A 71,411-nucleotide genomic window follows, 5' to 3' on the forward strand; every position below is an offset into this window, starting at 1 on the left:
AGACATCAACACCCTCATAGGTTCCACGAATCGCCTCTAGTGAATGCCCAAGTCCCACCGTGGCTGCCTCACTTGCTTCCATCTCCAACTCGTCTAACCCAAGTAATCACTCACTTCTTTGATTAGTTACCTTCCATATTTGGATCAACCCTCGTTGTAGTTGATTCGACTACGGCCAATCAATCTATAACAGGTACGCACACCTTGGGGTTAAGAAGTGACAACCATAAAACATACGACTGGTGTGCTTGGCCTCAAATTTGGCGAGTTTGGGCGGAAATTTATTAGAAAAACATGTTCTTTTGTAGCGATAAGCTATAGGGACACCGTTCCAGCCCGGGTCATAGATCCACTACGACACTACATCTTCCTGAGAAAATCCCAAATTATACATTCATGATACCGATTTTTTTTTTATCGAGAAAAAAGTAACTTACATACCTGCCCCATCTGACGTTGCATATTTGAGTCGCCGTCAGGAACTAGAACGGTCACCGCCGCCGCTGCTGCCTCTCACCGCCCAGGAAGCTTTTGGGAAGGAGTACGAGATATAGATTTAAGGTAAAGAAAGGCTCGGCCAGGAGGTGGTGGGTCAAACTAGTCAATGAGAGATGCCTGACCAGCCAGCAAAATGCGGTTGATTATTCTCTAGCATGAGATCCATAATTAACTTCGCTTACAATCCATGACATACTAATACGTGCCTCCCTTAATCTGCCGCAACATTAAATGGCGTTAGGCTTGCCAGCCACCTTCCACGGTGTATTTTTCTACCGGTATGGGATCTAACACGGCAAAAATTTGTGTGTGCCATCTTTACCTTCCGCTGGGAATGCCCATTCACCGAAGAAAAAACTTTTGCAGATGACTACGACTTGTTTCATCCAAAATATTCGCCGGGTAAGGTTTTTTTTAGTTAAAATAGTCCAGATAGACTGAGCAAAAAAGGGTTTAGCTTCCCTATTTCGAACGTTAGTCAAACCGTCCAGGTTATATTTTTTTTTGGAGAGTTGAACTTGCCTCCTAGAAGACTATAGAATTACTTGGAAACCTTGGTGTTGTGTTGTGAAGGAGCCACGAGTTTGTGAAGGCTAGAGATCTCGCCTAGTACGTGTGAATATCTAACTCTTAGTGGTTATCGTGGACTTGGTGTCCTAGCTCAAGGAGGGAAAAGTGGGTTATGACAATAAGGACTTAATATCCTTCGGAATTCGTGTATGAGCCTCCTCCAACAAGGACGCATGATTGAACCAACTATCCGAACCTCGAGATACATCTTCGCGCTTGCATCCTTTTCCTAGGTTCTTTATATTCATCCAATCTACTTTTCCACAAGTATGCTCTTTGTAATTTGCAAGCTTAGTTTTTTAAGGAAAGAAGTACAAAAAGAAATTGTTAAAAGCAACCAGACTTTCACTAATTTTAAAACATTGACTATTCAACCCTCTCTAGTTGACGTACATGTTCTTCTACACCTGGTGGTTCCCGCATGCTCATAAGTCCTGCAGAAAACACAACACCGCAAAGGTATTGGAATAGAACACTCGAAGGTTTTGGATCAAAATTACAAGTTATGAGGAACATTGTGCTGGGCCCGAAAATATATGCTTTAAGGTTCTAGTCCTAACATAGCACTCTCTAAAATAGAGTTGGACAAGAATGCCAATTCTGTGGTTGAAGGTTCCGGATCAACTTGGAAGTGCGAGACCTAGCTACACATGTGAATGCATAGACAATGAACATCACTTAGCTCGACATTTTTGGGAGCTATTCCAAGCGATCCTGCTAGAATGAAAGGAAATGCAAAAATTGAGTTTCATGCCATTTAATCATCCTCACAGATTTAGAGTTAGGGTACATAGTATGTCATGTTTCTGAGAGGAAATTGCACATAACACCATATGTTGGGGCATGTTTTGCACAGAACCACAACCATGTCTTGTTTTTGCACATAACACCATATTTTGTTGTAATTGTTGCACAAAACACTAAATAGGGATATTAGTTCGTTTGACACACAATTAGGCCTATGGGTTGGTTATGTGCTGCCCGCAGATGGCAACGTGTATGTGCGCGTCCTTTCGGAAAATCCTCGAGCCCGCCCATTAGTGGTCGAGGGAGGTGAGGAGACACGGGCCCATGCGCACGTACAAACGCCGGCTGGTCTTAATAAATGAAGATCGCGGTCGCGCTCCAATCACTTGTCGTCCCCACGCACACGCGCTAGCTGATCTTAATAACCATGCGCGGGTGCCGGTGTTGGCCATCCTGTTGCGCGTCTCCGGGTGACGCCCGGAGATCCTCCGCAGCCAAGCGCATCTCCCGCTGGATCTGCAGCGGGATCCGGTGTACACCTTCGACTCCCCGATGTGGAGCCGGTGGTTTGAGGCCGAGCGCGAAGCTCGGCGGTAGATGATCGAGGCGCACCTCGAGGGCCATCCAGGCGTCGCAGCAGGCGTTGCCACCACCGTCGTCGCCTGCGCCGGAGAACCTACCTCCCCCTCGACCATTTTGCCCCTGAACCAGGGGCGGGCCCTAGTATTGAGAATGAAAAAGTGGATTCATTCCAGAGGAGGGAGGCGACAACGATGGTCAGAGACCGAGATGGTGGCGGTGGGGCCGAACAATAGGAAGAGTTATGCGGCAGGTCCTTGTCGGGGTCCACGCCGGAGTCCACGTATGTACTGTCAGTGGGCTTATGCGACTAATTATGTATCAAACGAAGTAACGACCCTACTTAGTGTTTTGTGCAACAATTACAAAAAAATATGGTGTTCTGTGCAAAAACAAGTCATGGTTGTGGTTCCTTGCAAAACATGCGCCAACATATGGTGTTACGTGCAATTTCCTCTGTTTCTGAGAATGCATATTTGTGCAAAAATAGAGAAAGTTGTTGGATACTTTGAGGAATCTTCAGTGTTTTGCAAAGGCTCATTTCCTTCATGCTTGATAAGAAAATTCTGATGTTATATTGTTCATAGGAGCAATCCCTTTTCTCAATTTTTAGGGGTCAATGACTTATTCCAACTAGCAATTTGTAATAACAACTGCAACACTTGAACAAGTGATTAGTTGCTTAATTTCTTAGCCATAAATCATGTAAATTCGCGTGATTAATAATTAAAGCTTACAAATAAATTATACAGTAAAAGTGTTGCTAAAACTCAACACTAAAACGCTCTATCCAAACAACCACACTTATGAGCCTTCCTTCACCAAATTTCCATCATATGTTGAGATGAGCTTCTCCATTCCATCCACCGAATTTCTTAGCCAGAGCCTCTCAGAAACTAAAGGAGATCTCTTATCCAAGTCGAGGATAGGATTGCAGATGAACCCAGTCAACCACGATACCCGTCCCCCAAAAAAGTAGTATAATCCAAAAAAATAAAAATTGCAAATAGGCTGTGAGGCTCAACAAACTTACAGATAGTATAGGCTCCTTGGAACAACCAAAAGACCAAACTCCAAGCAAAATCACTTCTCTTCCTCCCCCTTCCCCAAGCGGCGGCCTCCGATCTCTATTCCCCACTGCCGCCGATCCGGCGACCCTTCTCCGACCTCTTTGGAGGGGAAGGCTCGTCGTTTCTTGGCTTTCCGGCGGAAAGATCCCAGGCTTCCGTCGGCAAGATCACGGTGTTACAGCCCGTAAAGGAAACAAACCGCGATCTCGGGAGGACAGACCCGGGCTCCCGGCGGCTGCTTCGCGGTCGATGCGATCGCTTGACGTGGCGGGGGCGGATCAGCACAACCGCAAGAAACCGCGCCTCCAGACGGAGATGCCCCTCGCCGACCCCCTCGTCGCCGGCAGCAGCGCCGGCGGCTGCGGAGGCAATGAGGAATCCACTGGGTGTCTCAGCATGAGGGTGGAGGATATCGTGCAGCATCCTCTGCCAGGCTACGAGTCGCCGGTGGCGCTCAGCTTTAGCCCCGACGACCGGCGAGTGGCCTTCTTGTACAGCCCCGACGGCACACTCCACCGCAAGGCCTTCACCTTCGACCCAGCAAAGCGCCGCCAGGAGCTTCTGTTCGCCCCGCCTGACGGCGGCGGGCTCGAGGAGGGCAATCTATCTGCCGAGGAGCGGCTGCGCCGCGAGCGTTCCCGGGAGCGTGGCCTTGGGGTCACACGCTACGAGTGGCGTACCCGTCGGTCTGCCGCCCCCTCTTCTCGTGCCGGCATTGTCGTGCCTCTCCCATCCGGGGTTCGTAATTTCCCTACAACTTTCTGCTGCTACTTCACTGCATAACTTGAGTTTGGTTGAATTGGTAGCTTACATCGGATTACTAGTCCCGGTTGATTTTATGCCGAATAAGCTAATTGATTGAAACTAAGCTGATTGATATTGTATCTTGCTGATTTCTTTCTAGCTCTCTAGCAATTTACAGAAAGACAGAGTTCAATCGACTGGTGTCTGCAGATTTGTGCTTGTGATCTTGCACGATGTATTCATGTATAGTACCACATCTTGTATTGGTGCATTAGGAAGCTGACATACACCACTGCTATGCATAGAATCAAATTTTGCCACGATGGATGTATGCCGCACACTAGGACATCAGAATTGTATAGATACTGGAAATCGTACGTAGAGTAGTCCTATCTGAATATTGGTTGCATGAGATTGTAAAGGTCATATTGCCTTGCTCGGTACTGTTAAAACCCAGCGCAGGATTGGATAGACAAATACTCCCTATGTTCCCTTTTATAAGACGTTTTGGCAAGCTAACTAAGCCTGCCAAAACGTCTTATAAAAGGGAACAGATGAAGTATCACAGAACAAAAGAAAGAAAACAGGTGGATGAAGAAGAATTTGGATAGGAATCAGATAACTGGGGAGAGAGTTTGCATTCATTTTCTTCATTGTTAATCTGGCATTGCACAGCAATGCCTTGTATTGTGCATATCCTGATATTGATATAGTTTTGATGCTTCTGAAAATATTTGTACATCTTGGAGATATTTGATTCGTAAGAGATGTATAATTGTACTTTGTGCTTTTTTTAACAGGTTTACTTCCAGGATTTATCTGGCTCTGAACCAGTACTCATGCTAGAAAGTTCTTCTACATCACCAATTATTGACCCACATCTATCTCCAGACAGGACCATGATTGCATATGTCAGGGATGATGAACTGCAGTGCACGATACATAACTCGGGTTTTGGTGATGGGGAAACTAGGCAATTGACCTTCGGTGCAAGAGAGAGTGGAAAGGTAGTTCCTTGGTTCTCTGTTAACAATAGTGTGTTAATACCAGCATATTCACAGGTGCTGTGTGTTACCATATCCAAGTTTTGTTCAGCATGCAGCAAAATATTATACCATATTGACTTCCTAGATCCTTCTTTATGCTTTGCTGTTGAGATGTAACTCGACATGACTATGAAACTGTATACTAATAATTTGTCACAACATGTGTAATCATTAATAGTTGTAGTTCAAATATTCCATGTCAGTCTCTTGTTACCATGGCCTTTTTATTTGAGGTTAATATTGAGCCTGCCACGAAAATAAGATAAAGCCAGGGCCAATCAGCTGGCTTATGTTTGGGCTTAACTGAAAGCTAGCAAGCTTAAATTCACCCCCTTAAGCTGCCAAAAAAATGAGTGTCCATCCCCTTCCACCAATAATTCGTCATCATCATTAACAGCATGCATGTTCTTTCGCTAACAGTATTCTTAGAACTGTACATACAGGGGAAGTGCGGAAAAACTCCAAATTTAACTGTTTGTATTTGTTCTATCTTTTCAGGTGCATGGACTTGCTGAGTATATTGCACAGGTACTCACCATGACCCATCAACATTGGTATGAAATTTGTTTTGATGATTGCTATCTAATGAGTTGCGTTCCTCACTTTAGGAAGAGATGGAAAGGAAGATGGGATTCTGGTGGTCTCCTGATAGTAAACACCTTGCATTTACTGAAGTAGATTCATCTACAATTCCACTATACAGAATTATGCATCAGGGCAAAAGTTCTGTTGGTCTAGATGCTCAAGAAGATCATGCTTACCCATTTGCTGGAGCAGCTAATGTTAAAGTTCGTCTTGGAGTTGTTTCTTCTGGTGGAGGAGAGGTAACTTGGATGGATCTCCTTTGTGGAGAATCAAATGGTGCTCATGGTGATGAAGAATATCTAGCTAGAGTTAGCTGGATGCATCATAATGCTCTTGCGGTTCAAGTTCTCAACAGAACCCACACAAAACTTAAGCTACTTAAGTTCGATATTGCCACAGGTAAAAGGGAAGTCTTACTAGAAGAGGAGCATGATATATGGATAACATTACACGATTGTTTCACTCCTCTAGACAATGGAGTGAATAGCAAGCACCCAGGAGGCTTTATTTGGGCCAGTGAGAGTACAGGATTTAGACACTTGTATATTCATGACAAGAATGGTGAGTGCTTAGGGCCTGTCACACAAGGTGATTGGATGGTCGACCAAATTGCTGGTGTCAATGAGAGTTCTGGTCTTGTGTATTTTACTGGAACACTGGATGGACCATTAGAGACAAATCTGTACTATACCAACCTCTTTCCTGATTGGAGCCTTCCACTGCAAACCCCTAAGAGGTTGACCCGTGGCACTGGAAGGCATTCAGTAATTCTTGATCATCAGTTGATAAGGTTTATTGATGTGTATGACTCAGTAAAATCACCACCTGTGATTCGGTTGTGTTCTTTGCTTGATGGAAGTATAATAATGCCTATTTATGAGCAGCCACTGACAGTTCAGCCCCTTAAAAAGTTTCAACAGTTGTCTCCAGAGATGGTCCAGTTTTCAGGAAAGGATGGAACTTCTTTTTATGGAACTCTCTACCTTCCCGATGAGAAGAAATATGGACCGCCTCCCTACAAAACGCTAATAAACGTTTATGGTGGTCCCAGTGTCCAGCTCGTTAGTGACTCGTGGATTAGTACAGTCGACATGAGAGCTCAGTATCTTCGAAGTAAGGGGATATTAGTTTGGAAGGTAAATATGCGGTGTTTACTACTATTTTGTTCTGCTTGAGGTAGAGTTATCTACTAGAAGTTCTTTTTTTTTTTCAACGCATTACACATAGGTGAACTTCTTATTGAAAATAGGGACGTCAAAAAAGCAAAAAATTACATTAGAGCCAAGCAACTTGCAATGCATATCATATTTTACAAATCACTATCAGTTTCAGAGCTGTTAACTTAAATGTATAAAATATCATTGCTCAGAAATATCAACTCCACTCTAGTACGCTGAATTTCATTGTCCATAACTCTCTATATGTAAATGATTTTCTAAGCATGTGGAAGCATGCTGTTTTCAGTTTTAACAAGATTTGAAAAGAAATACACTAATGCCACATTTGACAAAACCAAAGTATGTTAAATTTTTTTTTTTGTTTATCAAGCATAGAGGGAATATCCAGTTGTTGCATTAACTGCTCGTGGTACTTTGTACCTTCATAAAATTGAAAATTTACTTGGCTGTCTAGCAGTGGTGTATGCAACAAAGAACGGTCGAGTTGCGTACTTAATCTCTGCTGTTAGACACACATATTCTCTGTAAAACTTCGTCAATATATATTTTACTGCATGGAATGCATGTTTCGACTGTTTTTAACAAACTATAGATCCTTCTCTCTCAAAAAACCGTAGAGCTATTGAAGATCTTAGAATGCCAACGGTTTTCAGCACACTTGTACAGTTAAAGTAGCATTCCAATAATATTGGTCAATCTTTGGTTCAAATTTCTTTGCTCTGAGAAGCCTGGGCGATGGCTTAAATTTGGAATGCTGTTATTGTACACCTGCTGTGTGGCACACGCACACCCCTAACAATTGAAAACCTTGAAATAATGAGTACATAAATGTTAATACTCCCTCCGATCCATATTACTTAATGCTTTTTTTGTTTTGTTTTGCGGGTAACATATTACTTAATGCTAAAATGGATGTATCTACAACTAAAATGTGTCTAGATACATCTATATTAGCATCAAGTAATATGAATCGGAGGGAGTATATGAATTAGATGCATATAACTTGCAGTAACGCAGAACCTGTATCTATCAGTTATCTCATGTTAATACTCATGACAATATATATCCTTGCAGATGGACAACCGGGGATCTGCGAGGCGAGGTTTGCATTTTGAGGGACAGCTGAAGTACAACATCGGTCGTGTCGATGCTGAAGATCAACTAACGGGTGCTGAGTGGTTAATAAAGCAAGGCCTTGCGAAGCCTGGCCATATCGGTCTTTATGGCTGGAGCTATGGTGGCTTTCTCTCAGCAATGTGCCTTGCACGGTTCCCTGAAGTGTTCTGCTGCGCAGTGTCTGGTGCCCCGGTGACTGCATGGGACGGGTACGATACCTTTTACACAGAGAAGTACCTGGGACTGCCCTCTGAGAACAGCGATGCTTACGAGTATGGGTCAATCATGCACCATGTGAAGAATCTGAGGGGAAAGCTGCTCCTCGTCCACGGGATGATTGACGAGAACGTGCATTTCAGGCACACGGCTAGGCTCATCAACCGTTTGATGGCGGAACGCAAGCCCTACGAGATCCTTCTCTTTCCCGACGAGAGGCATATGCCACGCCAGCTAGATGACCGGATCTATATGGAGGAGAGGATATTCGATTTTGTAGAGAGAAGCCTGTGAAAGTGGGCAAAATGCGTTGTATAAATCTGCCGTTGCCCTGTGTAACTTTGGCTTGGATAGTTGGTACCATATCCGGGGTTTTATTTCATTTTTCACCATCTGTATTTATGGCGTGAGGGCAGGGACATGCATGATTCTTTTCTGTGATAATGACCGCAGTAGTCAGCTGCTCTGGGTTCAGAGTGAGAGCGTTCTGAATAATCCAATGTTTTTCGTGTGATTTTGGAATTTTACCACCAGCTGCGAAAGACTTTTTTTGGTCTTTTTGCTACCTACGGTCTCGCCTGCCGGCTAGGGCGAATGTCACCGTTTGGGAGAGTTGATCATCCTCTTCCAGGGTTTAGCTCTTCGAGTATGCTGCCAGTGCTGAGCAGGACGGACAACAGACCGTCAGACCGTGGCAAGGACTGCCGCTTATCAAAGATGCTATGGCTCATCTCAAAAAAAAAAAAAAAAGAGAGAGAGTTGCTATGGCTAGTGCAGCGTTTGACAGTCTCATCAAGATTCAAGTTGGAGACGGGCAGACGGTCTAAAAAACTTTCTTCTCGAGAGATTGAGTGACGTTGCGCCCTTGGTGCTTGGCCAGGAACACAAGTAATGGTAATGCCAGGATGGTGCAAGCTGGTCTGCATAACAGTAGGCGGATACACAAGGAGCTCTGCAGCTTGCCAAGTTGTGGAGCGAGGTCAGCAGGGAAGCTCTTGACCCCTCACTTCCGGACCAGTCCAGCTGGCCATGGTCGTCTACATGCCAATATTCAGCTCGATCGATATATAAGGATCAGACTCTCACAAGGATCGACCCGATTCGCTGGAGCAGACTGCATTTGGAAGTGCCGGACTCCATTGAAATGCAAGGTATTCTCATGGCATGGTATACAATACAGCTGTGGACGTCGGATAGAGGGTCGAGGCATGGCTTGAACGATCAGACTGCTCCTTGTTACTTATATCTGCTGGAGGACACAACGGACCACAGTTTACGCTCGACAGGTTTGTCACACTGCTTCAATGCAACAAGTATTCAAGTGGCCAGCCCTCAAATCACAGATCAGTTGGAAGATTGGTGGCTTACGAGCAGAGCGCACTTTGGCACTAAGGAGAGAAGAAGTTCGATTTCCTTGTATTATGATTTGCTGGAGCCTGCAAAACAGAGGAATGCTCGGTTTTCGGCAACATTCGACCCCAATGTAATGAAGATAACCTGGGGTCCCGGATCGTGGAAGACATGAAGCTGCGCGTCTTGGCAGGAGCTGTGATTTTCAACTAGCAGCGATAATTTAGCTTCCTTTTCCCCCTTCTGGTGAGGTTTAAACTCCTAAACTGTTGTGCGCAGTGGGTTTAGATTCTTGTAAACTATCTTTTCATTTTCAAACTAAACTAGCCTCTACCTTCTATAAAATATGGTCATGGGAGCAATTGAAAAACAAACCCCATCCTCTTTCGTGGCTGAACCGATGGAAAGAGGAATCCAAATTGCAATAACTGAGAGTCTGAGACTTGAATCCAAGATGAGCTAGGAAATCCCCATACAATGTAACACCCCCTTGCGTGTTCTCGTGGAGGCCAACACGTGCACAGAAAATCTCACGTATGAATCAAGAGGTATATGCATGGACAGCTTTTAAATAAATTAGACTTGAACATAAGAGCTTAGGCTCTAATACCATATCAAGTTTCATGCAGTAGCCAACGTAACTAAAAATCCAAACTAATTTCAAGGGCTAGGCAGGGCCGGGCCGGCAAAATTTGAGGCCCTGTGCGAGATTGTAAATGGGGCCCTATTTGATTAAAAACTATAATTAATAGATAACTATAATTTATATATGCCTTAGATGGGCATTTAAACTGAGAATTACTTGCTTGCGCTTGTAGATTCAAAATTTGTGACAAAATCAGCTTAAAATTATTTTAAGAGGAAACATATTGTATAGCTTAAAATCCGATTGGACCGGTGGTCTAACCGTAATGGTTTTCTATTTAGGTTTTAAAAGTAGAAAAATAATTTCAGAATCTCAAAGACTTACATGCAAAGCTATCCCAATATGTAGTGTGTATTATAAGAATTATCCCATGAGAGAAATGTAATAACGCTATATTAAATTACCTAACAATCTATGAAATTAAAACATAGTGCAATTTTTTATAATTTGAATCCGAGAAATCTTGGCATGTTTAAGACTTAGAACTAGAATTTTATTTCTTATTAGTACGTCTTAGCGATTAGTCGGAATAGCTAAAATCAGAGGGAAAATAACTAGACGCAGCCAGCAAGAAAATCAGAGGGAAAAAAATACAAGACGTAGCAGCAAGCAAGATTCGATCCTGCCACCTGCAATTATATGTACCCATTCTATCGCGCTTGCGCACCATTTGACCATTACCACCTGGACTGAAATATTATTATGATTTAAGTTATATGTACATACTATATAATACAAAGTCAGAAAATTTGGGCCCCCAAAATTTTGGGGCCCTGTGCGGCCGCACGGGCCGCACTCCTGCGGGCCCGGGCCTGGGGCTAGGCAATCCACATACACTGCAACTGTTTCAACCGGTGAGTGATACGTCTCCAACGTATCGATAATTTCTTGTGTTCCATGCCACATTATTGATGTTATCTACATGTTTTATGCACACTTTATATCATATTCGTGCATTTTCTGGAACTAACCTATTAACAAGATGCCGAAGTGCCGATTGCTGTTTTCTCGCTGTTTTTGGTTTCGAAATCCTAGTAAAGAAATATTCTCGGAATTGGACGAAATAAAAGCCCGGAGGCCTATTTTCTCACGAAGCTTCCGGAAGTCCGAAGGAGAGACGAAGAGGGGCCACAGGGGAGCCAAACCCTAGGGCGGCGCGGCCCCCCTTGGCCGCGCCGGCCTGTGGTGTGGGCCCCCGTGCCGCCTCTTGACTTGCCCTTCCGCCTACAAATAGCCTCCGTGACGAAACCCCCGCACCGAGAGCCACGATACGGAAAACATTACCGAGACGCCGTCGCCGCCGATCCCATCTCGGGGGATCCCGGAGATCGCCTCCGGCACCTCGCCGGAGAGGGGATTCATCTCCCGGAGGACTCTACACCGCCATGGTCGCCTCCGGAGTGATGAGTGAGTAGTCTACCCACGGACTATGGGTCCATAGCGAGTAGCTAGATGGTTGTCTTCTCCCCATTGTGCTATCATTGTCGGATCTTGTGAGCTGCCTATCATGATCAAGATCATCTATCCGTAATTCTATATGTTGCGTTTGTTGGGATCCGATGAATAGAGAATACTTGTTATGTTGATTATCAAAGTTATGCTTATGTGTTGTTTATGATCTTGCATGCTCTCCGTTATTAGTAGATGCTCCGGCCAAGTAGATGCTTTTAACTCCAAGAGGGAGTACTTATGCTCGATAGTGGGTTCATGCCCGCATTGACACCGGGGGAGTGACGAAACCCCTAAGGTTGTGTTGTGCTTGTTGCCACTAGGGATAAAACATTGATGCTATGTCTAAGGATGTAGTTGTTGATTACATTACGCACCATACTTAATGCAATTGTCTCGTTGCTTTGCAACTTAATACTTGGAGGGGTTCGGATGATAACCTGAAGGTGGACTTTTTAGGCATAGATGCAGTTGGATGGCGGTCTATGTACTTTGTCGTAATGCCCAATTAAATCTCACTATACTCATCATGATATGTATGTGCATTGTCATGCTCTCTTTATTTGTCAATTGCCCAATTGTAATTTGTTCACCCAACATGCTCGTTCGTCTTATGGAAGAGACACCTCTAGTGAACTCGTGGACCCCGGTCCAATTCTCTTTACTCGAAATACAATCTCATCGCAATACTTGTTTCTACTCGTTTTCTCTGCAAACAATCATCTTCCACACAATACGGTTAATCCTTTGTTACAGCAAGCCGGTGAGATTGACAACCTCACTCGTTTCGTTGGGGCAAAGTAGTTTGGTTGTGTTGTGCAGGTTCCACGTTGGCGCCGGAATCCCTGGTGTTGCGCCGCACTACATCCCGCCGCCATCAACCTTCAACGTGCTTCTTGGCTCCTCCCTGGTTCGATAAACCTTGGTTTCTTTCCGAGGGAAAACTTGCTCGCTGTGCGCATCATACCTTCCTCTTGGGGTTGCCCAACGAACGTGTGAAATACACGCCATCAAGCTCTTTTTCCGGCGCCGTTGCTGGGAGATCAAGACACGGCTGCAAGGGAGTCTCCACTTCTCAATCTCTTTACTTTGTTTTTGTCTTACTTTATTTTATTTACTACTTTGTTTGCTGCACTTATATCAAAACACAAAAAAATTAGTTGCTAGCTTTACTTTATTTGCTATCTTGTTTGCTATATCGAAAACACAAAAAAATTAGTTTACTTGCATTTACATTATCTAGTTTGCTTTATTTACTATTGCTAAAATGGCCAACGCTGAAAATACTAAGTTGTGTGACTTCACAACCACAAATAATAATGATTTCTTATGCACACCTATTGCTCCACTCTGCTACTACAGCAGAATTCTTTGAAATTAAACCCGCTTTACTCGAATCTTGTCATGAAAGATCAATTTTCTGGAATTAGTTCCGATGATGCTCGCTGCCCATCTTAATAATTTTGTTGAACTATGCGAAATGCAAAAATATAAAGATGTAGATGGTGATATTATTAAACTAAAATTGTTCCATTTCTCATTAAGAGGAAGAGCTAAAGATTGGTTGCTATCTCTGCCTAAGAATAGTATTGATTCATGGACTAAATGCAAGGATGCTTTTATTGGTAGATATTATCCCCCTGCTAAAATTATATCTTTGAGGAGTAGCATAATGAATTTTAAACAATTAGATACTGAACATGTTGCTCAAGCTTGGGAAAGAATGAAATCTCTCGGTTAAAAATTGCCCAACCCATGGATCGACTACTTGGATGATCATCCAAACCTTCTATGCGGGACTAAATTTTTCTTCGCGGAATTTATTGGATTCAGCTGCTGGAGGTACCTTTATGTCCATCACTCTTGGTGAAGCAACAAAGCTTCTTGATAATATGATGATCAACTACTCTGAATGGCACACGGAAAGAGCTCCCCAAGGTAAGAAGGTAAATTCTGTTGAAGAAACCTCTTCCTTGAGTGATAAGGTTGATGCTATTATGTCTATGCTTGCGAGTGGGAGGCCTAATGTTAATTATAATAATGTTCCGTTAGCTTCATTGGTTGCACAAGAAGAACATGTTGATGTAAACTTCATTAAAAATAATAATTTCAACAACAATGCTTACCGGAACAATTCTAGTAACAACTATAGGCCATATCCTTATAATAATGGCAACGGCTATGGTAATTCTTATGGAAATTCTTACAACAATAATAGGAATTCACCCCCTGGACTTGAAGCCATGCTTAAAGAATTTATTAGTACACAAACTGCCTTTAACAAATCTGTTGAGGAAAAGCTCAATAAAATTGATATTCTTGTTTCTAGAGTTGATAGTCTTGCCTCCGATGTTGATCTTTTGAAATCGAAAGTTATGCCTAATAGGGATATTGAAAATAAAATTGTTACTACAGCAAATGCCATTCAAGTTAGAATTAATGAGAATATAAGATTAATGGCTGAACTGCGTGCTAGGTGGGATAGAGAAGAAAATGAAAAACTAGCTAAAGAGAAGAATATAGCTAAAGTTTGGACTATTACCACCACTAGTAATGCTAATGCTACACATGTTGCTGCACCTCCTACTCATACTAATAAAAGAATTGGTGTTAGCAATGTTTCCACTTCTAATGCAAAGCGCGAAAACTCGCTCGAAATCGCTAAAACCGCTGAAATTGCCTCGTGATAAAGTCTGCTGAAATTTTTTCCAACATTGGGGATGATGATCCCATTGCTTTAGATTATAATGGTTTGAATTTTGATGATTGCCACATCTCTGAAGTTATAAAGTTCTTGCAAAAACTTGCTAAAAGTCCTAATGCTAGTGCTATAAATTTGGCTTTCACGCATCATATTACAAATGCTCTCATAAAAGCTAGAGAAGAGAAACTAGAGCGCGAAGCCTCTATTCCTAAAAAGCTAGAAGATGGTTGGGAGCCCATCATTAAGATGAAGGTTAAAGATTTTGATTGTAATGCTTTATGTGATCTTGGTGCAAGTATTTCTGTTATGCCGAAGAAAATTTATAATATGCTTGACTTGCCACCGCTGAAAAATTGTTATTTGGATGTTAATCTTGCTGATCATTCTACAAAGAAACCTTTGGGTAAAGTTGATAATGTTCGCATTACCGTTAACAATAACCTTGTTCCCGTTGATTTTGTTGTCTTGGATATTGAATGCAATGCATCTTGTCCAATTATATTGGGAAGACCTTTTCTTCGAACCGTTGGTGCTACTATTGATATGAGGGAAGGTAATATAAAATATCAATTTCCTCTCAAGAAAGGTATGGAACACTTCCCTAGAAAGAGAATGAAGGTACCTTATGATTCTATCATTAGAACAAATTATGATGTTGATGCTTCATCTCTCGATGTTACTTGATACACACTTTCGCGCCTAGCTGAAAGGCGTTAAAGAAAAGCGCTTATGGGAGACAACCCATATTTTTACCTACAGTACTTTGTTTTTATTTTGTGTCTTGGAAGTTGTTTACTACTGTAGCAACCTCTCCTTATCTTAGTTTTGAGTTTTGTTGTGCCAAGTTAAGCCGTTGATAGAAAAGTAAGTACTAGATTTGGATTACTGCGCAGTTCCAGATTTCTTTGCTGTCACGAATCTGAGCCCACTGCCCTGCAGGAAGCTCAGAAAATTATGCCAATTTACGTGCATGATCCTCAGATATGTACGGAACTTTCATTCAATTTGAGCATTTTCATTTGAGCAAGTCTGGTGCCATTTTAAAATTCGTCAATACGAACTGTTCTGTTTTGACAGATTCTGCCTTTTATTTCGCATTGCCTCTTTCGCTATGTTGGATGAATTTCTTTGATCCACTAATGTCCAGTAGCATTATGCAATGTCCAGAAGTGTTAAGAATGATTGTGTCACCTCTGAATATGTCAATTTATATTGTGCACTAACCCTCTAATGAGTTGTTTCGAGTTTGGTGTGGAGGAAGTTTTCAAGGATCAAGAGAGGAGTATGATGCAACATGATCAAGGAGAGTGAAAGCTCTAAGCTTGGGGATGCACCCGGTGGTTCACCCCTGCATATATCAAGAAGACTCAAGCGTCTAAGCTTGGGGATGCCCAAGGCATCCTCTTCTTCATCAACAAATTATCGGGTTCCTCCCCGAAACTACATTTTTATTCGGCCACATCTTATGTGCTTTTTCTTGGAGCGTCGGTTTGTTTTTGTTTTTGTTTTGTTTGAATAAAATGGATCCTAGCATTCACTTTATGGGAGAGATACACACTCCGCTGTAGCATATGGACAAATATGTCCTTGGTTTCTACTCATAGTATTCATGGCGAAGTTTCTCCTTCGTTAAATTGTTATATGGTTGGAATTGGAAAATGATACATGTAGTAATTGCTATAAATGTTTTGGGTAATGTGATACTTGGCAATTGTTGTGTTCATGTTTAAGCTCTTGCATCATATGCTTTGCACCCATTAATGAAGAAATACATAGAGCATGCTAAAATTTGGTTTGCATATTTGGTTTCTCTAAGGTCTAGATAATTCCTAGTTTTGAGTTTGAACAACAAGGAAGACGGTATAGAGTATTATAATGCTTTCAATATGTCTTTTATGTGAGTTTTGCTGTACTAGTTCATCCTTGTGTTTGCCTCAAACAACCTTGCTAGCCTAAACCTTGTATCGAGAGGAAATACTTCTCATGCATCCAAAATACTTGAGCCAACCACTATGCCATTTGTGTCCACCATACCTACCTACTACATGGTATTTTCCAGCCATTCCAAAGTAAATTGCTTGAGTGCTACCTTTAAAATTCCATCATTCACCTTTGCAATATATAGCTCATGGGACAAATAGCTTAAAAACTATTGTGGTATTGAATATGTAATTATGCACTTTATCTCTTATTAAGTTGCTTGTTGTGCGATAACCATGTTTATCTGGGAACGCCATCAACTCATTGTTGAATTTCATGTGAGTTGCTATGCATGTTCGTCTTGTCCGAAGTAAGGGCGATCTACACTGAGTTGAATGGTTTGAGCATGCATATTGTGAGAGAAGAACATTGGGCCGCTAACTAAAGCCATGTTCCATGGTGGAAGTTTCAGTTCTGGACAAACATCCTCAAATCTCTAATGAGAAAAAGAATTAATTGTTGTTGAATGCTTAAAGCATTAAAAGAGGAGTCCATTATCTGTTGTCTATGTTGTCCCGGTATGGATGTCTAAGTTGAGAATAATCAAAAGCGAGAAATCCAAATGCGAGCTTTCTCCTTAGACCTTTGTACAGGCGGCATAGAGGTACCCCTTTGTGATACTTGGTTAAAGCATATGTATTGCGGTGATAATCCAGGTAGTCCAAGCTAATTAGGACAAGGTGCGAGCACTATTAGTACACTATGCATGAGGCTTGCGACTTATAAGATATAATTTACATGATGCATATGCTTTATTACTACCGTTGACAAAATTGTTTCATGTTTTCAAAATCAAAGCTCTAGCACAAATATAGCAATCGATGCTTTTCCTCTATGAGGACCATTCTTTTACTTTCAATGTTGAGTCAGTTCACCTATTTCTCTCCACCTCAAGAAGCAAACACTTGTGTGAACTATGCATTGATTCTTACATACTTGCTTATTGCACTTATTATATTACTCTATGTTGACAATATCCATGAGATATACATGTTACAAGTTGAAAGCAACTGCTGAAACTTAATCTTCTTTTGTGTTGCTTCAATACCTTTACTTTGAATTATTGCTTTATGAGTTAACTCTTATGCAAGACTTATTGATGCTTGTCTTGAAGTACTATTCATGAAAAGTCTTTGCTTTATGATTCACTTGTTTACTCATGTCATACACATTGTTTTGATCGCTGCATTCTCTACATATGCTTTACAAATAGTATGATCAAGTTTATGATGGCATGTCACTCCGTAAATTATCTTTGTTATCGTTTTACCTGCTCGGGACGAGCAGAACTAAGCTTAGGGATGCCGATACGTCTCCAACGTATCGATAATTTCTTGTGTTCCATGCCACATTATTGATGTTATCTACATGTTTTATGCACACTTTATATCATATTCGTGCATTTTCCGGAACTAACCTATTAACAAGATGCCGAAGTGCCGATTCTTTGTTTTCTCGCTGTTTTTGGTTTCAGAAATCCTAGTAAAGAAATATTCTCGGAATTGGACGAAATAAAAGCCCGGAGGCCTATTTTCTCACGAAGCTTCCGAAGTCCGAAGGAGAGACGAAGAGGGGCCACGGGGAGCCAAACCCTAGGGCGGCGCGGCCCCCTTGGCCGCGCCGGCCTGTGGTGTGGGCCCCCGTGCCGCCTCTTGACTTGCCCTTCCGCCTACAAATAGCCTCCGTGACGAAACCCCCAGCACCGAGAGCCACGATACGGAAAACATTGCCGAGACGCCGTCGCCGCCGATCCCATCTCGGGGGATCCCGGAGATCGCCTCCGGCACCTCGCCGGAGAGGGGATTCATCTCCCGGAGGACTCTACACCGCCATGGTCGCCTCCGGAGTGATGAGTGAGTAGTCTACCCCTGGACTATGGGTCCATAGCAGTAGCTAGATGGTTGTCTTCTCCCCATTGTGCTATCATTGTCGGATCTTGTGAGCTGCCTATCATGATCAAGATCATCTATCCGTAATTCTATATGTTGCGTTTGTTGGGATCCGATGAATAGAGAATACTTGTTATGTTGATTATCAAAGTTATGCTTATGTGTTGTTTATGATCTTGCATGCTCTCCGTTATTAGTAGATGCTCTGGCCAAGTAGATGCTTTTAACTCCAAGAGGGAGTACTTATGCTCGATAGTGGGTTCATGCCTGCATTGACACCTGGGGAGTGACGAAACCCCTAAGGTTGTGTTGTGCTTGTTGCCACTAGGGATAAAACATTGATGCTATGTCTAAGGATGTAGTTGTTGATTACATTACGCACCATACTTAATGCAATTGTCCGTTGCTTTGCAACTTAATACTGGAGGGGTTCGGATGATAACTCGAAGGTGGACTTTTTAGGCATAGATGCGAGTTGGATGGCGGTCTATGTACTTTGTCGTAATGCCCAATTAAATCTCACTATACTAATCATGATATGTATGTGCATTGTCATGCTCTCTTTATTTGTCAATTGCCCAACCGTAATTTGTTCACCCAACATGCTGTTCGTCTTATGGAAGAGACACCTCTAGTGAACTGTGGACCCCGGTCCAATTCTCTTTACTGAAATACAATCTACTGCAATACTTGTTTCTACTGTTTTCTCTGTAAACAATCATCTTCCACACAATACGGTTAATCCTTTGTTACAGCAAGCCGGTGAGATTGACAACCTCACTGTTTCGTTGGGGCAAAGTAGTTTGGTTGTGTTGTGCGGGTTCCACGTTGGCGCCGGAATCCCCGGTGTTGCGCCGCACTACATCCCGCCGCCATCAACCTTCAACGTGCTTCTTGGCTCCTCCTGGTTCGATAAACCTTGGTTTCTTTCTGAGGGAAAACTTGCTGCTGTGCGCATCATACCTTCCTCTTGGGGTTGCCCAACGAACGTGTGAAATACACGCCATCAGTGAGCTGAAGGTGCTGGCTGTGGCTGACCAAAGCTGATGTCAGCTTTCATGTTGTCCTCAAGCCTACACTACAAAAGATCTCCCCATACTTGGTGGATTTTTTGGACCGCACAAGACGTAGTTGCATGCAAAAGTTTTTGGACGGCGAAAGAGCATTCTGGACGGCAAAAAAAGCCGTCGCACATATTTCAGTTGGGGTATATCCCATGCCGACGGATAATTATGTCGTAGTCGGTGGAAAAATTGACTAGCGTTTATTAATGCCATGGTAGATGAACATGGACATATATTATCGCATTGTGGATTGGACCTGACATTTAAACTGGGTCATACCATTTTGGCTACTCAAATATGATAAGGGGTGACCCGATCTTCTCAGTAAGCAACGGTGGTGATGATGATCACGGGATGAACACAGCGGAGATAACTTGATGATGAAGTGGATGATAGCTTGTATGACGGAACGAGATCTCTCGATTGGTCCCTGTCGCCAATGCAACAGCTCTCAACCCTGCAAGATATTCGCAACTCCACACACTTGCGCACGTAGCCGCCGACCACGAAGCGGTAAGTTGCAACCTTCTAATTCCCAATGGAACAGCATATCACACAAGACTTTCAGAATTACACCAAATCAAGGCAATATGGTGTAGGGATCCAATAGAGTTGCAAAGCAATCAACTATGAACTAGGGTTTATCTTAAACATCGTCTAAAACTAATTTGGGGACGTCCTGGACACTTATATAGAGGTTTAGGACGACCAGGGGTCGAAAAAGTACATAGAAACCAACCCAGATCGGATCTGGTCGAGACAGACTCGGAGTCGGCCGGTCTGGGGGCCGGTCTGGGGGCCTGGGACCGGGTCATCCGGTTTCAACCGGGTCTGGAACCGGGTGGCAACCGGGCGAGGCGTCCAGGCTTACTGGATAGTTGCCCGGTTGGCACAAGCGTGGCGTCCGGTTTGGACCGGACGGATCCGGCGTGGAAGCCGGTCGGATCGGGGCTGGGACCGGGTGGCCCGGCGGCACGGCCGGTCTGACCGGGCCTGGCGCCGGCCTGAACTGCATCTCCTCCTCTCGCGCATTCCTCTCGTTCCTCCCTCGCGCGTCCATGGGATGTCTTCATGTCCAGCTCCATGTCCAGCTTCACGTCCAGCTTCTTGTCCAGCTGCTCCTCTCCTCCTCGTGCGATGTTTGCTCCTTCTTCATACCTGATCATACATAAGTAATAGGACTTAGGCAGTATAAAGTTCTCATCGATCAAAGTATCACTTAGGAACAAGTTCACCTGTTATTTAAGTAGCTTCGCACGAGCTTGTGTCATTGGTCCAATCCTCACTTCATTGGATTTGAGCTTCACAGCAGGAACGTCTTCATCTTGCAATGACGGAGGTAGTAGTGTAGTAGGGATGTCCTCATCAAAACATGTGTCGGCGACTACTGCAGCCCATCACTTCAGTTTATCCACGTCTCGCGCAAATTCACTTCACAATAATCGTCTCCCGAATCTGCAGCGGGTGACAATGAAGATAGTTGAGGCACCCGGCTGACGGTGACACGAAGAAGACGATGGATCGAGTATTAGGGTAATTATGCACTTCGTGTCAATCGATTTCTTCGGTTTCTTTTTGTCGGTATCCCTTTTTGGTCTTCGAGTTCACGAACTTAATTGACGATATCTTGCAATGCGGCATGCCAATATGGATCCATGATCCATCCTTTCAAGGTGTTGTAATGAAGCCTGCCGTATTCAAAAGAACATGGTATTGCAAAAGACCACCTCGCAGACATGTCGCATACAATGACGAGAATAGCGGCCAAGGTTCCTCGGCTGCAACCGAGCAAACCCGCAGAGATGCTGCTACCTAGTGTGGCTCGATGATCCACATTCGCCGCAACTATAGCGTACCTTGTTGGAAACTTGGAATGAAGCGACCAAGGAACCTAGCGGGTTGAACACCCAAGAGTACCAAGAGTACCAAGAGTACCGGGAGGAAGCAAAGCAAAATGCCAAAAAAGAGAGATCGCAGATTCCGTAGATGGGATTCGAGTAGTGTGCAAGAATGTGATGCATGAACCCCAGTCGGTTTGGAACTCACTAAACGGTCTATCTGTGGGCATTAGTCATTAATGATATGTTACAAAGTAGTATGTTTATTAAGCACTTCATTATATGGTTGGTATTTTGTTTGTTACCAAAGTATGTTTAATTAGATGATGCATGTCATTCTTGTGGGTCCAGTTCTTGTGGTTCGCAAAAATGTACAAGGGTGAGAGTGATCCGGTGCTCAAGGAGTCAACCTTACCTGAATAACCTCTTCCACTCAGGTAGAACTCGTTGAAGACAAATCCTTGGCCGAATCCGCGCCACTCACCTCTTGTCCCTACCCACATGCATCGGTGTTGGTGCAGATAGACTTGTGAGGTGAGGTTGCCACATCTGACACAATGTCTGTTGTGCCATCATCAGTAGGAGACTTTGGAGCATGCTGCTGGGTTGTGTGATGGCTAGTGAAGTATGTTGCATCATTCTCCAAGAGTGGAATCTCCTAGAGTGGATGCATCAAGATGAAGTGTTGTTGGAGTGTGGGAAGCACGAAAACACACGGATGATGGATAGTCATGCACTCATGCCATTCCAACGATAATCACATTTGGATACACTAGTATGATGTCGTGTTCAATGATGTTGTGGCCTCGATGTCAAGATAACCGACAAAATCAACGGCAGAAGTGTCACAATGATAAAAGCGACTACTCTGAGGGTAGCCCAACGACCAATGCCACAGGAAAATGTCCATTTTCATGAAATATTCCCTTTTATGATTGGAAAAACTGGCTTTGATGACATTACCGAGAAAGGTATTTCCCCTACTAGGCTCGTTGCTTCGCTTATTAAAGATCAGAGAAGCGAATGTCTCTCGTAATTGATTGAAAAATGCTCGCCATTGGTGCTCACGCCCCTGTGACTGGCGGAATGGACTAGTGAAACGCGTCCATACTTAGTTCTCGCTATCGCTTGGATTGCTTAGTCTGTGCCGCCCACCTGGGCCAGGACACCTCCTCCCAGAGCCGGTTCTTATCCGTTGATGCCCCTCTATGACCTAAGAGCTGTCTTCCTGTCCACGGTTGACCTTTTCTACTATTAAAACAATATGCTTTTCTACGACATATCTTTGAAAAAAAAATCATTTGATGAGTTCAAAAGACGGTGGATATGACAACTGAGTTACGTGATGGCTAAGGGAGTTTGCCACATGCCGACATATTTCTCCATCAATGGAATCTCTTAGAGTGGATGCCTCAAGATGAGGTGTTGGAGTGGTGGGCAACACACAACACGCAAATGAGGGATATGCACGTCATTTCAATGACAACCACATCTGGAGGCACCGATATGATGTCATATTCAATGCCGGCGTTGCTTTGGGGTCAAGCTAACAAACACAATCAAAGGTAAACGTGGGGCAATGGAAGAAAAAAAAAAGCAACACTCTTTGCTTTGGCAAGATGGTGCGTAATAGAATAGTTGCCTTTGTGTCTATGGGTTGTTATAGCATGTGTATGTTCGAGCACATGAATATTGCCAAACCTTGTGTGAAGTAAGCCCATGGACATTCGACTAGTGTGGTTGTTTTTTTGTCTTCTATAGAAACGATATGTCCTTCTATGGCCATATCCTCAAATAAAGAAATCATATGTTGAGTTGAACGATCGGTGGATATACCAAATGCACGATGTTCGTTTTTTTGCAGACCTATTTGTAATTTTACTTTTAGAATTCTTTGTGATGGTGTTTCGGACTGCTGTTGAAGATTATGAATAGATGGATGAAATTTTCGTAAAAGAACAGAGAAGCTAGGAGATTAGTTTTGTTTCGTACGAGTCACGCAACATCAATCAACCAAGCAAGGAAGAGAAAAAAAGAAAGCTATTTGGCCTCTACCCGACACATCGGATTTCTTAGCCACGAGGTAAGCTATTCCGTGTTAAATAACCATCCATGATAAAAAAAAAAACAATCAAGGAAATGCCGTCATCATAATTCTTATAGAGGGTAAATCCGTCCATAGATGACCAACCGACTCAGTACTCCCCACGAAACCAAGCAAGTACAACCGACTCGCCCCGAGCGCTTCTTTCCCTTCAAATACTCTTGTCCTGCCCCCTCCGGATCGAACACCAGATAGATCCTTTCGTTCCATCGTGGATCGTCACTCTGCTCTTCCGATAAGGTCAACTGATTTAGCTTCGCTCTCTTTAGTAGAACGAACGATGGATGGATCAGCTGGATTGGATTTCTAATGCTATTGCCAGCGCAGATTTCAGTCGGAAGCGGAATCCGTGGGTCGTGCCATCGGAGGCGGAGACGGCGCGCGTCGTCGTCCCATCGCTTATATCATCTCTGGTCAGAATCTCGCCAACGTTCATTGTGTCGCCCAAGTAGATGATCTAGTTCGATTTTTTTCTTTTTTTTTTAGATTAGATTAGTAGTAAATCGATTTTTCGAACTGTGACCATAGGATTCGATTTTTTTCTCTTCTTTTGTACAGATGCTCTGCCCCGAGATTGGAGCAGTGGCAGAGGAAGAGGCATCCTCGCTGCCATCATCCAATCCCGTCGGGATAGGTACGAACTGCTTAGATTCTTATGAGATATCCATGTTTTGGTAACCGAAATTTCTTACCTATGGCTTTCTTGATTCTTGTATACAGGTTCAAGCACGTCGGCATACGAGACGGCATTGTAGGGGCATTGCTGCCTCCTTCCGCCGCCCCTAGGATTTCCTTGCTGATCGGAGGAAATCCTAGGGGTTTTACTCCCAATGGGTAGCAGCAATCTGTAGTCCTGTGTAAATAATCGAGCATTAGAGACGACTAGCTTTCACCCTCCTGTCATCGCCGCCACGAATCAGCCAAGATGTCGTCTTCCGGCGTCGCCATCCTCAGCCCTCTGCTGGAGCGCCAGGTCGTTCACGTCTCCCGGTGCCTACCCCTGCTGGAACCGCTGGATTCGGTTCTTATTTTTGTTACGATGCCTGGCATGGCACCCATGCCAATGCGTGTCCTGGGGTCTGAATCCATCGCTTCAGTCAAGCTCCGTATCCAGAGGACCAAGGGCTTCGTCGTGACAAAGCAACGGCTGGTGTTCGCCGGACACGAGTTGTCACAAAGAAACTCCCATGTCAGGGACTATGGACTTGCTGACGGGAACGTTCTCCACCTTGTCTTCCGGCTGGCTGACCTCCGCACAATCACCGTCGAGACCGACAGCGGGGAGAAATTCATCTACCAGGTGGAGAGCAGCAGCAAGGTTGGGCAACTCAAGAACAAGGTCGCAGCTGAGACCGGGGAGGAACTCGAGGACCAAAGGCTGGTGTGCGATGGCGAGGAGCTTGAGGACAACCAGCTGATCACCGACATCGGTAGCAGCAACGGTGGTGGTGCTGCTGCTGTGATCAACTTGTACATCCGCGCACCGGCGAGGATGAAAACTCAGCAGGTTGATAACGACACTGTTGTTACAGTCGTTAACTCCGAAGAGAATGATAACCTCCAGATAGATGCATTGTCCCTCCCAAAACCAGCTTGTGGCGGACGTGCTTTGGTTGAGCCCATCATTGTTAACGAGAAGGTAAAGCTGTCTCCTGCCATCATGGAAATGATCGGCGCAACAATGGCTGGTCTGGACAACGGGCACCTTCCTCTGATGTCGACCGAGGGTTCCGGGGGAGTCTATTTCATGCCGGATCCCTTGGGCCAGCGCAACGTCGCAGTTTTCAAGCCTATCGACGAGGAACCGATGGCAGAGAATAACCCTAGGGGGTTTCCTCTGTCAGTCGATGGCGAGGGGTTGAAAAGAGGGACACGGGTAGGGGAAGGTGCATTGAGGGAGGTTGCAGCGTATGTTCTCGACCATCCTGTTGATGGGTCCAAATCTTGTGATTCTATTGGATTTTCGGGCGTACCTCCCACAGCGTTGGTCCATTGTTTGCACATGGGTAAAGGGTTTAAGATCGGATCACTGCAAATGTTTGTGGAGAATCATGGAAGCTGTGAGGACATGGGCCCTCGAGATTTCCCCGTTCAGGAGGTTCAGAAGATTGCCGTGTTAGATATCAGGTTAGCGAATGCCGATCGTCACGCTGGCAACGTGCTAGTGTGCCGAGATGCAGAAGATGACCTGAAGTTGGTGCCGATTGACCATGGGTACTGCTTGCCGGAAAAGGTGCGCGATAGTTGCAACTATGTATTTTTACTGTTTATCTCTCTCAATTGTTATAATCAGATTCATTGAAATGTTGGTCCAATGCAGTTTGAAGATTGTACCTTCGAGTGGCTCTACTGGCCCCAATCCCGCGAGCCCTTCAGTGATGAAACCACATCATACATTGCATCGCTAGATGCTGGCAAAGACATCGCGCTTCTCAAGTTCTATGGTTGGAACCTGCCTCCCCAGTGCGCCCGAGTTCTGTATATCAGCACCATGCTTCTGAAGAAGGGCGCGCAGAGGGGCCTCACGCCTTATGACGTGGGCAGCATCATGTGCAGGAAAACTGTCAAGAGGGAGTCTGGAATCGAGGTCATCATCAACGAAGCGGAGGATGCTGTGCTTCCAGGAACTAGCGAAGAAACTTTCATGGAGGCCGTATCGGAGGTCATGGACCGTCACCTTGATGACATGCTGTCAAAGCTTAAGCAGAACAAGTGATCAGTTCGTATGTATCCGCTTGTAAATATTTGTTTTCACTAAATAATAATAACAACAAGTGATCAGTTCGTATGTATCCACTTGTAAATATTTGTTTTCACTAAATAATAATGATGGGGTGTTTGTACTTCGAAACGTTGGATAAATTTTACATGAACTTCTGTTGTGAATATAATGCATGTGACAAGAAAGGCTTTAGTAGAATAGCAGAACCATTCAATTGTACTTCACCCTAATAATAATGGGGCTGTTTGAACTTTGAAGACGTTGAACAAGTTTTACATGAACTTTTTGTTGTGAATATAATGTGACAAGAAAGGCTTGCTAGAGTCCAAATTGTTGCCTATGTCTTGCCTGTTTTCAGAGTCTCTCATTCTGTCCTATGATTCTCTATGAATGAATGTGTATTTAGGCAGCAACTTTGCTTTTAAATATGTGAAATTAAAGGTTGCTAGGATGATTTGTGACGCTACTTCATTTTCCTAAACATTCCTACTGCAGTTTGTTTAGGCAAAATGCCGGTGTCAGTCTGGAAGGGAAGGACTGGCATGATGTATCCCTGAGAATTCTAGGAGAGGTTAAGCTTGCATTTTTTTTTGCTGACTTCCAAACGGATTTCAACTTTTCACGCTCATACCAGCGGGAGATAAAAACAATCAACTTTCTTTAGGTTGGCAAAGCGTGACAGTAAACCACACTGCAAGATTTTGTGTGCAACTGTAGCTCTTTTCATTATGCAAAGTGTTCTAACTAAGGCCGTTTTAAGAAAATAACATCGACATTTCACCAAAAATAACTTAAATGCAAGGATCATAAGCACTTGAAAACTTTCATGTTAATACTTTTCCAGCATGATCTTGGAAGTCCTCAACAAAATGAATATAATAGGCATATGATAGGAGAAAGGACAAAACTATTTGCTATGAGCACAGAACAATATCACCACAAAGATAAAATGTTCGATTTCGAAATTTCCTTTCATCGGGTGTTCCACTTCTTCTACAGGGAACAGCGTATTTGATTAAAGCAGCAGGCAGCACTGAGAGGGTACCTGCAACAAGGTAAAATGTCACCAAAGTTCAAACTAAAACGTGCATAATCAGGAAAATAGATGGTATCCCTCCGTTCACTATTATAAGCTATTTTAGTTTTTTTTCTTCTGCAAAATGGATGTATCTATATGCGTTTCAATGTGTAGGTTCACTCATTTCAGTCCATATCTAGTCCACACTAAACTATCCAAAGTCTAAAACATCTTATAATAGTGAACAGAGGGAGTAGGTAATAAACCTTGACTCCTTGAGGCAGAGAATAGGAAAACCAACTGTCCACCATCCAAAGAAGTCTAAGCATATGCTTGTAAACTCAAATTATTTAACAGTTTCTTGGTCTAACAAAAGATAACGTTCTTGGTTTCTTTCTTAACAAACCCAAAAGGGATGTATTACACTGAAACAAGTCACCGTTCCAAGCTACAGCAAATTTATCCCAAATAACAGCCAAGAGGGAGTCTGGAATCAAAGTCATCGTCAAAGAAGCTGAGGATGGTGTGCTTCCAGGAACTAGCGAAGGAACTTTCCTGGAGACCGTATCAGAGGTCATGACCGTCACCTTGATAACATGCTGTCAACGCTTAAGCAGAATAAGCGATCAGTTCGTATGTATCCGCTGGTAAATATTATTTCTCACTAAATAATGATAATAATGAGGTTGTTTGAACTTTGAAACATTTGATAAATTTCACATGAACTTCTGTTGTGAATATAATGTGACAAAAAAAAGGCTTAAGTAGAATAGAAGATCCATTCCATTGCACTTCACGATAATAATGGGGTTGTTTGAACTTTGAAGCCGTTGAACAAAACACACGTGAACTTTTTCTTGTGAATATAATGTGACAAGAAAGGCTGGCTACCGTCCAACTTATTACCTATGTTTGCCTGTTTTCAGTATTTTGTCGCATTCAGTCCTATGAATGAATGTGTGTTTATGCAGCAGCTATGTTTTTAAATAGGTCAAAATTAAGTTTGTGACGCTACTTCATTTGCTAGTAGTACATATATTTTACAATTGGTGCAGGCAGAGTGATAACTTTCCAACATTGTTCATAGGCCAGTGTTATGGGTGTATCCAGAAACTGGATTCATTTCCAGAACCTCCCTTTGCAAAGGTTGCAGACTGTCAGACTGCCATGACGTAACCCCCAGAATTGAAGGAAATGTTAAGATTGCATCGGTTTGCTCCTAGACGTACAGCGAGAGGGGGAAAAACAATCAATTTTCTTAGTTTGGCAAAGCGTGACAGTGAACCACACTGCAAGATTTTGGGTGCAAATGTAGCTCTTTTCATTGTGCAAGTTGTTCTAACTTATGCCGTTTTAAGCAAATAACATCGACATTTCACCAAAATTGACTCAATTGTAAGGATCATAAACACTTGAAAACATTCATGTTAATACGTTTCCAGCATGATCTTGGAAGTCCTCAACAAAATGAATAAAGTAGACATATGATAGGAGAAAGGACAACACTATTTGCTACGAGCACAGAACAATATCATCACAAAGATAAAATGTTCGATTTCAAAAATCCCTATCATCGGATGTTCCACTTCTGCTCCAGGGAACTGCATATTCGATTTAAGCAGCAGGCAGCACTGAGAGGGTAACTGCAAACTGCAACAAGGTAAAACGTGTAGAATCAGGAAAGTAGATGGTAGTTAATAAACCTTGAGGCAGAGAATAACAATACCAACTGACCATCTAAGAAAGTCTAAGCATAATACTTGTATAGTCAAAATTACTTAACGGTTTCTTGGTCTAACAAAAGATACTGTTTTTGGTTTCTTGCTCGAATCAGCCCAGAAGTGGGGATGTACTTAACTGAAACAAGTCACCATTCCAAGTAACAGCAAAGTTATCCCAAATAACAGCTAAGTTGGGGTAATGAAATTTTTTTTTAAGAATAATCGGAGAATTAGACAGTTTGACATACCAGAAGAGACTAATACACTTCTCTAGGCACATTTACAGTACATATACTAGACTAAATTATGTAATAGTTAAGACCAATAAGCTAAATTAAGTAAGCACTCTTTTAACTGATAATAAGTGTCCATTTTACTGTGAGACATCAGTACACTGAACACTCCATGAAAATATGAGCTATTTGAATGGGACAGTAAATATAGGATAGGGAACAGTGAATTGCTCACAGGGTTAGATTTCAAACGTAGCATACAAAGCAAACATAATGTTCAGCTTATCTAACACCTGTCTGTAATTCTCAAAAGATCCAAACAGAAGAAAAATCACACTGATTTAAGAGTATCACTGTGACCACCAAGTACTAGGTAGGTAGTTCTCACGACTAGCATAATTATTATTCAAAGAAATAGCTACTTACTCTGTATGTAATCATCTGAGTATTCCTTTTCAATCTTTCCATGGGCCATGGCACCAACCTAGAATGATGTGCAAGGCAATATGAGAATATGCACAAGGAAGCAACCAAGGATAAAAATAAGTTATAGTTCAATATCACAGCTTCACTCACCACAAATACAAGCTGTTCATCATCATTGCTTTTAGCAACATAGTCAAACAAATTAACCGACTTCTCCGCCTTATAGGAAAGGCCTAATTATCAGCAACATGTCAATTAGCATCCTTATCTGATCCAGGAAAATATTTAGTACATAAACAGAAATTCTCACCAATCTTCCGTGCACCAACAGGTAGATACTTGGTAACAGGATTTTTAATAACATTAAGGAGCTTCTCACGCGTCCCCTCTGCTGTAATGCTCAACTTTTGCAATAACTGTGCTGCAATGTTATATAATATCATGCATGTCAGCACAGTTCACGAAAAGGGAACATAAAAGGTGCAGAACATGTACTACTTACACATCAAACCGCAGAAGCGTTTGAATGTTCGTGGCAGGCGAACATGAGGCTTGATTTCAAACAACACTCCTTTTTCAGTCCTAACATAAACAGCTTGTAACCTCCCAGCCTTAGTTAGAGGACTATCAAATATTGCTAGTAGTGCCTGCAAGCAAAATAGGATGAAATCCCAAAATTGTGTTACTCTTTAGCAAAATTAAGCGAGAAAATAATGAAAACAATTGGCAAGAGTCGACCCTTTTTGGCTCAAAACCACCCAGGTATTCATGCAGTCATATGAACTACAATAGCTAGTAGCTATTCAGAGACAAATATCGTCCAGGAGAGGAAACAAACGCCATGGCACGGAGGTCAAGCCCAAGGATGAGGGAGAGAGGAAACACTTTCGGGTAATATTCTAGTGTCTCAAATTAATTAATAGTTACAGGAAATTTAAAATACCTGGTAAATGATATCAGGCCTATAATCTGCTGGATTGCGATTCTGCTTCCTCAAATAATTAGCATGATCATCCGAATTCAAGATTTGCATAGCCTATAGAAATTGTTAGAAGAATCATTAGAGCTAAGATAAATGTACAACTCAGCATCTGCTTAGTACAAAACGTATTGATATATTTAATCATCAGAAGGAAATATTACTGCCAATTAAAGTTAGTTAACACAGCCTTGTAAATTATCATTATAGTTTGTAGGAGCACTACTTGCTCTCTAAATCTTAGCAGCCACTGAATTTCCCATCCATACAGTGCATAATCATGCACAGCGCACCAACCTACATGCATGCACACAGTAACATCCAAAGGAAAGGGAAGACAAATTCCAAACTCCATTTGGTTACACAACATGAATTGCCAGTATCCTTGGATAAATCCATATTCCAAATCCAGGGAATCATGGTACTCCGTATCAAAGAATTTATAAGTTAAACAGCAGCACAAGACCATAGAAATATCTTGCTTAATATTTTTCAAGTAGTGCTCAAGATTCTAGCCATAAGCAAACTCACATGAAGAGCTTCCACAGAATAGAGAACAGCAATACAACCTATGATGTACTGTGCGGCGTTTGGTATGTCAATAAAAAGCAGAATTTTAGTTAGGAAATCAGAAGTCCTACCGGCCGAATGGATTGCCATACGGCAGAGCTTCAAACTGAAGTGATGTGTTTACCGGTGAAAACTAAAGGATTTGCCCGAATTGAAATTCTGAAAAGATTAAATATACTACTCACAGACACCCCAATCTATGTATGACAGTCCCAAATGTGATCTGTTTCAGTCAGTGATATCGCTCCCGAGTTCAGTTGTTCCACTTTTTGCCCTACTTGTATAAATTAAACGACCAAATGGACGAACCAGCTACTCGAACAAATTTGGCTCTATTCGAACACTAACCACCAATCCGGAAACACTCAATCAAAGTTAGCAATAAACTAAAAGCCTGAATAGTAGCATACCTTGCCCACTTTGCCGACCTCGAGGCAGGCCCTCTCGAGCACGAAGATGACGCCCGGCCGCCGCTTGGGGTCAACAGGCCGGGGCATGATGGGGATCCCCTCTTCCACATCCTCGGCCTCAGCCGCCGCCCCTTCCCCTTCCGTTGCATCCCCCTCCTCTTCATCCGGCGGAGCAAACTCCTCCGCCTCGTCTTCAAGCTTCCGCTGCTTCTTCCCCTTGGCCGCGCATGGTGTTTCCTCCGCCTCGTCGGCGACCGGAGGGGGGGCGAGCAAGGCCCCGCCTTGCTCAAGCTTCCGCTTCTTCTTCCCCTTGGCTGCGTAGGAGCGCCCCATCTTCGCGCACAGCGCTGCCTCGGGCTGCTGGGGTTTTGGTTAGGGAGAGGGAGAGAGAGAGGCTTAGGGTTTCTGGGGATGCACTGCAACTGCAAGCAGGGCCGCGTTCAAGCGATAAGCATGGCACGCCTGCTAAACAGGCCGGCCTGGCACGGCTGCCGAACGACCGGCCTGCGTGCTTTCTGGCCTTTTTGGGCGATTTGGATCTTCGGGGCCTTTTATGCCTAATTAGTTTTGAAAATTCAGATGAATCCTAAAATTATTGCTCAAAAAAAGGTAAATCCTAAAATTCAGAACAATATTCTAAAAAATAAGAAAAACGAGGCAAAGTGTCATATGGGATAATTATTAAGCTTTGTTAGTAGCTATTTCATTCAAACCTTCCATCAGCGGGAAGGAAAGAAAAAGCTACAGTTTGCTCCAAATTACACTAAGGCGTTTTTGCATCCGGGAGCATATGCTTCTGATTTTTGAAACAAATTCTAGATGCATTTTAAAATGTCAGAAAAATTCGGACAGAAAATTGACACATACATGTCAACATTCTATATGCTCATAAAGTTGTTTCACTGAAAACCGACATTTTTTGTGTCGTGGAAGAAAAAAACAAAATTTGGTGATTAAAAAAGAGCTTGTATTTCTTTATCTTTTTAAAACATGTCATAACAAATATTAGTTTTTTGCAGAACTTGGCATGCGCACATATAGTATTGATGTATAAGCCCTAATTTTTTGTTTAGATTTTTTTGATATTTTCAAATATGTTTTTAGATAGCAGAAGCATATGCATCCAAGTTAAAAAGTGTATTTACGAGTACCTCACCACCCACTGACGCCTTAACGTTATGGCGGCGCGCAGGTCCTGGTGTCAAGCCTAAGAGCATCTCCAGCCGCGTCCCCCAAAATGTCTTCCAAACGCCGTTGGATCAAGCGATTGGGGAATATGTTTCCTTCGTGCCGTGTTTGAGGAACGTCGCTCCACAGCCGCGTCCCAAAAAAACGCACCTCAAATAAATAAAAATGCACGAAAATAAAGGTTTCATTCAAATTTGATGATATATTACAAGTTCGAATAAAAATGGCTAGATTTTATCTAACCCTAGCCTACTGGCCACCCGACGGTGCGTTCGACGACCCTGCCCCATCGTCGCCTCCCCTCCGTCGCAGCTCCTGCTGCGAGCTGTAAGGGTACATTGCCCCTATGTGTGGTTTTGGTAATTAATGACAACCCCTATGGGCTAATGTTTTCATTGAGTTTATATGAAGGAATATTCCATAGGTACTACTTGTACTTCATGTGTTGGATTCAAGTATGGATGCCATGAAGATAAAGGTATACCTTGTGTATTGGCATCAAGATCATCGATACAAGGTTGAGTTCGGCAAGTTCAAGATGAGCATCTTGAGTGAATCACATGCTTGAAGCTTGCCGTCCATTTGGTGATAATGGACATGTGAAGATGTGCATCAATGGAGCTTTCCCATCATAGTGTAGAGTATTTGTGAGTCTTCACGAAGCAACATTGATCAAGTGAGGCATTCCGGCTTGTGTAGAGCTTGAAGAGTTATCATCAAGATCAAGCGGGATGCGCAAGGCAATGGTATGATCTTGATAGGTTTTCCTTTTACCGGTCTCAAGGTGGTTGATGGGAGACCGGATTATAGGATAGATAGCCGCACTATTAAGAGGGGCTTTCGGTTGGGTAAATTGATCACATCGTCTTAGGGAGCTCAATTCTTTGCATACTTTGCATATTCTTATTGCTTCTTGGTGTTTCTATGTGTAAGGTTCTTGAGCTTGTTGCTAGCTTTACAACAAGCTGAAAGAACATCTCTCATATTATGTTTTGTGTGTTTGATGTCAATGTATGTGATACACTAATGGTTGTTTAAGTGGTACATGAATTACATAGATACATCTGTATACGTGTTGGATGTGCTCAGTTTTGTCAAAATGCTGTTGCAAAAATATTCATCAGGCCGGATAATCCGGGCCGGATATTTCCAAAATATCCGGCCCCCAGAAATTCGGCTAAGGACTTGGGGAAATGCAGCTCAGTATAGGGGCCGGACATTTGCCCGGATATTGTCCCGGTTTTGTACCAGGGCCGGATTATCCGGGCCGGATATTTCAAGAATATCCGGCCCCCTCGAAAATGGCTAAGGATTTGAAGAATTGCCTCTCTGGACAGGGCCCGGATATTTGCCCGGACATTGTCATGGTTTTGTTCCTGGAGGGCGGATTATCCGGGGGGGGCGGATTATCCGGCCCTTACTTAGGGCGGATTATCCGGCCTCCCGATATGCACAACGGCTGGATTTTGGGGAGGGGTATTTATACCCCTCTTCTTCTTCCTTACCTCTTTGCTCAATCATTGCACAAGAAATCTGCCAAGCTTCACCTCCATTAGAGCCACCTCAAGAAACACAAGATTTGCAAGATCTCCTTCCTCCCCCAACCAAATCTCTTGATCTTTGGAGATTCGAAGGAGAAGCCACCGATCTACATCCTCACCGAAGCGTTTTTCATTTCCCCTCATTTGTTTGAGGGATCTCATGCTAGTGTTCCTATTTGGTTCCCTAGTTGATTTGTTGTTGATGTGTTGTTGTTGATTGTTGTATTGTTACAGATTTGGGAGCCTCCAATTTGGTTGTGGATGTGTGCCCCAAGAACTTTGTAAAGGCCCGGTTTCCGCCTCGAGGAAATCCCTTAGTGGAAGTGGGCTAGGCCTTCGTGGCGTTGCTCACAGGAGATCTGAGTGAAGCCTTCGTGGCTGTTGGTTTGGCTTGTGTAGCAACCACACTCCTCCAAACGTAGACGTACCTTCTTGCAAAGGAAGGGAACTACGGGAATCATCTCCGTGTCATCGCGTGCTCCACTCTCGGTTAACTCTATCCCATTCTATCTCCTATATTGCGTAGCTATATCTTGCTTACTTGATATCCTTGTCATATAGGTAAATTCACTTAGTTGCATATCTAGAGAATTTACCTTTGTATCAAGGCTAAGTTGAAAAAGAACTAAAAATTGGTTAGCACCTATTCACCCCCCCCCCTCTAGGTGCGGCATACGATCCTTTCAATTGGTATCAGAGCCTCGGCTCTTATTTCGGGCTTAACCGCCTAAGAGTATGCCGAACGAGGATCCCACGGAAGAGGCCACCAAGACGGTCTCCATGGAAGACTTCAATTCATTGAAGTCCTCCATGGAAGCCCAAATGGAAAGCATGAAAAAGATGATTGCCGAGCTTTTGGCTCCGGCCCTTCCCAAGGCTCCTAGTGTAGAGGTTAAGGACACGGGTGCGTTAGAAGAGGGTGAGGCTTCGGAATTACCCTCCTCTACCAAACCCGTGGAAGGTGATAACTTAAACACCTTAAAAAATCCCATTGCATCTCCTAGGACAACTAGTGGAGGTGATAGCTACAATCGAGTAGCTCCACCTTTTCTATCTCCCGATATACCGGTTCCCCTTCCCCATATGAACATTCGGGCGACCCACCTAAGTTTTCCATTGAGAATTTCGATACTTGGCAATTTGAGTTTCGCTCTCATGTTTGCAGTGCCTCCAATGAACTTTGGAGAATCATCTTGGAAGGCTTCAAGCCATACAACCCCGACAAGTTGACTAGAAGAGAAGTGGTTGATAGTCAACTCAACAACACCGCCTTGCACATGATTCAAACTAGTGTGGGGACAAAGGAATTGCATCGTGTTCGAACTACACCACCGCCAAGGAAGCTTGGGATGGTTTGGCCGCGAGTTGCATTGGAAGTGAGAGCACAAGGAGGAACAAGTATAATGCTCTTAAGAATAAAGCCGAAGGGTTCATGAGGCTACCGGATGAAGATCATGAAGTCATGTATGGAAGACTCCTCACCGTTGCCGATGCCTTCCGGCTTATTGGTGCCACCCACATCAATGACTCTTGGATCAAGGAGAAGTACATTGAATGCATGATGCCATTTGTACCCATCGATGTCAAGACTCTTGTGGGGAGGGAATGCTATTCCTCTCTCACCTCTCAACAAGTCGTGCACGAGATGCAAGCTCTCAAAGTGCTTGAGGAAACCTCTCATGATTCTCGCAATCGAGCTCTTGGGATGGCAAAAGGTTCCAACCTTGCCTTGGTGGTCAACTCCGTTGAAGAAGTGATTCCTCAAGAATCTTATAGGGCATCTTGGAGTATGTCCTATCCGGAAGATTTGCAATGCCACTACCATGATCACATGGCCTTCCATGCAAAATCCTTTTGGGTTGATCCCTCCAAGGCCAAGGAAGACAACATCAAGAGGAACAACAAAAGTGGGTTCACTAGCTTTGGTCCAAAGACAAGATCATGCTACAATTGTGATGACAAGCGCCACTTCATTGCCGAATGCCCCTATGAGAATAGAGAGCTTCATAATGGGAGGCTCATTCCCAAGGACAAGAGCAAAGACACAAAGGGCAAATATTCAAAAGCCCCCAACAAGAAATTCTACAACAACAAGACCAAGAAGGGCAAGAGGCCCTCAAGAGTTGTGCTAGTAACAAGGGAAGAATATTCTTCCGATGAAGTGGAAAGCTCTAGTAGTGAGGAAGATGAAGAAAGCTCAAAGGAATTGGCCGCCATCGTCACCACCAACATTCCCTCTTCATCTCTCTTTGAATCTCCCAATGAGAATTCTCATATCAAGAATGCACATTGCTTCATGGCAAGGTCCTCCTTGGACACATCTATTGTGCTATCAACTCAAGAAGAGTATACCTCCGGAGATGATGATGTTGATGATGAAGAAGATGCAACCTCTAATGGATTGGTCGCTCTTGCCTCCCTCTCCACTAACTCTTCATCACCAAGTGAATCCCCCAATGAGGTCATTCATGTGGAGGAAGAAAGTTGCCTCATGGCTAAATCCTCCGAGGTATCATCTCCTATCCCCTCTATGCCTAACATATCTAGTGATCTAGGGGTTGATGATGCTAGTCTAAAAGTGAAACAAGAAATGCTAGATTTTGATGATTTCATTCTCAACCTACAAGGTAACACTAAAAAGCATGTTTCAAATCTCATGGTTCGTATAGCTCAACAAAGTGATATGTATTGAGAAAAAGGGTCAAATAGAGAGAGAAGACTCTCTTGAAATCCATGCTCTTAAAAATGCTCTTGAGGAAAGTCAAGAAACTATAGCTTCTCTTGAGGAGAGGCTAGAAACTCTTGAAGAGCCTCAAGATAAAATTAACAAGCTCACAAAAGCTAGAGATCTTGCTAGGGCTAAGACTAAAGTGCTTAAAAAGGAAAAGGCCCAATTTGAGGTTGATCATGAGAAACTTGTGAAGGATCTAGATGAACTAGACAAAGCTCACAAAGCTTTGAAGAGTGAATTCACTCTCCTATCCAAATCCTATGAGCAACTTCAAATTAGGCTTGCTACATATGATGTGCCTAGTTCCTCTACTCCTCTATGTGATCATGCAAATATTGTTGAGGAAAATGCTAGGTTGAAGGATGAACTTGCTAAGGCCTCCTCTCCCCAAAGTAAACTTTCTTTGGATGATCTTTTGAGTAAGCAAAGATCAAACAATGGGAAGGAGGGCCTTGGTTATAATGCCAAGGCAAAGAAGGCAAACAAGCAAAAGGCCAAGCCCGCACAAGAGAAGAAGAAAGCCGTCACTAATGGTGAAGCCTCCAAGGGCAAAACCATGAATGATGATGATGCGGGAATTGCTAACCCTCACTATGTTTTATTTAAAGATTATTATGGTGATGTTTATGCTAAATATGTTGGCCCATATGATGGTTATGTTGCTTGGTCTATTTGGGTCCCAAAGACCCTTGTTGCTAACAAAAGAGGACCCATTGCGAAATGGGTACCTAAATCCAAGAATTGATCTCATGTAGGACTATGCCACGTGAGGTTCAAAATGGGTACTTGATAGTGGATGTACAAGTCATATGACCGGCGGCAAGAACCTCGTCAAGGAGTTGAGGCCTAACATAAATGATATCACCGTCTCCTTTGGCGATAATTCTACATCCGAGGTATTGGGTTTTGGCAAGGTTGTGGTTGCACACAACATTACTCTTGTGGATGTCATGCTTGTCAAAACCCTTGGTTACAATTTGCTTTCCGTTTCCGCCCTTGGCAAGATGGGTTTCGCCGTATTTATTGATAATGATATTGTGGTCCTCTTGTGGAGCAAGACTCTAAAAGTCGCTTTCGTTGGGTATCGCGAACACAACTTGTATGTGGTGGACTTTTCGGGGACCACCACGACAAGTGCGATGTGCCTATTCGGAAAGGCGGACGTGGGTTGGTTGTGGCATCGCCGCCTAGCCCATGTCAACATGAGAACTTTGCAAAGTCTTCACAAGGGGAACCATATTGTGGGACTAATGGAAAATGTGTCTTTTGCCAAAGATCGTGTTTGTAGGGCTTGTGTTGAAGGAAAAATGCATGACTCTCCGCATCCAAGCAAGACTATCATCTCTTCCAAGAGGATCTTGGAGCTCCTTCATGTGGATCTCTTTGGTCCCGTTACTCATGCAAGTCTTGGTGCGAAGAAACATTGCTTGGTGATTGTTGATGATTACTCAAGATACACTTGGGTCTACTTTCTCAAGACGAAAGATGAGACTCAACAAATATTCATTGACTTTGCTACCGAGGTGCAACGCCAACACAACCTCCTCATTATGGCAATAAGAAGTGACAACGGCTCCGAGTTCAAGAACTATACACTCAATGATTTTCTTAGTGATGAGGGGATTCGACATCAATATTCCGCCGCTTACACCCCTCAACAAAATGGTGTTGCGGAGAGGAAGAACCGGACTCTTATGGATATGGCAAGATCTATGATGGCGGAGTATAAATCCCGCTATAACTTTTGGGCGGAAGCCATCTCCACCGCTTGCCACTCCTCTAACCGGCTCTATCTCCGCAAGGGCTTGAACAAGACTCCATATGAAATACTCACCGGGAACAAGCCTAATATCTCATACTTCAAGGTGTTCGGGTGTAAGTGTTTCTACAAAATCAAAGGAGTTCGTTTATCTAAATTTGCTCCTAAAGCTTTGGAGGGTATATTTGTTGGTTACGGTGCCGAATCTCACACTTATAGAGTCTTTGATATAGCCTCCGGGATTATCATCGAATCTTGTAGTGTGAGGTTCGAAGAAAATGATGGCTCCCAAGTGGGGCAAGTTGATGTATGTGCAGGTGATGAAATACCTCAAGATGCCATAGTAAGAATGGGTGTGGGATTTTTCCGCCCCATTGAGGGACACGGTGTGGCGTCTCGGGAAGAACTATGCTCTACCACGGTGGAGCCCTCATCCTCTCAACATCAACAAACCCCATCTCTTGAAGCTAATGATGCACCAACCCAAGAACAAGAAGAAAACCCTCTCCCTCATGAACAAGATCAAGGACAAGATCAACCAAGAATTCATGATGGCTCCGATGAGTATCCATTTGATATTTGCGCTTCACCAAATATTGTCCAAGATCAAGCACATGAGGATGAGCAACCCCAAGTAATTGAGGAAGCTCAAGTTGAAGGTCAAGACGGGGACCCAAATGATCAAGTTGATCAAGTGACACCTCCAAGGCCAAGAAGAACCAAGGAGGAGATCGAGGCCCGTCGTCTAGCAAGAAGAGAAAGGCAACTTGAGCGTCTTGAACACACACATGACAAGGTTCTTGGTGACGTAAGGGCAAAGGTTTCCACAAGAAGGCAATTGGCTAACTTTAGCAATCATCATGCTTATATCTCCTTAGTGGAACCCAAGAAAGTATTTGAAGCCCTTGAAGATTCGGATTGGTTGGAAGCTATGCATGAAGAACTCAACAACTTCAAGCGCAACAAAGTGTGGACTTTAGTAAAGAAGCCAAAGGAGTGCCGCAATGTTATAGGCACTAAATGGATTTTCAAGAACAAGCAAGATGAGTTTGGAAATGTTGTGAGGAACAAGGCAAGATTGGTGGCTCAAGGGTTCTCTCAAGTTGAGGGAATTGACTTTGGAGAAACCTATGCTCCCGTGGCTCGCCTTGAGTCCATCCGTATCCTTCTTGCTTATGCTTCGCATCATAACTTTAAGTTACAACAAATGGATGTGAAAAGTGCTTTTCTTAATGGTCCCTTGCATGAAGAGGTTTATGTTAAGCAACCCCCGGGGTTCGAGGATCTCAACTTTCCTAACCATGTCTACAAGCTTGATAAAGCACTTTATGGTCTCAAACAAGCTCCTAGAGCTTGGTACGAGCACCTTAAGGAATTGTTGGTAGACCGTGGGTTTGATGTTGGGCTAATCGACCCCACTCTTTTTACTAAGAGGGTCAATGGGAAGCTTTTCGTTTGCCAATTATATGTTGATGATATTATATTTGGGTCTACTAACAAAGCTTTCAATGATGAATTCTCAAAGCTTATGACCGATAGGTTTGAGATGTCTATGATGGGAGAGATGAAGTTCTTCCTTGGTTTTGAGATCAAGCAATTGAGGGAAGGAACCTTCATCAACCAAGCAAAATATCTCCAAGACATGCTCAAGAGGTTCAAGATGACCGAGATGAAGGGTGTGGCCACTCCTATGGTTACCAAATGTCATCTTGCACTAGATCCCAATGGTAAAGAGGTGGATCAAAAGGTATATCGCTCCATGATTGGATCCTTGCTTTACCTTTGTGCATCTAGACCGGACATAGTGTTGAGTGTTGGTGTGTGTGCAAGGTATCAAGCTTCTCCTAAGGAGAGCCACATGATGGCTCTCAAAAGAATCTTTCGATATTTGGTTGATACCCCAAGATATGGTATTTGGTACCCCAAAGGCTCAAGCTTTATTCTCAATGGTTATACCGATGCGGATTGGGCGGGTGACAAGGATGATAGGAAATCAACTTCCGGGGCTTGCCAATTCCTTGGTAGGTCCTTGGTGTGTTGGTCTTCTAAGAAGCAAAATTGTATATCTCTCTCCACCGCCGAAGCCGAATATGTTGCCGCCGCAAGTGGATGCACTCAATTGTTATGGATGAGGCAAACTTTAAAGGAATACGGTGTCATTTGTGACAAAGTGCCTCTATTGTGTGACAATGAAAGTGCCATCAAGATTGCCTATAATCCGGTGCAACATTCAAGAACGAAGCATATTGAGATCCGGAATCATTTCATTAGGGATCATGTTGCCCGTGGTGATATTGAGCTTATCTATGTTCCAACCAAAGATCAACTTGCCGATATATTCACGAAGCCTCTTGATGAAGCAAGGTTCTCTTATTTGAGGAATGAGCTAAATATCATTGATTCAAGGAGTATAGCTTGACCATCTTGCAAACACACCTTTGTCTCAAAACTTTATTTGGTTTAGATGTGGGCATGGAAATAGGGGAGTGCGGTTTAAATTATTGAGCTATCCCTCCCCCATAATGCCAACATTAAGAAATCATTCTCTTTATATCATATGTTGATATGTGAGCGTCAATGATGAGTAGTGGCTTGGACCCAAGATATATCTTCGCGGTGCCATGCCACAACACTCATATATGGTGGCCTAGGCCACCACACTCTTCTTTGTGAAGAGTTGGAGTTATTTGGATCTTATTGCATTTTATTTGACAACTCCTTGTTCTTATGGGAAATCACTCTAGTTTGGCCTTATTTGCTCATATCTTGCAAACTTGAGTGATCATGTACCATTAACAGTTTGAGTCTTCTAAACCCAAGCCTACACTCATCTATAAGCCATTTCCATCTTGCTCATTTGTCATGTTTGGTAAAAAACTTGGAGTTTGAGGTTTCTCGGACGGATGATCTAGGTTGCCCCCATCTTATTGGTAAATATGCATCTTATATGTGAGGTGATAGTTTATTGCACCACATATGGGTACGCAAATAACCAACTAAAGATAGGCGGGATTGACGGTGTTCTGAAATTCTCCAGAACACCGGATAATCCGCCCCCCTGGCGACCCGGAAAATCCGGCCCGGCCGGATTATCCGCCCCAAACTAGGGCCGGATTATCCGGCCTGGGCGGATCTTGAAAGGGCCGAGGACGAGGCCACGGGGGGTAAACGGTTTATTCCACCCCCCACGCGCCTCTCTCTCCTCTCTCTCCTCTCAAGGTCGCCGGAGACTCCCCTCCTCGCCGGAGTTGCCCCGTCCACTCCCTCCCGGAGTTTTTGGGTGGATCGGGTGCTCCTCCCTCCTAGCTACCTTCTCCTCCAAGCGGCTCTCGCAATGGATGCGGGTATGATTCACAATCCCTAACCCTAGGTGTTGTGTTTTATATGTGCTATTTTCTTGGTGGATTTGGTGTCTAGTTGTTCCAAATCGCTTGTAGTGTACTCCTCTTGCATGCTATTAGGCCGATCTGTTCCAAGACAAGTTGTTGATTGCAAAATCTGCTAGAATCGCAGGGCCGGATTATCCGGCCCCGCGAGGACCGGATTATCCGGTCCGACCGGATTATCCGCCCCTTGGGGCACCGGATTATCCGGCTCGGAGCTTCATCGCCACTGCAGCTTTGATTCAATCTATCTTGTGTTAGACTTGTATCAGCTTATAGTATGTTTCTAGAGTGCATTACTCGTATCATACATGACTCATGAGCATTATCTTCTTTTTGCTATCCATCTTTGCTATTCACAGGTCGTTCCTCTCGGGTACCTCTCGGAGACGCGCAAGAGCTGATCGTTCAAGTGATGAGTTCGTGTCCAACGCTCCTCGCAAGTCAACCTCATCTAGGCACAAGAACAAGGCTTCAAGGGAAAATTACAAGGCTATGGACATTATCTCTTATCAAGCAATCCGTATGAAGAACTGGTATGAAGATCTCCCAAGGGATGAAGAGACAGAGGGCGAGAAATACTGGTGCATGGAGCAGGAGTTCATCTATAAAGATATCTATGAGCCCATGAGGAAAGTTCGTCCCATGCAAGTTATCGATGTGGACATTCGGCGATCAACAATCACTTTGAGGATGCCATTTGGGTGGCCGGAAGGTTGGGGTTGAAGGACTTGATGAAGATTCAATGTGACTATAGTCCAGAATTGTTGAAGCAGTTCTTTGCTACGTTGGCCATCAAGACTGATGAGGACCGTACTATGGAATGGATGTCTGGCTCTACTCACTGTAGTGCCCCCTTGCACCGTTTCGCTGCTATTCTTGGAATTCCTGCAGAAGGTGGCCGTCGTCTCCATGGACCTCAGAGGACAGATAAGAATCAGCTGCATGATCTCTATACATCTGCTAGAAAAGTGGGAGAGTCCAAGGGGCTGCTTACTATCTATGGTCAGTTGCTTAGGTTCTTTCGTGCCACCATCGCTCCTAGTGGTGGTAACAATGATGCTCTTCGGGGAACTCTTGTGGACCTCATGTACCTCAGCTTTCGGTGTGCTCGTGATGAGAATGAGGAACGGAGCTTCACTATTGATATCATGGACTACATCTTCCATGAGATTCGTGATGCCATGATCTCCCGGACCACCATACCTTATGCGCCTTACATTCAGCTCCTCATCAACAACACTGCGGGCGTGCGTGGTGAAGACTTGAGCGGATACTCTTATTTGAAGCACTCTGTCAAGAAGGCCTACAAACTTAAGCCTGTCTCTTCTGTTGTACCTCCACCTGATTCCTTCATGGGTGATGCTCGCTCTAGTGGATTTGCTCCAGCTCGCCATTCTGACCTCCCTGCTATGAAGAAACAAGTGAACATGCTCAGTTGGTTTCAGCGTTACATCCTCTGCATGAACATTGAGATCCATAAGGAGAACTATGCGGCCAGCCGGGAGCGCTCTGAGATTAAGCATACTCAGGCGGTTATTCTGCACAAGCTCAGTGGTGAGCAAGGACCCCCTCCTCAACCTCCAGTTCACCCAGGTTACAGTGGGTGGCATTCTGCACAGGTTCCGTGGAGTGATCTTGATAGTTGCATTCAAAGGTCCAGCCTCACTCGCCGCTCTCCAGATGCACCTGACACTGATGAAGAAGAGGATGAAGAAGAAGAAGAAGATGTGGCGACCGAGTCCGATGATGATGATGCCTCCGAGTGATCCCCATGGGGCGAGTAGCATCGCGCTTGTCCCCTTTTTTGCCGTCTCGATGCCAAAGGGGGAGAAGCGTTCTATTAGGAACTCTCTCGGGGATTTGCATGGTTTGGGCAAAAGCATATGCGTTTATCATTCCTTTATTGCTTGTGTTCCCTCTTATTTGAACTATTTGCTTTGGTTGTGTTTGTTTAAAAACTATGTGCTATGTGGTGTGAGACATTGTTATGGTTTTCGGATTTCTATATGTTGAGATCAAGACTATTATATCATTTGTGATGCTATATCTTCGTATCATATATCTACACATGGGTATGACTTCAAGCATCCTATCTCAACTTCATATATGTATATGTCTCTTGTTAGAGCTCATGATGGATACCTCTAGTGTTGAGGCACCTCAATCCTATGTGTTGTGTATTTGTATTCAAATGCAAATTACTTATATGCACACATGTAGGGGGAGTGCCTCTATGTTTTTGTCATCATGCTTGCCTCTATAGTTATTCTCTTGCAAATCCGTATATTGTCATCAAACACCAAAAAGGGGAGATTGAAAGAACATCTCTCATATTATGTTTTGTGTGTTTGATGTCAATGTATGTGATACACTAATGGTTGTTTAAGTGGTACAGGAATTACATAGATACATTTGTATACGTGTTGGATGTGCTCAGTTTTGTCAAAATGTTGTTGCAAAAATATTCATCAGGCCGGATAATCCGGGCCGGATATTTCCAAAATATCCGGCCCCCAGAAATTCGGCTAAGGACTTGGGGAAATGCAGCTCAGTATAGGGGCCGGACATTTGCCCGGATATTGTCCCGGTTTTGTACCAGGGTCGGATTATCCGGGCCGGATATTTCAAGAATATCCGGCCCCTCGAAAATGGCTAAGGACTTGAAGAATTGCCTCTCCGGACGGGGCCCGGATATTTGCCCGGACATTGTCATGGTTTTGTTCCTGGGGGGCGGATTATCCGGGGGGGATTATCCGGCCCTTACTTAGGGCGGATTATCCGGCCCCCCGATATGCACAACGGCTGGATTTTGGGGAGGGGTATTTATACCCCTCTTCTTCTTCCTTACCTCTTTGCTCAATCATTGCACAAGAAATCTGCCAAGCTTCACCTCCATTAGAGACACCTCAAGAAACACAAGATTTGCAAGATCTCCTTCCTCCCCCAACCAAATCTCTTGATCTTTGGAGATTCGAAGGAGAAGCCACCAATCTACATCCTCACCGAAGCGTTTTTCATTTCCTCCTCATTTGTTTGAGGGATCTCATGCTAGTGTTCCTATTTGGTTCCCTAGTTGATTTGTTGTTGATGTGTTGTTGTTGATTGTTGTATTGTTACAGATTTGGGAGCCTCCAATTTGGTTGTGGATGTGTGCCCCAAGAACTTTGTAAAGGCCCGGTTTCCGCCTCGAGGAAATCCCTTAGTGGAAGTGGGCTAGGCCTTCGTGGCGTTGCTCACAGGAGATCTGAGTGAAGCCTTCGTGGCTATTGGTTTGGCTTGCGTAGCAACCACACTCCTCCAAACGTAGACGTACCTTCTTGCAAAGGAAGGGAACTACGGGAATCATCTCCGTGTCATCGCGTGCTCCACTCTCGGTTAACTCTATCCCATTCTATCTCCTATATTGCGTAGCTATATCTTGCTTAGTTGATATCCTTGTCATATAGGTAAATTCACTTAGTTGCATATCTAGAGAATTTACCTTTGTATCAAGCCTAAGTTGAAAAATAACTAAAAATTGGTTAGCACCTATTCACCCCCCCTCTAGGTGCGGCATACGATCCTTTCACAAGCCCAACTTCATCGAAAACGGAGTTCGCATGCATCTTCTATTGCGTTTTCAAGGTTGGGTGGTTTTATCGATTATTCATGATATAAGGTTCTACCTTTTATATTTATGATAAAATCCCCTCCTACAGATTCTTGTGTTTTCACTTTCCATAGGATAGCATTTGTTGTTATCTTCCAAACAAAATTGATTTCATTCGAATCGGAGTTCGGGAGCACTAGTTATTAAAGGAAGAGGAAAAAGGAGAAAAGAAGAAAAAAAAGGGGAGGGGCAGCCGGCTGGACGACCGGTCAGCCGGGCCGCACGCCGGCCCACCCGGTCCGCACCGGTCGCCAACCGGACCGGCCTGCAGTGGCCTTTCAGCCCAAGTCCGGCAACTGGCCCGGTCCTTGACCGGCCTGCCCGGCACGAGCCCGGCCCGACCAGGGCCTCGCCGGCCGCCTCCTCCGCGCCGCCCACGCGCTACGGGCCGCCGTCCTCTCGCCGGCCGGGACGTCACCGCCCGCGGCCCACCCGCGGCCTGCGCCCCGCTCGCCCCGCGTGACCAAGCCGCTGCCCGTGCGGCGCTGCTGCTCAGCCCGGTTGCTTGGGCCGGTCCGACCGGGCTGCACGCCGGCCTGTCCAGTCTCTGCTCGGTCGGCCGGCTCTGGTGGCAGCCGGGCCGTTTTCTGCCCGTTTTTCTTGTCTTTTTCCCTGTATTTTCCCCCAACGGGTATACTTGCTCCCTAGCTATAAATAGCCCTTTCTTCCACCTTGAGCAAGTAGTTCTTCCCATTCTCTCTCCTCCATTGTTCCATTTTGAAGAACTTGCTCTCCCCTTTGATTCCTCCAACCATTCTTGCTCATTCTTGAGGATTTGAGAGAGGAGATCTAGATCTACACTTCCACCAAACCATTTCTTCTCTAAGTGAGCGAATCTCTTGGGATCTAGATCTTGGAGTCTTTGGTTGACTTTCCCCTTTGTTCTTCCTCTCCAATCTCATCCTAGCATTCGTTGCTTTGGTGGGATTTGAGTGTGAAGGACTTGAACACCTCTAGTGTTCTTGCTTTGCATCATTGCATAGTGTTGAGCTCTCTACCACGATTAGTTCGAGTGAGAGACCGTGAGCTTGTTACTCTTGGAGGGTGACCTCCTAGTTGGCTTGGTGATTGGTGCTCCGGTGATCTCTTCAAGAAGATTGTGAAGAGGCCCGGGCTTCTCCTTCGTGGAGCTTGTGAAGTGGTTGTGGAGCTTGCCATCTCCGGAGCGGAGGAAAAGCTAACCATAAGGAAAGGGCCATTATCCTTCGTGGGTGTGGTTCGGAGAATAGGGTGATCCTTCGTGGTGCGGGGAATCCTTCGTGGGACCTCCACTCCTCCAAACGTGACGTACCTTCTTGCAAAGGAAGGGAACACGGGAATACATCCTCGTCTCCGCGTGCCTCGGTTATTTCTATACCCGAGCTCTCTTTCCTTGTGATAGCCATCGTGCTTGAAGTACATATATCTTGCTATCACTTGTGCTACGTATATCTTGTGCCTATCTTGCTTAGCTCTAGTTGCTATTGTTACACTTAGTTGAGCTTAGCATATTTAGGGTTTGTGCTTGTAAACTAAACGATAGTTTAATTCCGCATTCTTACAAGACAAATCCGCAAGAGTTTGTAATTGCCTATTCACCCCCCCTCTAGGCGACATCTCGATCTTTCAATTGGTATCAGAGTAAGGTCTCTCCTTGTTTTAGGCTTCACCGCCTTGAGAGTAAAGATCTCGGCTAGTATAGTGCACAATGACACAATTATCTTTGTTGGCACAAATTATCATTTGTGGCGAAATTGCTTGCTTTGCAATCTTCGGACCTTGTGTCCAAACATTGAGCAATTTCTAGATGTAGGTTTTTCTCCTCCGATGGATCCTCAAAATCTATCTTTAGAGGATGAGAAAAACTTACATCTTGAAGCTCTAGTATCTAATGAGTTTTTATTCTCCTTGAGACCCGATTTTCATAGGTTCTTGATATATATATAAAGCGAAAGTCGTCTCATGAGATGTGGATCAAGCTTAAAGAAATGTTTGGTGGATCCATTTCTCATTTGGTCGGTGGTGTCTCCGAGGAGCTCTCTTCCCCTTCACATCATGTAGAGCTCCAAGTTGCTTCCACCTCCGGCCGTGATGATATATCATCTACTTCCACTTCACCAACGTGTTGCAAGACACAAGGTAATGATATGGTGAGTGGTGAGGGAAATTGCAATGTTGATATTGTGCTCAATAGTGATGATCCTTCATCTCTATTCCATTGCAATGCTTCCTCTTTGGACTTAAACACATCTAGCATTGAAAATATTCTACATGCTTGTGTTGATAGTCCTTGCATATCATGTGTAAATTGCTTACATAAATCCCATGATGATATGCTTGCCTTGTCTTGCTCCCATAATCAAATTGCTTCTATTTCCTCTAGTTGTTTGTTGACTAACAATGTAGAGGAAACCGAACACTCTATGGATCAAGACATGTTTTCAAATGAGGATTCAAGAATTTATTCATCTTCATCCTCCGGTATGCACATGTGCCTTATGGCAAAAGGATCAAAGGTATCTCCTACTTTGACTCCTAACACATCCTCTAACGATGAGAATGATGATGATGATAATGATGAAGAATATAATACCTTGGTGCATAATATGGCAATGGTATATGCTTCGCTTCGTGGTAATAAAGAAGCTCGTGCTAATCTCGAACACTCTATGGATACCTTGAATAAATATAGGGAAACCATAGTGGAGTTGGAGTCCCATGTTGAAAATGGGGAAATGAGATTCACTCTCCTCAAGCATGAGCTAAAAGATGAGAAGCATACTAATTTTATGCTTACACAAAAAATTGAATCCTATATGCATGAAAATGAGAAAACTATTGTTGATGCTTGTGCTACTAACTCTAATTCTTGTGAAGCATCTATCTTAAAGGAGAATGTTGAGCTAAGGGCTCAACTTGAGTTGCTAACTAGCAATTATAGGGAATTGGAAGAAAGTCATAAAAAGCTCTCAAGCTCTCATGATGATCTTCTAATTTCCTATGATGGGCTAAAGTTAGCTCATGAGGCTAGTATCGCTAAGGTAACATCTTGTGAGCCTCATGTGGACATTAGCACAACCTCTACCCAAAATGTTATATTGCCATGTGCTAGTCCTTGTAATCCATCTAGTCAAACTAGTGATACACCTTGTGTTGGATTACTTGCTTTGCCTTGTTGCTCCAACAATGAAGCTTCTACTTCCTCTAGTACTTGTATTTCTACTAACCATGTAGAGGAAATAAAAGAGCTCGAGGCCCAAGTCCTTTCTTTGAAGAAAGACTTGGAAAGGCTTCATGAAGGGAAATCCGCACTTGACAAGATGTTGAGTGCGCAACAATCCCCCAATGACAAGAGTGGACTTGGATTCAACTCCAATAACAAGAACAAGTCGAAGAGAAAGAGCAACAAGAAGAAGGGCCAAGACAAAGTCAAGGATCCGGCCAAGTTGGTTTGCTTCAAGTGCAAGGTTGAAGGGCATCATGTTAGATCATGCCCATTGAAGAAGAAGAAGCACTTGAGTGAGAAACAACAAGGGAAACGGCCACAAGGTCAAGGTCAAGCTCATGCTCGACCTCAAGTTAAAGATAGGCCACTTCCCAAGAAGACTCAAGATATTGTTCCCCAAGAGAAGAAATCAATAAAGAAGAGAAAGGGGAACACTTGCTACTTATGCCGTGAGAAGGGGCACTTTGCTTCTTCTTGCTTAGGTGGTACCTTATCTAACCCTATAATTGTTGTTGATGATTATTCTCTAGGGAAGGATAAGGATGGCAATGTGTTTGCTAAGTTTGTTGGAACTCAAAGTGGTTTCAAGAAAAGAACCATTTGGGTTGCCAAGCCTATTGTGACTAACCTCTTAGGACCCAACTTGGTTGGGGACCAACAAGCTCAAAATTGATCAATAGGTGTATGTGGAGGTCATTGGAGACTTGGCTACTTCATGAAGAATTAAGGGATCTTCATATATTATATTTTGACCAAGTCAAGTCATATGGATTATCATCTATATCTTATATCCAATGTTCCTCTTTGCGGTAACTTATACTTCAACTCATCATATTTATTGTAAGTTACTTGCCCCTTTGCATGTTTGGTTTTGTACCAAATATTTGTGTGTACGTGTTGTGTCTTACTTACCTATCTTGTGTATTCAAGTATGTTTGTTTGACTCATCATATACTTGTGTATTGTTTTGGAGCCTAATGCATCTCGATGATATCTTATTTGGATCTCTTTGAAGTGATTAATGGAACATCCCATTTTGGGGGAGTGATATGCTTTGTGCATCTCTCTTTCTTTAAAATATGTGTACATGGGTACCACCACTTAGTATTGATATTGCAAGATTATCTAGTCACTATGTGGTGTGTCATACTCATGAGAAATTCAAATTCTAAAATATCCATTAATCATCTCTAGTTGAATTTTAGTTGCCTCTTGTTTAGAAGAAATGTTTTATCACATTATGGGGGAGTAATATGTTTTGTACATATCACAAGCCTAGAAAATGTGAACATATGAGGTTATGCCACTTAGAGTTGATGCTCTTAACTATCTTGTTCCTAGGTGGCATGTTTGCTCAAACAAGCTCCATTCCTAATAAAAATCCTTTATTACTCATCTTGTGGGTTCTTGTTTGAATAAGAAATTCTTGGTGCGGTTTTTCCTCAAATACATATCTCTATATCTTATTTGGGACACCGTTTGCTTCAAGTTATTCTAATCATTGCCGTGCGTGATTGTTTGACTAGTTGAAGTTATCAAGAATCTTCATCCGTGCATAGTGCTTAATTCTATATACTTATCCTATGCCTTTTATTGTGAAGTTGATCCTTACTATCATTGTCAATACTCCACCGGAAATCATTTCCAATATACTCATTGTCTTTGACAATTGATAACCTTGTATGTGGTTGAATTTTTGGATCATCTTCACCTTGGATTGTTTCTTACTTCCTTATTTTATTTCCAAGAAATCTTTGTTGCTCCCATATGTCTTCCTTGTCCCTTTTGAAAAATCTTTTGATAAATTCTCTTGATTCATATCAAGTATTTGTTTTGGAAGACAAACCTTTTTTTGGTACATTGTGCCATTGTGAAAAGTGTAGTGGGTTTGGTTTATTTGTTCGAACCTTGCTCCTTTGGGAGTTTTGCTATCTCATTCCTTCTTCTATGCGTTATTTGGTGAATGAGATAAATCTTTGAGCATGTTTGCTTTTATTTCATCCTTTATGCTCAATGGTTTCTTCTTAGTTCACTTGTTGAACTTTGTTGAACAAATCGTTTGTGATTTGCTTCTTAGATATAATTTGGACAACAAATTTGTTTTGTGACACCTCTATGCCTTATTTAATTCTTTTGGTGTTTTGTCCAAAGTATATCTTTCTTGGATCTTTAAAAGTTTTGGTGCATGCTTATATGTAATTTGTTTATACTTGTAGCATGCTTGCTTTCTTTTGATCCATTATGTAGGATATACTCCATCAAATCCTAAATGGCTAAGATGTGCATGAAATTCAAATTTCATCTAAATATGCACATGTTTATATGGAGTGTGTCCTATATATTGTGGTTAGTCTAACCATGTAGGACCCAATAAGTTTGGGGACCAAGATGTACTTGAATGATGTTTTAGGTACATTGGAGATGCAATGGAGGCTTGTCTCATCTATAAGGAAGGTGTTGCCACCATATGAGAATTGGAGTCAAGCTAGGATGATCGATGAACTCTTATCTAATACATCAAGCCATTGCTATCTCGGTAACAAGTATCTTATTCATGCATTCTCATATAGCATCCAACCTCTTGTAGGTTGTATCTTGGCATGAAATTATATATTTCGAAAATATTGCGGTTCTTGAAAAACCCTTTTAAAATAAAACTTCTTATTGAACATTTGAGTAATTTGAGAAGATGCATATGATAGGTTATATATATATATATATATCATATTTTATGATTCACCTATCACAAATATGCCCTCTAGCAATTTATTGCATATCAATTCCTCAAAGAGCTCTTGTGTGCAATATTGATGAATTTGTGAAAAATCCGTATTTGTGATACTTGTTGCCTTTCTCAAAACATTCCAACTAGCTTTACTTCATTTATTGTTAGTTGTGATGTTTTTGAGATTTTATTTGGTTGAAGTTCATTCATATACCATAAGTGAAAAGTGGAGCCATAGGCTATATATGCTTTTAAGCAAACATCCTTTGGTATATGTTATTACTTCATCTTGGATATCATATCTTATCTATTTTGTTAACCTCTTGTGTGTGCATGTTTCTTTATGGATCATTTGTCCACTTTAGAAACTTATATACATAAGAGCGTTAATCCATCACCTTGATATCTTTGTTCTTTGCCGACCATCTTTTATCCTTTGTTTCTTAGTGGTGTTGGTAAAGGAGATTTATGAGTGCTTGGTTTATTTGTTTTCCTTCTTGCACTCATATCTCGTAATTGTTGGACTAAAGTTGTTCTTGATAAGCATATTCTCTTTATCTTAGTTGCGTTCTAAATGATATATAGGGAGTGAGGATTCCATGTTTGTGCATATTGTATTCAAATGCAAACATTATAAATTGTGCACGAACCTTGGGGAGCTTTCTTATTTTATTTAGAGCACTATATCTCTCTTATCATGATATCTTTGTTTGTCCAATTGGATCTTTGATTGCTTGCTTTATTTGTTGAAGCTCACTTCACCATGTTATCTTTATGCAATCTTTGATCCTCAATATAGTTTGACTTCCTTCAAGTATTCGTCATTGGATATGTGCACTTGATTCCACTCAAATTATGAAAAGTGCACACTTTGGGGAGGAACTCACATTATATTGGCCTTCTAAAATTTTCACCCATTTTGACAATCGATGCCAATGGGGGAGAAGTTTAGAGGGTTTAAGGGAATGGTTTTATACTTAAGTTTGGTTTGTGCTTAAGTGTTTTGTCCTCTCATGCATTCCATATTTATATGTCTTGCATGGTTGTATATATATAGTGGAAACTATCCCAAAGGTTAATCTTGACAATATATGCAATGAATTCATGTTCATCACACGTGCATACATTGTGGGGGAGTTTTTTTCTATATATATTGGTTCTACTCACATCTCTCTCGCATTTGTTGAAGTTGTGTGAGTAGAGCCGGTTTTGATATGGGCTAATAGCTTTGTGTTACTTGACCATATCAAATACAACCTCTTGTATATAACTTATTCTCGGATAAGTTGAGTACTTGTTTCTAATATTCATTATATAAACCCTCTTAGCTCTTATTGTGGTTGTCATCAATTACCAAAATGGGGGAGATAGTAAGGGTACATTGCCCCTATGTGTGGTTTTGGTAATTAATAAAAACCCCTATGGGCTAATGTTTTCATTGAGTTTATATGAAGGAATATTCCATAGGTACTACTTGTACTTCATGTGTTGGATTCAAGTATGGATGCCATGAAGATAAAGGTATACCTTGTGTATTGGCATCAAGATCATCGATACAAGGTTGAGTTGGGCAAGTTCAAGATGAGCATCTTGAGTGAATCACATGCTTGAAGCTTGTCGTCCATTTGGTGATAATGGACATGTGAAGATGTGCATCAATGGAGCTTTCCCATCATAGTGTATGGGGAGTATTTGTGAGTCTTCACGAAGCAACATTGATCAAGTGAGGCATTCCGGCTTGTGTAGAGCTTGAAGAGTTATCATCAAGATCAAGCGGGATGCGCAAGGCAAAGGTATGATCTTGATAGGTTTTCCTTTTACCGGTCTCAAGGTGGTTGATGGGAGACCAGATTATAGGATAGATAGCCGCACTATTAAGAGGGGCTTTCGGTTGGGTAACTTGATCACATCGTCTTAGGGAGCTCAATCCTTTGCATACTTTGCATATTCTTATTGCTTCTTGGTGTTTCTATGGGTAAGGTTAGCTTGTTGCTAGCTTACAACAAGCCCAAGTTCATCGAAAACGGAGTTCACATGCATCTTCTATTGCGTTTTCAAGGTTGGGTGGTTTTATCGGTTATTCATGATATAAGGTTCTACCTTTTATATTTATGATAAAATCCCCTCCTACAGATTCTTGTGTTTTCACTTTCCATAGGATAGCATTTGTTGTTATCTTCCAAAAAAATTGATTTCATTCGAATCGGAGTTCGGGAGCACTAGTTATTAAAGGAAAAGGAAAAAGGAGAAAAGAAGAAAAAAGGGAGAGGGCAGCCGGTGGCGACCGGTCGGCCGGGCCGCACGCCGGCCCACCCGGCTCGCACCGGTCGCCAACCGGACCGGCCTCCGGTGGCCTTTCGGCCCAAGTCCGGCAGCGGCCCGGTCCTTGACCGGCTCGCCCGGCACGAGCCCCGGCCCGGCCGGGAGCCTCGCCGGCCGCTCCTCCGCGCCGCCCATGCGCTACGGGCCGCCGTCCTCGCCGGCTGGGCCGTCACCGCCCGCGGCCCACCCGCGGCTGCGCGCCCGCTCGCCCCGCGTGACCAAGCTGCCGCCGTCCGTGCGCGTCGCTGCTCAGCCCGGTCTGCTGGGCCGGTCCGACCGGCTGCACGCCGGCTGTCCGTCGCTCGTTGCTCGGCCGGCCGGCCTGGTGGCCGGCCGGGCCGTTTTCTCGCCCGTTTTTCTTGTCTTTTTCCTCGTATTTTCCCCAACGGGTATACTTGCTCCCTAGCTATAAATAGCCCTTTCTTCCACCTTGAGCAAGTAGTTCTTCCCATTCTCTCTCCTCCATTGTTCCATTTTGAAGAACTTGCTCTCCCTTTGATTCCTCCAACCATTCTTGCTCATTCTTGAGGATTTGAGAGAGGAGATCTAGATCTACACTTCCACCAAACCATTTCTTCTCTAAGTGAGCGAATCTCTTGGGATCTAGATCTTGGAGTCTTTGGTTGACTTTCCCCTTTGTTCTTCCTCTCCAATCTCATCCTAGCATTCGTTGCTTTGGTGGGATTTGAGTGTGAAGGACTTGAACACCTCTAGTGTTCTTGCTTTGCATCATTGCATAGTGTTGAGCTCTCTACCACGATTAGTTCGAGTGAGAGACCGTGAGCTTGTTACTCTTGGAGGGTGACCTCCTAGTTGGCTTGGTGATTGGTGCTCCGGTGATCTCTTCAAGAAGATTGTGAAGAGGCCCGGGCTTCTCCTTCGTGGAGCTTGTGAAGTGGTTGTGGAGCTTGCCATCTCCGGAGCGGAGGAAAAGCTAACCATAAGGAAAGGGCCATTATCCTTCGTGGGTGTGGTTCGGAGAATAGGGTGAGCCTTCGTGGCGCGGGGAATCCTTCGTGGGACCTCCACTCCTCCAAACGTGACGTACCTTCTTGCAAAGGAAGGGAACACGGGAATACATCCTCGTCTCCGCGTGCCTCGGTTATTTCTATACCCGAGCTCTCTTTCCTTGTGATAGCCATCGTGCTTGAAGTACATATATCTTGCTATCACTTGTGCTACATATATCTTGTGCCTATCTTGCTTAGCTCTAGTTGCTATTGTTACACTTAGTTGAGCTTAGCATATTTAGGGTTTGTGCTTGTAAACTAAACGATAGTTTAATTCCGCATTCTTACAAGACAAATCCGCAAGAGTTTGTAATTGCCTATTCACCCCCCCTCTAGGCGACATCTCGATCTTTCACGAGCGCCGCCTCTCCATGCGTAGGGCGGATGCCAGACGCCGCTGCTCCAGCAGCGCGTCATCGCCTGCCCTCCCCTGCTGCGCCGCCTGGAGGAAGAGCTCGACGGAGCGGCGAATTTGCGCGTCTTCGCGGGCACGGGCGTCGTCCTGGAGCTTCTTCCCTGACTCGAAGGACTCAACGAGCGCTCGTTGCTGATCCGCCGAACCACTTGAAGTCGTCGTCGTCCTCCTCCGCCTCCTCCTCCTCCTCCTCCTCCTCCTCCTCCTCCTCCTCCTCCTCCTCCTCCATCTGCGCCTCCATTTGCGCCGCCAACGCATCCGCCCGCGCCCCCCTGGCCGCCTCCGTTGCCGCCAGCACCGACTCCCGATGCTGACGCTCCTCCGCCGCATGTCGTTGCTGACGCTCCACCGCCTCCCGCCGCTGCTGCTCAATCACCTCCATCTGTTCACGGTGCTGGAGATGCCGCTCCATGTGCAAGCGATGCCGCTCGGCCATCTCCTCTGTCCGGCGCCGTCGCGCCTCTTCCGCCGTGGAGGCGTCGAACGCCACTATGGTGTCTGCCAGCGCCGCCTCCTCCCACGCCTTGTTCTCCGCAGCTTCCGGGTCGATGTCGAACTGCGGTGCTTCAGGTGGTGGTGGTGGTGGTGGTGGAGACGGTGGTGGAGGGAACTGGTCGGCGCCGGGGCGGTTCATCATTGCGCAGTGGTGTTTATGCGACGAGGGTTGTGCTTGCGGCAAAGAAAGGGGTGCCGGTAGCTGTGGTGACTGCCATTGATCCGGGAGGCCTTTTGTAGAGGAGGTTGAAGGGGAAGTCAGTGAAGCCCGTGGTCTGCCTGGGGCTGATGAGCCGGAGCGACGCGTAGATGCTACTGTGCACTCTCACCGGCGCTGCGGCGCCGAGCGGGTCGGCGCCATCGCTCCTCGGGTCGTACAGCCACTGCCCGCTGATGTCGCCGCTCTGCTCCAGCACCGTCACGTCGTGTCCTTCCCAGCGGAGCTCGTGCGCCGTGGCTAACCCGGCCATGCCGGCTCCGATGACGCATACCTTCTTCGACTGCGCTTGCTTGCTGTCGCAGACCATGTCGATCGAGGCGGAGCAATTTAATTGTTGCTGTCAGAACTGCACACATTCACATCGTCTGCCTTCCTTAGAGTCCGGCTATGTTACATGGTACGGGGATACGGATACGGGGATACGGATACGGCGATACGGGAAAACGGCATTTTCTGAAAACTGACTTACGGGGATACGGTGAGTACATGTATAAATGCATGAAAAATTCAATAGTGCATTACAGATTAAACAAGGATAACGTGGAACAAAAATATAAAATAGATGTGCTAAGTTGAAAGGTCAAGCTTCCGAGGGTTCATCAAGCTTCAGATGCTTCAGACGCAAGTTGTTATGCACAAGCACCAAATCCTCAGCTCCTTTGGTAGTCAGCATATTTCTCTTCAAGCTACGGATAAAAGAATATGCCACCGAACTCAAAGAGGATGATCCATCAGCGGTATTACTCTCAGACCTAGTCCCAGAACAAGCAACAGAGGATTGACTGTTCGACCTAGATGCCATTCCCTAACAATGAGAAAAATCAATAAATAGATGCCTTTCCTTCTCTCCTAAATCCTAATCCATAGCATGGAGGAAAACACAGAGTTTGGAGCAAGGGCTTGAATCTTACTTGCGTACAGATTCTCCAAGCTGGACAAATGAGGAAGACCAGAAAATCAGCGAGGAGCTGCCGGCGGCGGCGAGAGGGAATTCCAGATGCACCAGAGTCCTAGCGATGTGGCAACTGCCTGGTGACAGCGAGAGGATTCCACACGGTTAGGTTTTATCTTCCATCGAGTAGGCCTTCTGATGGGCTCTGGATCGAGTGGGAGCAAGCCTGTACGTATCCCTGATGTATCCCCGCGTGTCCCGGCCGTTTCCAGAATTTCTTTCTTTATTTTAAATAAGAAATAATGGGATACTTTGGGATACGCGTATCCGGCGCGTATCGGAGTGTATCCCCGTCCTGGTGCAGTATTTTGCACCGATACGGCACATCTCTGCCGTATCCCTGCAACGTAGGAGTCCGGGAGACCGGGAGGAGCACCTTAGGGCATGTACAATGGGATGACGTCAGCCTTCCCTTAGAACCGCCACGTAGGATATTTGCTGAGTTGGAGGAGAGAGAATAGAGAAAGAGAAGGTTGTCTTCCCTTAGCTAAGGGATGATCCCTTAGAAAATAAGAGAAGACAATTTGCTCCATTGTATCACATGTCTTCCCTTAGCAGCCTATTTTCCTACCAAAATGAATTGATTCTCATTAATTGCAAGAGATAACACAAAGAGACGATGCATTGTGCACATTATCGTTAGTGTCCTCTCTAGGTGATGTGGATAGCTAAGAGAAGGCGTGCCTTCTCTATCATTGTACATGCCCTTACCCACCACCTCCATTGCGATTAATTTATTTTGGATTTAATTTGATTTTCGCCCTATATTTTAAGTGATCACATACCATTATTTAACATGATATAGTTTTTCTTACATAAATGGATCATGATATAACCTTCCTACACTTGCACAATGTCTTCCACCGACAGCTATATAATGCTCCTACAAGCATTAGCTAGTAGCTCCAACACACATGCGGTGGTCGTGCCAAGAAAACTATATACATATTGCACGTTCCTTTCAGCTGACTGAGCTGATGTTCCACCATGTTATCCTTCATGGTAAAGCTCCACCTTGATTATCGTAAAGGTCTGCCAAGTGTTTGTGCTCTAAAGACCACAAGCCAAGGCACCAAGCATCTATTCTTTCTTCATATCCCTTTGGATAGAAATAAAATTGGAGCTCAAATACAAAAACATTTGTGTCACAGATAGAAAATTCAGCACATACATCTATGTAGAGTTTGTTCAGTAATCAGAAAAAATATTCATAAGGTACAATACAGAATTACAGATGCATGAATGTTAGAACACTCCTCCACAAAATCAACAGCTTTTGCACAAGCCGTCAGTGGAGTCCATAGGTGTTCAACAATATGTCACGGTATACTACGAGACAAATATGAATTGAATGAATCATATGAACAAATGAAGATATGAGAAGGACATATGTATCATACTGCTAAGATGTCTTCATTCCACTGTTGCGTACCTAAGAGTACCGATATTTGTTGCATTGCAAGTTCAACTCGGGTTGCCACCACTGGCTGATGCCATGAGCATATTTGAAGTCCGGTGAAGGGCTCACGTTGACAATCAAGTCAGCAGATGGAAGAAGGTGCAATGGTTCTGATTCCCACCCTAACGCCTTGTAGAACAGATCTCCAATTGAATTTTGGGTTGCGAGCTTCTCAATAAATCCTGCGCCGAGATCCTCCATGTTCTTCCGATGCTTGAAGTACCCAATGTACTCTGAACAGATATGGTCGCCGGGATTAACAAACAGATACGGCGTCCATGATGACAGAGTGTTGAAAGGTTCTTCCGCAATAGACCTCTGATTGTTCCCCTCAGCTTTTCCTTTCATTGCAATAGTTAGTCCCGCGGTAATAAAACTTCTCGCAATGCGAAAACCATGCTTTACTCTCTCATCACTGATTCTCTCTATCGGAGCAGCAACAAAAGGTGGATTAAAGAGAAAGCTATCCAGAAGAGCGCCCTTCTTAACCATGTTTCTTCCGGTAAGGATGGCCAGACCTGCACCCAGTGAATGACCTGCTAGCCAGATGGAGGATCCAGGGAATACTGAGGCTACATTTTGAACAGCTTGCATCGCAATCGTAAATCTTGAGGTCTTGTGGAGTCCATTTTGAACAAGATGGAGGTCAAGGGAAAGATCTCTAGAAATGGTTTCCTTCTCAGTTATGGTGCCTCTGAAGGCAATGACAAATCTAGGGGCATCCTGGGCAGAAGCTTCTTTACTTGAAGGTGGGTTAAATTCAAATATTGCACCGAATATAGACAAGTCAGCATCATCGACAAGCTTCCGGATCATCTCAAAATGGAAGAACTCCCACCAAGGAGGTGCCACGGAGTCAACAGATTGACGACTTAGTTGCCGGTCTCTCTCCAAAACATATACAGCCTGAACTAAACATGAAGCCACTGATCTCCTATTATTCTCGCAGTTCCTTTTGAGAGTCCATAAAGAAGAGAAAGAGTTACTACCTTATGTGAACAGGACAATAATGTGAAAGCTGAGAGCAGGACAGTATAGTCAAGTATGAGGTCTCTTATCAAAATATTTCTACGTAACAAGACATCCTTCCTGAAAGTGCAACTTACCTTATGACATCTAAACGAAAAATGCTTTTGAATTTTTTATTTATAACACAACAATTAAACAAGTTTGGAGATCCTTTTTCACTTTTCCATCACTACATATGTAACGTGTGGGTTCATGTTGCTCAATTCAGTTTCTATTTGCTTACAGTTACACTATCCCCTATCATGTTATTCTTTCTTTGCCTCGAGAAATGATGCCATTGGTTGATAATTCATCTATCGCTGGTTTTACGGCTAAGAGATTTGTTAAACAGCTGATAGTGGGGTGGGCAGCAGTTAAATTTTGGGTTCACCGAGTTAGTCTGCACTAGCACTCTACATTAAGCTAAACTTAATTTTTCATACTGCATTTGGCATATAGTTTTGTCTCTAGTCCAAGGATTAAGATTACCAATTTAAGTAACTATTATTTCCTTGTAATGAATGTATAGAGTCATGTTTGTTTTTTACTGGTACAACGTTGGTGCTTAAAGGATCGCAACTATTTCTATGGGGCAATCTGGAGGTCATAAGAGCATCTCTAACAAACCCCTTAAATAGCCGCCCTTAAAACGCTTATAAGGGCTCCGGTAAAAGTGTTTTAAGGTGCTGGGGCTCAGGCAAAACAGATAACGTAAAATTGGCCCCAATATGACATGGGACCCTCATGTCATAGATATTTTAATTATTTTCCTTTTTTTCTCCCCTTTTTCTTCCTCTTTTCCCTATCTTCTTTCACCCGCACGGCCCGCTCATCCCCATCAGCCCCGACAGCACGCCCCCAAGGGCGTCATGGACGCACCCTGCCCGCAGTCACTGTGCTGCCCTTCTCCACGAACAGGTAGAGGCCTCCCTGCTCCGCCCGAGGGCCGAGTCCGCCCCGATTCGGACCTGTGGTGGCCGATTCCGACAAGCAACGGCCATGCTTGTGTGACACGTCCCTGGCCTGTGGAGCGTGAGTTTGTGTTACTGTGGGTGCGCCGCGCCATGCTCGTGTACCGCATCGTGGCGGGACAGGTCGTCTGCGGCAGCGGCGTGGGAGACGGCAACATGGTGGCCTACAACTCCATTGTGCACGTGCTGCCGGCTGGTGCGGACGTCAAGTAGAGGATGACGCCAAGCTGCTGGTGTTCAGCTCCAAGGTTCTTAGCGAGAGACGACATGTTCCGGAGAAGTTGGCCGGATTCCGGCGAGTTCCGCGACGAAGGGCATTGGCACGTCCTGAAACTTCCCTCCCGCCAACAGTCAACGCGTTTTATGGGGCACCAGAAAAAGTTCTCATGAAACTCCAGATACAAGTAGTGGGAGGTTTGTTTTAAGTACTGGTCCAGTTTACGGGATCTGAAATGGACCATTTTTTCATGCAAAACCATAAAATAGCAGTTATTATACGGGTTTGACCAATTCAAGGGATCTGCTAGAGATGCTCTAAGTATGCTGTGTACCTAGAAATTGCCATGTTGAGTGTTGTTTAGAAAAATGAGTAATTTCATTAGAGAAACATAATGAACAATCCAAAGCCACTACTGATAAAGCCTGAAGACACTTTGGGTTAGCCCATAACCGCAGTATGGGGTTGGCTGGAGTATGCTTGATTGTGTAGGATAGCAGAAGTAAAGCAACTAAAGCCTGGCCAGTGATATTTATATGCCCTGATGCAGATGCATGTTATGAACTAGCTGGTGACTTGGTGTTCATTAGTTCCTCATACCATAATATTAATGTTCAAAACCATATAGTCTTCACAGTGCTTGTTTGATTCATAGGGTAGGAAATATGGAGGGATAGGAAAAATCTAGGATTGGTGGATTGGTTTGGCCTGCCCCATTGAATCCTATGGGAATGAAAACTATGTGAATTGGTATAAGTGGTTATCTGATGGCAGCGTAGAAAAGCCATAGAAACTATCAAGTGAGTAAGCGGCACGCGCGCACATTTTCTTCCCGGTAGGATTTTTCCAAGAGCTCAGACCTAATGGAAAATTTCCTATGAAAATAGACTAGGGGAAGTCCATAGGAAAGAACGAGGCCTAGGAATACAAATCAAATGGCAGTCGTAGGAAAAAATCCATAGGAATATAATCTTGCGAGTTGTGCAAATCCTACAAATCAAACGATGTCTTAACCAGTAGGAGATAAATAGAGTTCCTGTAAAACTTATTTTTCATATGGTCACACCCATTCTTGAAGAACTTTTGCATAATCAAAATTATTTAGGATTATCTGGAATAAAATAAACATAGCTACGTTGAGATCTAGAGTGAAAATATGTGCATGAGACGGGGAGAAGAGTTTACACATTCCATTTTCCCATGTAAGCCCAAAGTTAGTAACTTAGCAACTTGCACTACTTTCTTTATTTCTGTAGAAAACGTTGGTAAGAAAATACTACCAAACGCTTGATATATCAAATTTATGATCTGCCAATTACGACTACCAATGACTATTATTTACCCAAGCAGGTGCTATATTTATGTAATCATGATATATGACCATTGGGATCAAATTATGCAGCACTGAACTTTATAAAGGTAGCCAGGTCTTTACAATTGTACTTGTATGGACTTTAAACATGAAAAACATATTAGATTCAAATATAAGTCCTAGGCAAGTCCAATCCATCAGACTCGGAAAATATCATAGGAAATGTCATGTAACAGTATTAAAAATTACATGAGCTATTACCACATACCAGTTAACAGGCTTAAGATATGTTGGCCCTGCGATGCCAAAGATATCTCTCTCACAGCCATCAGGCTATAGAAAGCTGCTCTTCAGTTGATTGGCTTTCGTAGTGAAGAAAAATATAACACTGAAATAAGTAGAAAGAGTCAGCACATAAAAGTATAAACCCTCAAAAGAAAAAGAAAAAACTCATGAAACACAACATATAGTGGTCAGGTCAATAGTCCATATATGTACTCCCTCCGACTCATATTAGTTGCCACTAATATAGATGTATCTAGAAATATTTTAGTTGTAGGTACACCCATACTAGTGGCAAGTAATATGAATCGGAGGGAGTACTAAGGTCTGAAACTTTTGGCTTAGTTGAGCAAAACAGTTAAACATGCATACAACAATGTCCATTGCATCTATGGAAGGCAATTGCCAGTTGTGACATAATTTAACTAGCGTTCGAGTGATTCAGGCATTCAGGGTCAATTGGACAAGAGAAAGTATCAAAGGAAGGGAAAAGACAAGGTTTCTATGGACGGTTAAGGATGATCATCAGATAGACGTAGCAGCACACAAGCATGCCATTTTCAGATATTCCCTTGTGACTAACTAAATAAAAGGTTTAAAAGAAAACAAAATCGATTAATATGACAATCATGTCCAAACAGTACAGTAATTAATCAAACAACAGATGGCCACGAAGGGAAATTCATTTTTTTTTTCTTGGGAGAAAGGGGAGAAAGGAAGTTGAGGCAGTGGGAAGAAGGGTAGTGCCGGCTGAGATGTTCGAGGCAAAGGTTCTCACAAACGACCGTAGTCAGGGGAGGAATAAGTCAAGCAAGAGGCTGGTGAAGCGCAGATTGCCGGGGATGTTGAACGCACAAACAAAAGGCAGCGCCGATTTTGCTGTTCAATGGCTGAGTGACGCCGCACTGGAGGAAAGGTATTCTGGGATTGACGGCAATGGTGGTATTGCGGTGGAAGGCCATGGCTCCGGCGACGAGGTGGACAGGCGGTGGCGTGTGATGGTAGATGTGAGAATCGGAAGCGGCGGCATGCGTTGTGCAGTGGACGAGTCTAAAATACTGATCTTGAACATTTGCCAAACTTCTAAGCATTTCAGAGAAAAGGGCAGCGACATTTTCGCCTAAATTGGATCCCCGCGTGAAATCCAATCAGACTGGCGCGAATGGGATGAAAAGAAGAGCCTCACGAATAGATATTGTAGCCCTATTTGTTGGGTGGGTGCAGGGGTGTCAAATCAATTTGGGGAGGAGGAAGCTCTGTTACCTCGATGAACACGGATGAGGACGGGGAACGGAGTGGGAGGGAATCAGCGCCGAAACAGAGGGCGGAGGCGCCGCACAGATCTCACGCCAACAGTTTGTTGGTTTGGGGGGACATAAGAAAAACAAAGATCTCAAACCGTCTGATCTTTTTTTTTCTTTAACGGGAGGCCTCAGCGACGCGGATTTTACATCAGGAGCGTTGAAACAATATCTGCGATTTGGACTTAAGACTACTCACAATGGGTAGTATCATAAACTAGTATCATGCATATAATACTAGTCTATGTTACTAGCTCCACAATGGGTGGTATCATAAGTGTGGTAACAAAGAGAGTTTCATTTATTATTTTGTGGGATCTATCCTAGTACTTCAACTTTGTGATCTCTTTATGGCATGTACCAATATAAAATTTTGTTTATTGCTACACATAGACACGATATAAAAGTTGAATAGATCCATGCAAATAATATAGCGCCAATATATCATTATTAAAATATATGCTGCATTACATGGATCAAGACTCGAAAATAATCTAATGAGGCCCAAACTTTTTCCAAATATTCTCAATCAAATCATCTTTTAGGGCTCTATGCGTTGGACGATTGCGGATTCTAGCATCTCTTTCAAGTACCTCGGCAAAAACTGGCATGTCACCATGAGTAAATACCGATGGAAGGACAATTGATGTTCCTGCTTCCTCATTCAAATCAAGAATATTGCCCGCCTCTTCTTTTTCATCATCGACGATCATATTGTGTAGAATGATGCAAGCTATCATAATGTGGTGGAGATCGCCCCGGTCATATAAGCGCGTGTTGACGTCAGAAACCCCCTGGCGGGCAGAGACGGGCAACACGGTAGAGCCGGGAACAACTAGGGCTGCGGCTGGCCCCAGTCCCTCAGAGCGACGGCCCGCAAAGCCTCCTGGTCGCACGCGCCGATGCCAAGCGCAAGGGCGTGCCACCGACCTATACGCAGTCGGGAAGGTGTGGATGATGCCTCGCTTAGTTTCTGCGGGAGCACACACGTAAACGTTAAATACGAGCCTCGATCGGCTCTCGGGTTATCCCGTGAATCGGCTCAAAGAGCCGATCCACCCATGATTCGGAGCGAGGTGTCCGAATATATGGTGGTCCTGCTTGATCAAGGTAAAGCTAATGAGATCTACGACGATTTAGGGTTTTCACCGCATAATCGGATCATCCTACTCACGATTGGGCCTCGCGCTCGCGCACGGTGACCGTAAGCCGATCCTAGACGGGGCCTAAAAACCAACACGAGGTTGATCCCCGGAACATCCTTTCTAGGGCAAGCAAACGCCACCACTACACGCCGGCTGGATCCTCCAACCCTTTGTAAGGCCTAACTATTGCGGATATTCAATATTAAACTAATCCTTGATGAAACAAGGAGCAACGTAACGGATCAGATCTACTAAACTATGATCAAGCGGGTGCCGCCCTACACCTAAGATAGGTGTAAGGGCGGCTGAGACATGCAAGGGTTGCACTACGAAAGCATGTAATACGAAGAACAATGCTAACCCTAACATATCTAAGATAACTACGTTGCTCGCCATCAAAAAGGCTTGGTACGAGCAACGCATGAACAACGTGGGCAGGCTAGTGCTTGCCTAGATCGCAAGATGCGATCTAGGCGAGCATGGTGCTTACCGGTAGAAACCCTCGAGACAGAAGGAGTTGGCGATGCGCCGAGATTTGTTTGTGGTTGAACGTTGGTTGTTGTCTATTCCATAAACCCTAGATACATATTTATAGTCCGAGGGACTTTCTAATGTGGCGTGCACCAAACCGTGCACGAGTAAGATTCTAACTTCTAAACTAAGATGCGATCTAATATTTTACAGATACACGGGCAATTAAGCCCAACTCGGTATAAAAGGCCGATTCACGTATTTCCTCTATATATATATATTCTTCAAGTCCATCTTGATCGCGGCCACCTACGACTTGGTCAAATTCTCGGTGATAACACATGCCCCCTGGTTTTGGAAATGACATTTCCAAAATCATTATGCTCTTCTTTCGTCGGGTCATGTCGTGGCAGAACCGTTGCAGTATCCGTCATCATGATGCCCTGCCTTCTCAACTTCTCCGCGTGACCTGGCAGTTTTTTTTTTTTTAGGCACCACTTCCTCGGAAACTGCTGTGGCATTAAACTTCCACTATATCCCCTTTTATTTAACCGCTCCGCACAGTTTGTTCCTGCATCTTCTTTGCATTAGCACTCCAAAAGCCCTCCTGCGCCACCATGTCCTCTTCCTCCTCTGCTTCATCGGATCTTTCCACCCAGTCCTCTTCGTCTCGCGAGCCGACGCCGGAGCCGAACCCGGCGGAGGTCCACGCAGCCAACATCCGCCGCGCCATTGCGGCCGGGGAGGAGTCTAGCCATGACTTCTCCCTTTGGTCAGAGGACGACAAGTCCTTGACCGACGGGGAAAGCGACCTCCGCTTCCTTGCCGATGGGACAACGGAGGAGGAGAGCGACGACGATCGCTTCTCCTGTGACTTCCCCTCTCCGAGGAGGAGGAGGAGGAAGAAGAGGAGGAGGAGGAGGACGACACCTCCTCCGACGAGCCTCCGGCCAAGCGGTTCCGCCCTTGGCCGGAAACCTCGAGCGACTTCGACGGTGGACGATGACGATGGCCGACGAAGAAGACGAGGACAATGAGGGCCCGGTCGGCGGCCATTGGAGCGAGGACGAGCCTGCCGGGAGTAGCGCCGACAGCGGCGACGACGACGACGGCGAGGGCAGCGACGGCCCGTAGATAGGACATCTAGCATAGGACCAGTAGCAGTAGATGGGGCTATGTATCCCCTAGTACTTCCTTTTGAGAGCAATCAGCTCCTTATGTAAGAAATCTATCAATGAAGAACTTTCCCCAATCTGATTTTGCCGATTCCTTTTAGTTTATCTTGCCGATTCGTCTCCTTTGCCAATGCGTAACGAGCCGATAGCAACGCATCGGTCCTTCGACATTTACCCTTCCATTCTTCAACTGATGATTCTCTTTCCGGTAGATACTGTGGGATTTCCAAGAGAGCCCTTAAATTTCTCCCACCGGTTTCAGCGATCCTTTTTAGCGAGCGCTCATCATTTTGTGAAGAAGGTTGCAACGAAGATCGGCCGATGGTACCCCAATCGGTTCCTCAATAGAGCATCTACCTGAGCCTGTTGCCCCCGAGTCTCAGCCAAGGCAAAACGAGAGACGAGGATACGCCAATTAGCTGTATGGACATGGGCTTGATTATGTCTGAGGGAGCTTTTTATGCAGAGAGCCTTCAAGGGGAGCTGCCCCCCGAGCTTCTTCAGTTCTTCCTGCACCTTGCCGGCTAGATCGGCTCCTTCCCTTTGGTGGACCTAATGCAATCCATCCGTGACCTATTCTGCACGTCCAGGCTGCTCTTGGCATCGTTCTTGAAGAGAGGGTCCGAGCCCTTAAACTACTCCATTGAGGAGTTCTTCCATTAAAATCTCCCTTCGTGCTCCATTGACCCTCTGATCGTAACAGTTATTCCTCTTGAGTCGATGGCCATGCATCGGCTTTGCTCAAAATGTTTCGAATTTCAGAAATTTTTTTTTACGGCCGATTTACGCATCGGCCCCCACACTTCAACACCCATCACCAAAGATGAGATGAGATAATTCTACTGCATATCCTCGTGTTCTATTCACCTGGGTGCCCCCCCGAGCCGATTCTGTCAAGAGAATTGATGGTATCGGCTCTGTTGGATAACATGTTGAACCCAGGCAGAATGGTTGGTGAGGATAATTTTGGCCGATTGCCGGAATCGGCCTGCATGTTGCTTGCTCGGTGAAGATTTTGTAATGTCCCTTCATAAATTTTTGGGGCCGATCACAAGGATCAGCCTCGCCACGTTTGCTCATTGACGTGCTCTTGCTACTCGTTCAGGCCGGTAGACAAAACCAGCCCAATCTCTGACTTTATCATGTTGGTGAGCTTAGCTGTCGCCCACCTTGAGTGCATCGTGTAATCGTGGAGCGCTAAGCTTTGTCGGAAGAACGAGCACCATGTTTGTGCCAGCCGATGTTTCATCATCGGCTTTCCTTTGCTTGGGGCGCCACTCCATTTTCCGTGGACGACCCTCTTCATCCGGGGTTCGCCGAACCTTCGCAGCCAGATCAGGCCTTGCCTTCCTCAATGTATGCAAGTATAACCTCTCGGCTTCTTCCGGGCCGCGCAATCGTTGAACCCTGTGTTTCGGGAAGCTGCTGAGTCCATCGGGGCACCACCTTGGCCGGTGATACTGTCTTCTTCTTCTCCCTCGTCTTCGAATCTTCGAGATCTTTCAACCGAGGGGACTCAGCTCGTTTGCTCTGTGGCGGGAGAGGTCCTAAGCGCTCGAACACGGACACGTTGGCTGCCTCCTTCTTCTTCCGGTTGCATTCCAGGCAATTGCCGATTGTTGGCAATCGGCTCATTCCTGAATCCCGGCGGTGCTCGAAGAAGGGACAATCCCGAGTGCTCGTCCTCGTCGTCTTGCTCCCTTGCCTTTTCCTTGGCACAACGCTCGTGCTCCTCCTCATCGCGATTATGCCAACGATGTCTTCGGCTTCTCTAGCCGGACGATCTCTTTCATCATCATCGTCTGGACCGTCGGCGTTGGTCGTACTGACTCACATACTTGTTGAGGAGGTGATCGAGAGAGAGGTCGCTGATATCTTATGTTCTTCACTTCTCCCTACGTGACGTAGCGCTTGCCGTCTTGGCGGAGCCGATCGCGTGGAGCGGCTTCCTGCTGTATCTTTGCTATGAGAGCAGCTGCCCTCATCTCCATCCTTGCCAGCGTGGTGTCCAAGATCTACCATATTGATTTGGCACGAGAAATCCGGCTGGCACCCTCCGTGGTAAGTATACTCCACCATGTTTACGGCGGGGAAGGGGTGTGTGTCGACCTTCATGGCGTACTGGTTAAAAATCAACCGTCCATTTTCTATCGCCATTTGGATCTGCTGCCGCCACACCCTGCGATCGTTGGTGGTGTGGGAGAACGTGTTATGCCATTTGCGGTATGGCTTTCCGTTCAGCTCTTGCACCGTGGGGAACTTGTGGCCTTCGGGTACCTTTATATGCTTCTCCGTGAGTAAGAGATCAAAAATCTGCTCCGTCTTGGTCACGTCGAAGTCGAACCCTTTTGGAGGGCCTTGTGGCTTCACCCATTTGCAGGTCACGGGGCCCGTCGCTCGAGTCCATTCAGCCACTTGCTATCTCCCGATCTCCCGCAGCACCTTCATCCTCATCGGCCTCAACCGGGGTCACCGCACGCTTGAATTTGTCCTGGTAAACATCCGGGTGGCGCTGCTCATATGCGTCGACAGCTTCGCACCATGTGCGCCAATGAAGGGTAGTACTGCTTGGGAGGCTACGTCTTTAATCGATGATGAAAGACCCACCACCGCCAACTCGATCGCTTCTTTTTCACTTACATGAGCCGAAAAGCATCGGTTCCTAATGGTCCTGAAGCGCCGGACGTATTCTGCCACTGTCTCCCCGCGCTTCTGTCGTACTTGCGCTAGATCGGCAATACCAACATCGGAAGCCTCTGAGTGATACTGCTCATGGAACTGCTCTTCCAACTGCTTCCAAGTCTGGATGGAGTTCGGTGGTAGCGATGCGTACCACCCGAAAGCCGATCCTGTGAGGGACTGTGCGAAGAACCTCACGCGCAACTCGTCTGACGCCGAGATTGTGCCCAGCTGTGCCAAATATCGGCTCACATGCTCGATGGAGCTGGACCCATCTGATCCACTAAACTTCGTGAAGTCCGGGAGCCGATATTTGGGTGGCAGCGGGATCGGTTCGTAGTTGTTGGGGTACGGCTTGGTGTAGCCGAACGCCTTCCTTTCGGCATCATACCGAACTGATCTTTCAGAATTGCACAAATCTGATCCATTGTGATGGCTGAAGGTGTCGAACCCGAAGATTCGCCGGGGTGGCATACTTAACCAGCCATGCTTGTTTTTCTGGTTCTAAGCCAACTGCAGGAGCTGGGCTTTGGAGGTTTGTCGGGGTGGCGTACTTAGCCAGCCACGATTGCTTCTCGGGATCGGCTCCCGACGTTCCTCCGCCGTTCCGCAGGCCCATGATATTGCAGCCTGGTTCGAGAGTGCCCGAGCGTTGCGGTCCGGTACGTATGCGCACGCGTATCCGTGCGGGATCTCCTTGGGTGCCTCGGGTAGGAATTGGTAGTCACTAGGATCACCACCAATCTTGTAGACGACGTATGCCGATGAGTTCGGCGGTTCGGTGCTGCCCATGCGAGCGGTCGAGTCGGAGTGGCATCTCTCCCTTGAAAGTCCCCAGGCTGGTCCCGACGGAGAATACCGGTGGCTCATGATTTCCTTGACGACGCGCGAGCGACACGCTCCAAGGTGTTCACCAGGGCTCTCGAGTGGCGGTGCAGCGAATGAGCCACCATGTAGTTGATTTCCCGCCGCAGCCGACACGGTGCGTTCTTCGACGGGGCGGAAAGGTCCACTCCATCGAGTGCGCCTTCGGGTGTGAAACCCTTCCACCTGACGCCATGGGAGCGGGTTCGGTGGAAAGAGCCGATGAGTTCGGCTTCGAGGGTTGCCTTGATCTCGTCATGTTTCTTCTTGAGCTCATCAGGCAGATCCTCGTACGTGACCGGAGTGTCTTCCGCCATCTCGGATGTAGATGGCGATGTTGTGGATGTCGAAGGTTGTCCCACCGGGCGTGCCAGAATGTGTTGACGTCAGAAACCCCCTGGCGGGCGAGAGACGGGCAACACGGTAGAGCCGGGAACAACTAGGGCTGCGGCTGGCCCCGAGTCCCTCGGAGCGACGGCCCGCAGAGCCTCCCGGTCGCACGCGCCGATGCCAACTGCAAGGGCGTGCCACCTGACCTATACCTGGTCGGGAAGGTGTGGATGATGCCTCGCTTAGTTTCTGCGGGGCACACACGTAAACGTTAAATACGAGCCTCGATCGGCTCTCGGGTTATCTCGTGAATCGGCTCAAAGAGCCGATCCACCCATGATTCGGACGAGGTGTCCGAATATATGGTGGTCCTGCTTGATCAAGGTAAAGCTAATGAGATCTACGACGATTTAGGGTTTTCACCGCATAATCGGATCATCCTACTCACGATTGGGCCTCGCGCTCGCGCACGGTGACCGTAAGCCGATCCTAGACGAGGGCCTAAAAACCAACACGAGGTTGATCCCGGAACATCCTTTCTAGGGCAAGCAAACGCCACCCTACACGCCGCTGGATCCTCCAACCCTTTGTAAGGCCTAACTATTGCGGATATTAAACTAATCCTTGATGAAACAAGGAGCAACCGTAACGGATCAGATCTACTAAACTATGATCAAGCGGGGTGCCGCCCCTACACCTAAGATAGGTGTAAGGGCGGCTAGACATGCAAGGGTTGCACTACGAAAGCATGTAATACGAAGAACAATGCTAACCCTAACATATCTAAGATAACTACGTTGCTCGCCATCAAAAAGGCTTCAGTACGAGCAACGCATGAACAACGTGGGCAGGCTAGTGCTGCCTAGATCGCAAGATGCGATCTAGGCGACATGGTGCTACCGGTAGAAACCCTCGAGACGAAGGAGTTGGCGATGCGCCGAGATTTGTTTGTGGTTGAACGTTGGTTGTTGTCTATTCCATAAACCCTAGATACATATTTATAGTCCAGGGGACTTTCTAATGTGGGCGTGCACCAAACCGTGCACGAGTAAGATTCTAACTTCTAAACTAAGATGCGATCTAATATTTTACAGATACACGGGCAATTAAGCCCAACTCGGTATAAAAGGCCGATTCACGTATTTCC

At 44.6% G+C, this 71,411-nt stretch overlaps 4 protein-coding genes across 4 annotated transcripts; 2 read left to right on the forward strand and 2 right to left on the reverse strand.

Annotated features, from left to right (window-relative positions):
• Window positions 1-3,578: 3,578 nt before the first annotated feature.
• On the forward strand, window positions 3,579-8,844 carry LOC124692248 (dipeptidyl aminopeptidase 4-like; the record flags this gene model as incomplete). Its single annotated transcript, XM_047225575.1, is given in 5 exon segments — window positions 3,579-4,202; window positions 5,009-5,215; window positions 5,753-5,782; window positions 5,863-6,975; window positions 8,092-8,844. Coding segments are annotated over 5 exon segments (2,391 nt in total). The 3' UTR covers window positions 8,644-8,844.
• Window positions 8,845-24,298: 15,454 nt separating this feature from the next.
• Window positions 24,299-26,089, forward strand: LOC124690039 (phosphatidylinositol 4-kinase gamma 4-like). Its single transcript, XM_047223481.1, has 2 exons — window positions 24,299-25,606; window positions 25,694-26,089. Exons 1-2 carry the CDS (start codon window positions 24,299-24,301, stop codon window positions 26,087-26,089), a joined length of 1,704 nt encoding a protein of 567 aa, XP_047079437.1.
• Window positions 26,090-28,502: 2,413 nt separating this feature from the next.
• LOC124687120 (ribosomal RNA small subunit methyltransferase nep-1-like) lies at window positions 28,503-31,862 on the reverse strand. The gene is made up of 7 exons (XM_047220955.1): window positions 31,453-31,862; window positions 30,437-30,529; window positions 29,996-30,140; window positions 29,804-29,914; window positions 29,644-29,726; window positions 29,494-29,551; window positions 28,503-28,763 (listed from the first exon to the last, which is right to left on the reverse strand). The coding sequence occupies exons 1-7, from the start codon at window positions 31,783-31,785 to the stop codon at window positions 28,684-28,686; spliced, it is 903 nt and encodes a 300-aa protein (XP_047076911.1). The 5' UTR covers window positions 31,786-31,862; the 3' UTR covers window positions 28,503-28,683.
• A 26,317-nt stretch (window positions 31,863-58,179) lies between these two features.
• On the reverse strand, window positions 58,180-62,335 carry LOC124690040 (GDSL esterase/lipase At4g10955-like; the record flags this gene model as incomplete). Its single annotated transcript, XM_047223483.1, has 2 exons — window positions 58,180-59,461; window positions 62,286-62,335. Coding segments are annotated over 2 exons (1,029 nt in total), but the record flags the coding sequence as incomplete, so codon positions are not given.
• Window positions 62,336-71,411: the final 9,076 nt, after the last annotated feature.

Source organism: Lolium rigidum, chromosome 2 (assembly GCF_022539505.1).
Source record: "Lolium rigidum isolate FL_2022 chromosome 2, APGP_CSIRO_Lrig_0.1, whole genome shotgun sequence".
In the NCBI taxonomy this organism is placed as follows: Eukaryota; Viridiplantae; Streptophyta; class Magnoliopsida; order Poales; family Poaceae; genus Lolium; species Lolium rigidum.

What these genes read in the sequence shown, in the direction of transcription:
- LOC124687120 (XM_047220955.1), bottom strand. Translation starts at nt 31,785, where the DNA reads ATGGGGCGCTCCTACGCAGCCAAGGGGAAGAAGAAGCGGAAGCTTGAG. An exon ending in GGCCTGATATCATTTACCAG is followed by an intron (nt 30,141 to 30,436) that starts GTATTTTAAATT and finishes TTTTGCTTGCAG; the next exon opens with GCACTACTAGCAATATTTGA. An exon ending in CTCAGATGATTACATACAGA is followed by an intron (nt 28,764 to 29,493) that starts GTAAGTAGCTAT and finishes ACCTTGTTGCAG; the next exon opens with TTTGCAGTTACCCTCTCAGT.
- LOC124690039 (XM_047223481.1), top strand. Translation starts at nt 24,299, where the DNA reads ATGTCGTCTTCCGGCGTCGCCATCCTCAGCCCTCTGCTGGAGCGCCAG. An exon ending in GGTACTGCTTGCCGGAAAAG is followed by an intron (nt 25,607 to 25,693) that starts GTGCGCGATAGT and finishes GGTCCAATGCAG; the next exon opens with TTTGAAGATTGTACCTTCGA.